At 40.6% G+C, this 72,089-nt stretch overlaps 1 protein-coding gene across 2 annotated transcripts; it reads right to left on the reverse strand.

The window, feature by feature from the left end:
* Window positions 1–16,062: 16,062 nt before the first annotated feature.
* Window positions 16,063–57,485, reverse strand: LOC132975920 (coiled-coil domain-containing protein 85A-like). Of its 2 annotated transcripts, none has more exons than XR_009673339.1 (4): window positions 56,781–57,485; window positions 53,756–54,835; window positions 18,053–18,110; window positions 16,063–16,989 (listed from the first exon to the last, which is right to left on the reverse strand). XR_009673339.1 is itself a non-coding variant. In XM_061040817.1 (4 exons), the coding sequence occupies exons 1-4, from the start codon at window positions 57,009–57,011 to the stop codon at window positions 16,974–16,976; spliced, it is 1,374 nt and encodes a 457-aa protein (XP_060896800.1). In that variant the 5' UTR covers window positions 57,012–57,485; the 3' UTR covers window positions 16,063–16,973. The 2 variants fall into 2 exon arrangements, 1 of the variants encoding a protein (XP_060896800.1); XM_061040817.1 differs by having other exon boundaries at window positions 53,767–54,835.
* Window positions 57,486–72,089: the final 14,604 nt, after the last annotated feature.

The following is a 72,089-nucleotide window of genomic DNA, read 5'->3' on the forward strand; positions in this document are numbered from 1 at the left end:
GGAAGAATGTGTGACGTTTTGATCCAGTAGATGTCGGCGTTGAGCACCAGCATGAAACCTAAACAAACTGCTGTTTAGTGACACCTCCGCCACACTGAATCCTCCACTCTCCTACAGTGACACACCTCCACATTGGAACGCAACATAATTAAGTACTAAGCGCAAGCGGCGGACACATTTGTTTTTGTTCTTGAGCTGCATTGTTGTGTAAGCGGGCGAATGGAAAGTTAGCTCTTAGCTTCACTTTGCATGTACATTTAGACGGAATGACCATGATCTAAAAACACTTACGGGACATTCAAATAAGCAGTGAGTACAGTCCTTAGTCCCTCACTTAACCAGCTTTTATATGCAAGGGGCTGACAGTGGAACTCATTGAAGACAGTCATGACTGTGTGATACAATGATGTATTTATGTGTAAAATGTAGAATATTATTCCTTTAAGGCCCGAGTCAGCTCCAGCTCCTTACCTGTCTTTACGCTGACCAAAAATTTGATAGAGTCAGCATTTCAAATATGGCAACCGTCTTCCAAAACAGCCCAAATCAGGAACCAAATGGGTGAAATCACTCAGGCTTCCTCCATGTTTATTTAGTTTACGGTTGAAACCCCCATGTGTTTTTTTTGCTATTTTTTGTTTAAAAGTCTGTAAAACATTTTATCTATAGCACAATAGTGTACAAAATAATTAACTTTTTGAAATATGAGCCTAAATGTCTCTTCAGTGTAAGTGTAAAGTTCAGCAGATATCGATAACTGAAAATGAGTTTGCAGCGTGCAGCATGTGTTTAGAATCATTTTCATGACCTCTGCAGGTTTTCATTTGCACTGATTTTCATGAGAACAATAGGGGAACTTACTTCTCTCTGCATCTCTCTCTCTCTTTCCTCATCATGCTCCCAATGCTACAGAGCAGCATCACAGATTGTGATCTGATTCCTTAAACACCGTCCTGCTCATATATCCTCACACACACATTTACACACAGAGTTTAAAGTGTGCTGCTGAGGGATCTAGACTGGAGAATTGCAAGACAGCGGCGGCCCGGCTGACACTGAAGGATGAGAAAGCAATAAAGCTACTGAGACACTTTTTCATTCTCTCTCTTTCTTTGGCTCTCTCTCTATCTTTCTCTCTCTCCCTCACACACAAACTCATACAAGTAACTATATTGGATTTTTGTCTCAGCCCTTTGCCCACTCGTGCACAATACTAGCAAACTGCTAAATGGCTACTACGATTCTGTGAAGTGTTATAATGATGGAAAAGACGCTAACAGACATATATTATTTAAAATAAAAAATGTTAAACTAAAATGTTCTGGTGTATTGTCAGAATTATTTATAATGGATGGAACTCTTTTCTTTAGCACTTTTGCTTTTCAGAAAGCAGTCCAGCTGAAAGAGTTTGCATGTTCTCCCTTCTGCTGCATGTTCTCCCCCTGGTGGTCCGGTTTATTCTCACAGTCCAAAGACAAGTTAAGGTAGGTACACACCAAGCCGACCATCTGGGGTCTGGGCTTGTTAGGGCTGTCAGAGATAGTCAGTGCCCTGGTCAGTGTTGTGTGAACAGCAGGGTGGGAACTGCTCGAGGCTTCTTTGACCGATTCAACAAGTAGAATTGGCAGCGACCAGTCGGGGAGAGAATCACTCTGATTGGCTCTTAGTCAGGGACTCGTTGCACAAGAAGAAAAATGAAAAGTGGCGAGGAAAACACAAGTCAAGTAAAGAGGACATGCACTGAAGTCTCTACTCATACTCCAGTACCGTGTCCTTGTATTCTGACATTTTGTCATGTCGGGGGCAATTACAAACGCATTCATCAGAAAAATTATAAACAAGTGAACAACCGTGCCATTTGTAAATCCTCGCGGTATTGCCACTCGGGAAAGTGAAGAATGCACAAACTAATTGGCAGTGTGGTGTGAACAGTGCAACTTTTGTTGTTCTTTGTTGTCAGATTTTTGTGTACCAGCCTTTAGACTGGTGAATCTATATCGCCTGGAATAGCTGTCTGTCTCTGAGTGTCAGCCCTGTTACTAACTGGGGAACTGTAGAGAGTGTTGGCATATACCTTGCTTTTGAGCAAGAAGACTGGGTGAAGGGGGGTGGATGGCCCAAAAAACATGGAGCTTTCTACCAGGAACAAGCAAAGGACACAGAAATAACCATGTGAAACCAATAGTTAATGCAATCTTTTATGACTTTTTAATTCATGTAAAGTACATCATGTTTAAAAAGTTAAAATCACAGCTAAAAAAAAATTTCTAACCCTAACAATGAGCCCAACTAGACAGTTTATGAAGCCTGTATGCAAAATATAGTTTTGTAATAGGCAACTCTTGGCGTAGATAGATCAGAATGCCTCTTTGTACCTCATTGTATGGGCTGAATACTCTTCTACCTGTTTCTATGAACCTTTACTGAAAAAAAGTTAACTTTATAATGGACACAGAATTAGGTCATACGTTTTACCATCCAAAGTAATGAAAATCAAGTCAATATCTGCATCTGATATGGTGCTCACATTTGGCCTAGTTGAGTTGTTAATTTAGCCTTTCTGTGGTTGTTACTATTGGAAGTATGAACTTCAGTTTTGGGGTTATAACAAGGAAAAATGAAATACCAAAGCCAAGCTTCAGTCTTCATTGCAGGTTAACATCCACATTAAATATGTGGTTACACACTGCTCTGGTTGATATGCCAGTTTAACATGACTCAGCCAACATAGAACTTCATCTCCAACTTTTTAGATCCAATCTCTGCCAAACTGCGCCGTGCTACAGGGTGCCATTCCTCCACTGTCCTATTGTTTACTTCCAGGTCATAGAGCTGCATTAGGCATCAAACAGGTCTCCAACAGCTTAGGTCACTTATACAGCCACATTAGGCCCCACGCCAGGAAACTTGGCTTTATCTTCGACTCAGGCTTTACATTTGATCGGCAGGTAAATTCAGTTGTCAAATCCAGTTTCTTTCAGCTCCGTACAATTTCCAAGCTAAAACCTATCCTCTCATTCAGTGACTTACAGACAGTAACCCATGCACTCATTTCATCCCGGCTTGACTACTGCAATTCTTTATATACCGGGATAAGCCAGTCGTCCCTGTCCCGTCTGCAGCTGGTCCAAAATGCTGCAGCAAGGCTGCTGACTGGAACCAAGAAGAGGGAGCATATCAGTCCTGTCCTAGCGTCCCTTCATTGGCTCCCAATAAGATTCAGAATTGATTTTAAGATTGTGTTGTTTGTTTTTAAAGCCCTGAATGGCCTGGCCCCCCTTTACATTACCGACCTCCTCAGGCCGTACACCTCATATAGGCGCCTGAGATCATCAGACATGGGCCTCCTGGCTGTTCCCCGCTCACGGCTCAAGCTAAAGGGAGAGAGGGCCTTTTCAGTAAAAGCCCCTAAACTGTGGAACAGCCTCCCTCATTCAATTGACTCTTTTAAGTCCCGTCTCAAGACATACTTTTATATTTTAGCATTTGAGTCCCCTGGTCCTGAATAGACCGTTTCTTTCAGGTTCCTTTGTTGCTTTCTTTATTTTGTTGCTTTCTTTATATATTATTTCTTTTTATTTGTATATATGTATACATATATATATTTCTCTCTTGTGGACGTTGTGATCTGAAGTTGTTTTTTCTTTTTTAATGTATTGTACAGCACTTTGGTCAGCTCTATAAATGTGCTTTATAAATAAATTTGACTTGACTTGACTTGACTTAGACAGTAACAATTGACCGGATCTACAGACCCAACTTGTGGTGGGTGGCTACAGGCTTTGGTGCGCTTGGTTGTGTGAAAGCAAACCCAACCAAATGAGAAATGCAACAATGTTGCAACTCAACTGCTGAATCTCACCAGACGTCATTAGTGAAAGCGACCTTGGTTGATAAGATATTTTATTCAAAATAAAACGTGACAATATTGCAGTGATGTTTTTTGTACAGTCCATGCAAAACAAAAAATTGCAGGCTATCCATATTCTGCAAGTTCAAAAGCTCGCTGTCAGAGAAAGAGAGAGTCCCTCCTGTGCCAGAAGCAGATGAGCTTGCTGGAGATTGTTTGTTTTGTCTGATTCATTCTGCCTTGATCCAACACAGTGAGGGGAAAAAAAACATACACTGCACATGAGGATTCATAACAAGACTTCATCCATTGTTGTAGATTTGTATTTCACCAGGAAAAGATGAGTTGAAAACATTTTAATTACTTAAATACGTAGCCGATTTTACTGACAAATGACGTGCGGGATTACAATTCACACCCCAGGATGGCATTCATTATACTAATAAGATGTGTGCATGTTACAGGTCAGGAAGACCCAGCTCACATTTGAATATAGTCAGACTCTTGATTTCACAACCAAACTTGTCCCTATGTCCCAGTGTGTGATGTCAGTAATTGCTCTAATCATTTCTTGATGATACGTCTTCAGTGTTGCCTCTTCTATTGTCAGGGGGTGCCGCTTATAGCTCTGAGCTACTAGAATGAAGATTAGCCTTTGCCAGGAATAATCTCTCAATGGAGAGCTAATGAAGGAAGAGGCTGAAGTGCTTTGTTGAATGTATGTGTGTGTGTGGTGGGCTTTCTCACACGTCGATTTCAATGTTGTGTGAAAAACTTGTCCAAACTGTCTTTTGGGCATTCATCTGATCGATTCTTCTTTGAAAAAATAAACCATTAAAGATACAATATGTAGAATCCGCTGCCAGGGGGCTGATGTCTGAACACAACAGCATATACTCCGGAGATTTCAATTTGAGCCAATGGGACCCGAGTGACGTTTATATAGTGACTGTCTAAAGTGTCTGTACGCGACCTCTACGATCTCTGTGCAGGTAATTAAACGTCTGCATTCTGTTTTCTGTTCGTCAGTATGTTGTTCTCCTCTCTTTTGTGGATGTTGTCATTCCATTGGATTACACATAGCATTGATATAAAGACAAATATTCTCATTATAACGTCGTGTAGCGGACTCTGTTGCTACAACCGCTACTTCCGCGTTGTTCATTTACATCACGTCTTATGTCGGGAAATCCTCCGCGGCCCCTCCCCTTCTGACAGGGATAGTCCCCCCCACCCACCCTGACAGGGATAGTCTCCCCCGAGACCAGTGTCCCTCGCGTACTGTCTCCCACAATGCAAAGTGCCAGGTCAGATCAAAATGACGGACAGTAACAGCTATCATAACGGAACATAATCACAATCAGACCAAACCACACAAAGATACCACCAATTAATTATTTTCTTTTCTCAAACTCATATTGATCAAAATGAATCACTTGTCATCTTTATTTCAGGAATAAGTAGATGCTGCAATGTAACAACATTTGCCATCGTTTGGGCTGTTGTTTACTTCTGCATTCCAGAAACCAGTTTCTGCAGTCGTTTTAATTGAACTCAGTATGAATTATTCACTGCTGTTACTTTAACAGTAGTATGTAGTAAGACTGCTGGTCAGTGTTAATTTTGCAGTATGCCAGGCCGGGCTAAGCTTTGGCAACCTAACAGTTGTTGTCTAACAGCTGTATGCATGCTAATCTTCTTAGCACTGTTGGCCAATCTCATAGAGCTTTGCTGCGATCAATGGATATCCTTTGACAGGAAGATCTACCGGGTGATATCATTACTGTTTTCCTTCTCAAACGTTGTGCCAAGACTGTTTATCTGACGATGCGTTTGTCAGTGGAAACACTTAAAATGCTGTGCAGCGTTAGTGTTTCATAGAGAGAAAATAAATGGAATAGGAACCCTTCTCAATACAGTGTAAAGGCGGCAAGAAAGTAGAGATAAGAGATATCTTTAAAAAATACAGGAATCAAGTAGATGGGCAGAATGCCTGTGCTTGGGTGAAATATGACTTCTCATCTGCCAGTTCATAACGCCTTTCTTGTGAAAATGTCACCGTATTTCAGGATTTATGATCCAAGTATTTCATATATTAGATTATTTTTTGTCAAATCTTTTTTTCATTTGCATTATGGCAGTATTTGAGTGCATTAATTGTGATTTTAAGAACTATGCCTGAATATTTTTTGTGTGATTACTAAATGATTTAATATTGGTTTGTACATTTAAATTATTTTCCTGCTCTACACATTTGTGCTCGAGTTACATGCTGAACCATACATTCAGTTAACCATTACACGCCTGGTCGCTCATCAGGGTAGTCTTCTGATAAAAACTGACACAAAGTTGTTCTCACCCTCCATGCTCAACAATCCCGCTCAAACATGAAATACATTAAATGACACTCCCCTAAGCTCAGAAGCTGACTTGCATCACAGCTGGCAGCTCGCTCTGAAGACACGATGAGGGAAAGGAGCATGCCACATCTCATATTGCATAATGCAAAGTGATGTCACTATTATGCAGTCCAGTGTGAGGTATAGTCAGGATACAAAATGGCACTGTGGATCATGTTGGCTCTCATTTAGTTATATTTGTATCACAAAAACACAGTTTCCTTCTTGGACTACTGGGAAAATGAGTTTTCACAATCCAGGATTAGTTGACCTAGTAACTGAGACTAAACCAGTGGAAACACTCATAATCCCATCACGGCATGGAAGGAGGGTTTAGGTCTGTTACCATCATGACGTGGTCATGTTAGCCAGCAGTTGTTCACGACTCAGCAGATAATTATGTAAGAACAAGCAGGCTCAATGAGGCAGAAGGGAGTGTCCTTCTGTGTGTGTGTGTGTGTGTGTGTGTGTGTGTGTGTGTGTGTGTGTGTGATGTGAGGGACTCATGTGCACAGGATGCATGCCTAGCTCGACTATTTGCCTCACTGCCTCTTGCTCACTTATGACTGCCCATTCACAACAACAAGCGGTACAAAAACAGATGATTTTAGATGACTTCAAACTGCCCACTTCTCCAGTTCTCTGTGCCAAAAACAAAAATAGGCCCTCAGCCTGCAGGCTGGCAGTGGGAGGGCAAAGCAAACTCATGACTTACCTACTTAGACTGTAAACTAAAGTAGATTTGAATCAATGTCAGAGAATTAGCCTGGCTCAGATCATCATTATAACAAAATATGTTGTTTTATATCCAATCGTATGAAACAAAGAAACATCCCATTTTGGTCAGGTTTATGTATTTATATTATGTTGCACATGTAATATTTTAATGAGGTTCTTGGAAGGTTTTAAAACAAGTTATGATGCTCTGAGGCTTTCCTTCCTTACATAAAGCATTAGACACAAACTGTGAGCAACTGGGGCTGTATGGTGATGCAGTGGTTAGTGCTGAAGCCTCACAGCAAGGAGGTTTCTGGTTCAAATCCCTTTCAGACAGGAGCTTTTCTGTGTGGAGTTTGCATGTTCTCCCCATGCATACGTGGGTTCCCTCGGGGAACTCCTACTTCCAAGCGTGTACCCCCCCCCCCGGTAGCGGTAAAAGATAGTGGATGGATGGATGGATTGGAGCACCTGGAAAAACTCTCCTATAATGCCAGCTGAGCTAAGCTTTTGTTTTCTGGAATCGCTTCCTGTTTTATTTCAGGTCAAAATGGCAAATACTAAATCTTAAAAATGAGTACTCAACTCATATAAATAAACAAAAATGGCTCATTTTGCACTTTGCATGCACATCACAATGCTATCCACAAACACAAATGAGAATTTAGACGCTATCTGTAACATAATGAGTTTGGTGACACACAAACCAGTGAGCATTGGGGAAATCATCGATTGCAGGGTCGGGCACAATGCAGGGATCGGTTTAATTTGCATTAACTGTTCCCATTGCAACACTGCAACTTCCTGGAGGCACTATTGTTAATCTGCTTTACTTGTTATATATGGAACATTTTAAATTGCCTTGATAGTGACCCAACCCAGTCTCACAGCTATCTTAGAAATGGTCATGTATTTACATTTTTCAGTTTGAATTTATGAAAACTGGCTTTTTTACTTACTTCTGGTGCTTCTGCAGCCATATAGTGTTTTTTTTTTTTTTTTTTAATTGACTGGATGCTCTTCGTTTCCTTGTCTGACTTCCTGTCCAGGTCGATCTATTCTGTTCAGCTTGACACATGACCACAGACGGACCGTGGTGCCGTAGTGTATGGCACTGATATGACTTATTGACATAGAGACATATTCTGAAGTGAAAGAACAGGTTACCATATTTGACAAGTGAAGGGTGAGAATGGGCTGTGTTGTTGTTGATTTCTCAATCAACAAATTCTCCGATTTCTCCAAAAGCACCGTACCTAAGCTCAGCCGTCATCACGTTCCTGTACATTTATATTGAAGCACGACACAGCGGGAACGCCACATAAAAGCACAGTCAGACTCAAACATGCACAAACACACGGCACTTACCCGCTGGCTCAGCTGATATTGTCTCACCTCTGTAATCTCCTGTTACTAGACGGTAGACAGGGGTCACTATGCCCCCCCCATTACACCTCCACAACATTTAGATTGAAGGCAAAACGACACAGGGACCTAAATATCGCAGTCTGAATAGAGAGTTTTTGAAAGAGCTGATCAAGCTTAAACTTTGAAAGACCGAAACACTTGACCTTTTTTTCGGCTATAAAACCGTCCTGCAGGGTTCCTGTCCCAGTTCTTACACAGCAGCCATACTCTGTCTGCTGTCTGTCCTCTCAGTGACTAAGATGAATACCAGGAGGCCTTTAACTGAGTTATTAGAAATCCTGAAATCTCTATGAGGGCAGGAGGGTGTTATTAGACGAGGGGGCCAGAGTGAGACAGACGAGCAGACGGGGTGACTCACCAGAACCGACATTCACCGAGGAACTGGGACATGTTCGCTGGCATGCTGACAGAAACACCAGGAGCCCAACACTGCTGCATTGCAGAGTGAAGCTGGGTACTGTACACTGTATGTGTAGGTGAGAGGTAGAGTTTGAGATTTCTGTTATGCTTATAGTGAAACACATTAATAAAAAAAAGCAATCCCTCTATTGTGTCTGTGTGGGAGAGGGGAGGAGGAAGAGAGTAAGAGAGACTGATCGGACTAGGTAAAGTATATTATGCTGCTTGTATTTACAGTGTGTGTGCGCGTGTGTGTGTGTGTGTGCATGAGCGCTGCGTAGGTGGCTCCTATTCAAATTTGTTTGATCCTTTGCCATCACAGCTGATAAATAATGGGGGACCATTTCCTTTGGCAGCCAGCCAGCCATCTGTTCCCCTGTGCACAGAGCACACACACACACACATATATAAAGAGAAATACACATATACCACTGCTTTAATTGAATAAAAATAAATAAAGAACACCTGATAATATAATATGTTTACCATTCACGTAATGTTATTCATGGGGCAGCAGTGTGCAGCAACAGAGCAGAGAGCGATCGTCATAAACCAGCATGTAGCAAACGGCAGCAGTTGGATTCTGAACTGATCACAGGGCTGCGATGCTACACCGGGGCCACTACTAGAAGTGAACTTTTGAATTCTTTGCATAATTTGACAGGAACGGCTGATATTTTGTGCTGACTCATGCACATATTCGGAATTTGACGGTTTTAGTGCATAAAGATATTAAGCGACTTTATTTTTTATCAGAAACGAAAAGCAGTGGAAACCAGGAAACGTGCACCCAGTTCAGTCCCTTTAGGTGTCCACAGACAGCGCTAGCAGCACTCGTTTTCAATACAAAACCAATGTACATCTGCTCATTCAGCACTTGGTACAAAAATTCCCTCAACCGTTTATTTTAGGATTAAGTTAAGTTGTAAGGTTTAGCTAGTAGTAATCATCTGCTGAAGTCCTGTTAGGTGCATTTCATTGTTCATACATTACTGTATCTGCTTTTACACTGAAGTTTTGTGTTTTTGTAAATTATTTCAGAAAAAAAAGTGTTAATAAAGCACTTAAAACTTAAGTATGAGTATGACTCTTAATACTTCATTAAAACCAGGTTTTAAATCATGATTCACCACAACTGGTGCCCCACCCCACCGTTGGGCCAGTGGTGGTCAGGCCCCTACTGAGTTGCACCCCGCTGCGGGGTGTCCTTTATTTTTCTCCTTGGAAGGTGGCAACCCTAGTGTCAGCTGTCTTTTGCCGCTGCGCTCACAGCGCTCTCAGTTGAAAACAGTCTAACTTTTGGAACAACTCTCTTCTTTTCTCCCTCACTGACCAATCAGATTCAAGACGGCGCAGGACAGACAACATCATGCTCTGTCAACAAGAATGGTGGAAGAAGACGCTAGTTTGACTGGTCTTTTCGAGGGAACAGTTTCCAGGTAGAGCTGCTGCTGATGACAGGACACCACTCATATATTGTTTTCATGTTTTCTTGGTGATATTTCCTTAAATTAAAGCAAACATTACCACAAAAAGCTATCGAAAAAACAACTGACGGACATTACGGAGGGAAGCAGAAGTTCACTTTTGTAACCTAGCGACAATGAGCGCTAGTGAGAAGCGCTCTGAAACGGAGATCGAGGACGCTGTCAAACAGTATTTGTGGACACACGCCTCTACATTCTCAACTTATCAAACATGGCAGCTTTCACTGTGGCTTAAAGACTTCACTATATTAAGTTAAAGCTGTGTCTCAATTCAGGGGTGGCATCCTTTTTAGGACTCAGACTAGTTATCCTTCAAAGACCAATCAGGACCATCTGAAATGAGGCTGTAAGGAGGGCACGCCGTTTGTTTCACCACCCACCCTTATCCTTTTGGTTTCTAATCTGCTGCCCTTGTTGCCCCAGCAACCTCAACAGATGCACCTGAACTACATAACTAATGTCATGTAACTTAACCTTTTATTTAAAGACAATTTAAAATTCCAAGGCCTCTTTTGTATTTCTATAACATAGGTTTTGGTTATTTGATTGAGTTGAAACAAATTACTGTATTTTAAATTTCATCACACTCCCTTTTGATGGTCCAACATCATGTTTGCCGGGGATGCACTGGATGCCACCTTTGTTTTCTGGGGAAACGAGGACTCATCCGTCGGCTGCATTTAAAGGACTGTATTCGATGCACTGCTGTGATGTTATTAGGCTTCAAATGGGTAGTAGTGTAGTAGTAGTGGGACATAGCCTGTAGGTATATGCATCTAACAATATTTCTGGATGCTCTCGGTTAGGTCAGTGGATCCCAACCAATTTCCTTGGAGTAAGTTTCTTATTATTGAGTTAATTGATCTCAGAGCAGACAGACCCTTACATCCTTGATTAAAATATTTGTCCTTTAGACTTGGAATAACAATATATTCTATGAAAGGACTGGATCGCTCCTTTTTCTCATTAAGTCTGCATTATGGTGAACTTATAATGAAATTACACTCGCAATTCAATGACCGCTGCACTTTACGGAAAAGTGTTTTTTTTTTTCCTGTGGGTTGACCAATTTGCCATGTGCAGAGGCGATCAATATCACAAATTACTTAATCCTGCAGACCCCCCACCACACAGGTCGCCAAATGAGGGCACACAATAGTCTTGAGCAATACATCTATTTTGTGTGTAGCTGGGTCAACGACCTTATTGAATAACTACTGTCTTGTTTTTACTCGGATGAGTATGTTTGCTCTGTTTTTATAATGCAATTTCAACTCTTTAGTAACTTTACATGGATGGATGCAGCACTGACAAAGCTTCTTAACATCTTGCCTGTATCTCTTTAGCTTCTTAACATATTGTCTGTATCTCTTTAGCTTCTTAACATATTGTCTGTATCTCTTTAGCTTCTTAACATCTTGCCTGTATCTCTTTAGCTTCTTAACATCTTGCCTGTATTTCTTTAGCTTCTTAACATCTTGCCTGTATTTCTTTAGCTTCTTAACATCTTGCCTGTATCTCTTTAGCTTCTTAACATCTTGCCTGTATCTCTTTAGATTTTAACAAATATTTTAAGTTAAAAAGCTAAATGACTTTAGCATCACTTGCATGTAGCATCTATGAGCTTTTTTAACTTTTCACCTTTACATTTACATTTTTCCCAGTTTTAACTTGTTGACATAAACAATAGCACAAAACTCTGGCATTCTGTAGCTAGTGTAGCTAGCTTTCGAAATGAATCATTGTAGATTGAGGGTCACCCTTACAAAGTTTAAATACTAATCCAGCTCTACTATAACTTGTCTATGCTTTTGTTGCTGTCAGTGATTTTATGTGCCTTGTATTTAAGTTTAAATTTTCTTCTGGGCGTAATACAAAACAAATGAGCGCAATTGTGAGAGCTTGCGTTACAATTGAGCTGGTGTCAGGATGTGATTAGCCTGGCTTAATCTGAAATCAAATGAGGAGAAGAAACAAAAACCACGTTCACAAACTTTCATTGTCTTTACCGTGCAACACTTTAGATATTGAAAAACTTCACATCTTAATCTAAGACAGCTATGAAACCAAAATATTTTACTTTTCCTCAAATACTTTTTTTTTCAGTCTACAGAACACAACACGTACACACACAATATGGAGATTCAATGAACAATCTGCAAAGGAGTCATTTTTACATAAAGACACTTTATTAGCTTATACATACATCTCTGGTTATAATCATTAGTTATATAATACCAAGAAGTCAAAAATAATAACTGTAGTTATATATTTATAAAACTAAGCAGATATACTACTCTTGACTTTTAAAAACATAATATGTCTTTGATAATATATCATAGTTCTTGTATTGATGAATCAGTCACAAAATCTAGAAAAGAAACTCACAGGATGAAGAGGTTATACATCATGGATTCAGGATAAATGTTTATGTCTGTATGTGTTTATCATTGTGAGCCACTGTGTGTGTGTTGTGTCTCATTTTCCTCACATCCACGTATCTAGACAAGAATAACACGTCTCGATTATTCCATCGAAGAGAGGAGATTCTGTGAACACTGCTCTGAAAAAGAAAGTAAAACATACAGGGATAAATTACCGCTCATATTTTGGAAAGGACAGACATCTCTGGAGAAGTCATTAGCACTGATGCTGATCCCGCTGAATCGAAGCTTAGCTGTCACTAATCATATCCGCTGTGGTGGATCTCTAATGGATGCTTAAAAACACATTTTCAACATCAACTTTCAAAGTTTGTTTTCCCTCAGTCAGTGAGTCTTTTTAATTTATTCTTCTGACCTTGGACTGTGTGTGTGTGTTTGTGTGTAAATGCTTTTAGTGAATTCTAGTTTCTGTTTAAAAGCAAAGTACAAAACAGAGTTTAGAAGGTACAGTATGTGTGGGAGCATTAAACCATCAAATAAAATAATCTCGATAAACCCTCCCACAGTTAAAAGAGGGGTTTTTTTTCAAACTAGCTGAGGAAATAAAGAGACGAAAGATTATCCTTTTTTATTAATTATTGATTTTAAAGATGAAAATTCAAGTTTCAAGAGCAACAAATGAAATGTGCTTAGCTGTTTTCTGAGCTATCTGACATTGACTGTATGTTAGGGGCTAGCTTAACTCATAGACTGTATAAAACATGGAAATAAGCTCAGTGATGTCACCCATTGGTCACATTGGAAATGATGCCTCAAACTAACCTTCGGTCGTCCAAGACAGAGAGCTGGAGCTGATGCGGCCCTTAAAGGTAGATTATTTTTATTACCAAAATCTCAAATATAGCCTAACTAAATGTGTTCTTGAGTAATGACTTTAAAAAAGGGTCAAGTCAAACCCCCCTGGGTTTGTTGCTCTCAGCTCTGAGTTCACACTGATGGGAGGATGCTTCCTTCAGCTTCTTTATGTATCACTGATGTGTATTTTCCAACAAGCTCCTCCCTGTCCAACCATTAGCGCTGCTACCAAGTGGGGGAAGAGACACAGCCCCGCCCACTCATCTATACTCTATGTAGATACATAATGGCAGAGTTTCATGGAGGGGCAATAGACTTTCTAAACAGCTGAAAATACTTTTTTGGTCTGAAATACTTCAGAGAAATAAGATCCAAATCAACAGTGGGCTGCATATCTGAATGAAGATCTGTCATAGAAACATTTGCACTTGGTAGGAACATGAGGGAGGGGAGGGTGTGTGTGCAGAGGGACAGCCTTCTTTTGGTTTAATAAAGCACTTGCCCATCAGTCAGATCATCAACATGATCAGCTGATAGGCAGCTGATCATGTCCCGTTTTTATCAATAACTCTTATCCTTCATAAAAGCAAAACAGAAAAGTAAAAAAAAAACACCCCTAATATTGAACTCAGATTTCAATTATTAAAAACTTTCAGGATGCTTTATTCTGCCAGCTTGTACGGGTAAAGGAACAAGCTGTTGCTGCTAATGTTGGCTTTTAAGCTAGCAGTAGGCTAACTTTGGCTTTTTCAACTATGCAACAGTCTCGGTTTAGCGTTAGCATTGCTAGATATTAAACGTACAACCCACAAATCTCTGTGTCCTCTGGTTTTTGCAGCTTCACATCTCCTTAACATGCTGTGATGAATAGATGGTGAGACATGTTATCTCTGTCTGGATACCCAGAAGTTTGGACAAAAGACAAACACACACACACAACACCATATATATGACTGAACGCTGACACAAGGTTAAGATTACTATAACACTGTTGGTACAGTATAGGAACGGACCTTTCCACAAAATCTGAAAAAGAGCAGAAAATTAGCGAACATTTTCTCCCTAACTTGACAAGAAAATATGAATATTTCCCCAACACACATCCTTATATGTTCTCTCTGTAACCCTTTCATTTACAGCACCCTAGTTGAATGCCTGATAACAACACAGAAGCTACACAGACTTCTGAATATGGCAACTGTGACACGTTTACTTTTCCGTTAGCTTATTTCTATCTAGAGGTAAATGCTAGCTGTGCTGGTTACTCCTGTTTCAAATTGGATTAATTGTAATGCTTACATGGTTTTATTACCACACAAACAGTAGTTTAAGAAAAGCCTGGAAGTTTATTTTGCTTGCAAATTGGCTCAAACAATTATTCAATAATCAAAGTAAGGTTAGTAATTAGTCCTTGATTTGTTTCAACTCTTGTTAATTGCAGCAAAAAGTCCAACTGGGTAATAAACACAAGAGCTCAATAGCCAAATTGTCCACCATTATGGTGTGTATTGCTGGTTTCAAAATTTGCAAAAATTCCTTCCTGGTCTGCTGTAAAACATTATCTTTGATATCCACTAATTGCCGACTAAGTAGGGCAAAGTATATCCACTTTTAAATAGCACCACACATTTTGATTATTGGTGCTGTGATAATGGTTTTTTTTAATTGAGAAAGTTGTTTTTGGTGTGTGAAAAAATGTTTATAATAATCTGTCAACCCAAAAGACCTTAAAGGCTGTATAGGCGACTCGGGTGTTACACCCATTGTAGACAGTCATGACTCAGAGAGTTATTTTCAGAGGATATACTTGATTATATTTAAGTGTGAAAAATCACATATAAAGCCTTTAACACTGATGACATTCTGTCCTGAAATATGTCCTTTGTCAGACCAATGTAATGGAAAAAGTGTTTGAAACTACTTGATCTCAACATGCCTATCTGCTAAAATTTCACCTGGTAAGTTTTCTTAGTATTTAAGTTTGAACTCAGAATGTTAAACTGGGAATCAAAATTGTGAATTATTTTTCAATCAATTGACTTTTTGACAGCTGGTTCAGCTCGGGATTTACCGTAATATTTAGTGTTTAAGACACTTATTATATTTTTTTCCATCTATAAAGTGGTCTGCGATCCAGCTGACTAGAGTTGGCGAAAGTAAATTCAAGAAACAAAAACATAGTTAACCAAATTTAGTTGAAGTTAAGAAGTTAATAACGGACATGTGCACAGCTTCCCCCCCATTGTGTATTCAAAGCTCTTACTATGCAGTGTTCTGGGATACAAAGTGACGACAGATCAGGCTAACAGCTTTCACCAGCTTTTCTCCATCATCAGGTCATAAACATGCATTTAAACTGCTCATTATGCACATTTTAGACTTGGAGGAATCTGATGGAAATTGTCCTGCAGGAAGACAGTTAAACTTTTCCCCCCTAACACATTGTTTCTGATATGCAACTAATATTCAAGATTCTACATTAAGAAAAAGTAATAATGTTGAAGTGAAACTAAAGTCAAAGTTTACTACCTCATAGGCTCATAGCTTCAAATACACTAAGAGCTGACAATGGAGAAATAATAGAAGACGGTTCATTTGTAGTCACCAGCCTCAATGTTAACAACCGGAAACCTTCATGGATTGGCTCCAAAATCAATTGGTTGATAAAATAGAGCTAAACTTGTTTGTAGCCTGCCTGATTGGATAACCTTTTGTGTATCTTACCCAGTTGGACGTTGTATCTATGTTGCTGTTTTCCCAAATTGTTGAGTTCAATGTTACCACAAATGCCAGAAAAATGACGGCTACCGCTGCTCAATAAAACAAGAATATTTTTGCTTTCTTTAGTTAGTTATTTTGTGCTTTTAGTCCAGGGCCACAAATCTTTTTGTCAAAGTAGTTACCATTGTCTTGTGGTTGGGCATTAGGTTTTAATATTCACTGGTGTTGTGATTGTGTAGAGAAGTGGCTGTAAGCTCCAACGTTGGCATGAGAAGATACTCTTCCACGTTCAGTTTCATTCATCCAAAAGGTGTCTGTCTTTCCAAAGAGGTAGGACTATTTTGTTGGCAACACAACACTTCTCGGCTGTCTTTTTTTTAATTTTCTCCCCATAGTTTCTTCATTTTGGCAATGCAGGGATGATCCTTTGCCTGTCCGAACACTGACATTCAGTCTTTTCTGGTGGTCCACAGTAAATGCATAGCAGCAGCAACAGCAGCAGAAGACAGGGCAGAGAGAGTGTTTCAGAGGTTTTGCCTCCTTTGTTTTCCTTCTTGCACATATCTGCGTCCTTATTCTTCACTGCTTGACGTATAATTCCATGATCATTTATCCATCCAGTTATGCATCGATTTAATCGTCTATCCATCCATTCATCCTGCTAATAACCCTCTCCTTCTCTCTCCAGGGTTTGTGTTGTCAAAGCAGCATCTGATCAAGAGGCATGTCATGGTCAGGAGGCATCAAAGCTGAAAGACAAGAAAGGATTGGTGAAACTGCTGCATGCGGATGCATGTATTTGCATTTGTCTGTGTGTGTGTGTGTGTGTGTGGGTGTGCCTGTATGTGTGTGTGTGTGTGTGTGTGTGTGTGTGTGTGTGTGTGTGTGTGTGTGTGTGTGTGCAGAGCCTGTGCTCAGCAGAATGCCAGGATCTGTCGTGTCCAGGTAAAGATGGAGACTGATTTATTCCACCATTAGGAACTGCTTCATCATTAAATATTAACCCAGCGCCATCACTCACCCTGCGGCCAGTGCATTAAAGCAGGGGTCACACCAGGCTGACCTCTCATACTCTCACGCACACACACACACACACACACACACACACACACACACACACACACACACACACATACACATACACACACACGTTTGCCTTTTTCTTTTACTGCACGCCACCTTCAACAAAAAATTGCTTCTGGTGTCAGGTCAGTAGCTACTACTGAGGACATTAGGCTCATATCCTCAGGAGATTCTGGGAATCTGGGTTTTTTCCAACCCAGCATTGAAGCTAGTTGTAGTTTTGGCTGCACAAAATGGCCCAACACCTCCCTGAGACACTATCTCTGTTTTTTCCTTTAAAATTAGATTTTCAGGGGTGTTGTGGTTGATTTTGCTACTTTTAAAAACACTGTGAGATATTATCTACACTGCTTTAAAAAATCCAGTATCTTGCTGCAGCAGGAAGTGAATGAACAATACATATCTGTTTAACAGAGAATTTTACCTGCCAAGTAAACAAAGATAGAAAATAGTTTGTTAATAAAGCAGATACCTTCCTCAAGGGTTGATGGAGAATAAAACAGAGCTACAGTATGAACAGTATGACTTACACTCGGCAGGAGGACACAGAACAGGACAATTCATTCAAGTTAGGTCTAATTAGATCTGAGAAAAAAAACTGTGATAATAATGTTCAATGTTTATAACAATATGAAATATGATGAAAAAAAGCTTTTTTTGGCCAATATTATATTCTAGTTATCTTACAGAATGTGTGCTGTCTTGAATGTGTGTGTGCTTGTGACTCACCTGTCCCAGAGCTTTACACTTCTACAGGAGTTGGTGCAGCAACCAGCAGAAATCAGAGCTGCAAAGAAACACAGAGAAAACAATTAATAATCAAAACTGTGGCGGCACTCACTGTCAAATCTGTGTGTGAGTATATTGTGAGTGGCTGTGTGCTTAATCATCTTAGTCAATTTTCTTCCGATATTCCCAACACACACTCACAGTGAAAGGTGGATCTCCTCTACTCTGATCTGCTTCACTGACTCTACAGCACAACACTTTCTCTTTCTGTCAATCCACTTTAATGCCTGTCTTGGATGGGCAGCCACTGGCAGCACTTCCTGTTACCCATCATCCTCTCCTGTCGGTTCATTTTGTGACAGTTACTATAAATATGTCAGCATGTCTGAATCTGTTTCTGCTGCGAAATGTCTTTTTGAAATCCTTTGCATTCAGCTAAGAGAGGAGCATGATTTGGAAATAAATGATTTTAAAAAATGAACTGTCAATTAAAAATGTATGTCTGCCATGATGACAAGGAGGGAGTGGAAGCTGGTTTTTAATCCGTCTCCAGTTGTGACCTCTACAGTATCACAGCAGCTCACTTTCAGCTGAATAATGTGGCAGTTCTTAGAAATGGAGCTTCACTTCATACCACACACATAATCACACTGTCATCTAAATATCTGGTGATTTCTGCTGTTTCACTGCCAGCAGCTGTTTTTTGTGTCCTCAGAGGGAGATATGAGTGTCAGCCAAACACCTCAGTGTTTTACACATCACACAAACATTTCTTTTCATGTCCACATGCTGTTTCCCAGCAGGGGTCTTCACTTTTTGTCAGACGTATGTATGCATATATGGATAAACCATAGAGGGTGTGCCATATATCATGTGTACGGCAGAGATTGGCTCTAGTTTGGGGATGTTCCTTGAGACTAAATTTCCCTGCCAAAAAAATATAATTGAAAAAAAGATTAGTCAAGACGTTTAGAAAAACTTCAGAAAAAGTCAAAATTGAAGACCATTTATTTGACACATCTAAACACGAGTTCACAGCATCTGCAGGTAAACAATGTCACATTTTTTTGGCGAGTGCGGCTAACATTAGCAACTTTAGCACCGCTAACGTTCAGGCCTCCTTGCAGGTTATTGTCCACATGCCTGAATATGGTTTACGTATTACTCCAGTCCAATGATTACATGACAGTTTTGACGGACAAAGCCTTCATACTGTACAACTTAATCTCCATTTTCTAGATCAAAATACTGCCAAACCACTAGAGGCTCCAAGATACCATCTGTTGACTATGCTAGTCTACATCTGGGTAGTAGCTATAGCCATGACTAGTGGCAGACAGCTGCCTTACACACAACATTTAACTGATATCAATTCAAATTGATAAAACAATTATATATTAGTTTAACCTATAGTCATTTTGGTGGTGACAATAGCACCTGCATATAGTTGGAGATTAAAAGAAACAAGATCGTATCATTTGATACGATCTTGTTTTTTGAGGGGATAGCATGTTGACTAATGTGAGTAAGACGCCAACATAACATTGTTTGTTGAGCCTAATATGTTGAATATTCAATACTAGAATTCTAGTTATTAATTTGCTCGGATATTACATACATGACCCTGCACACATCAAAATTGCACCTCAAATATGTCAAGATCATTTATGAAAATCATTTTTAGGATTTTATGTTTTTGTCATGGCTTGGTACCCAGAATTAGGATATCTCAGGGTCCAGTCTTGTTCATTAAGTGGCATATTTAATTATAGAATGTAATCTTTTGGATATTGTCTGTATCTTTTATGAATTAAAGCGTATCGCTAAATTGCAGTGTTGTTCTTTTTGTGAACTTTATTTGAATAAAAACTTTAAGGCTGCAGTGAACAGACTGCTGCAGAGAAACCAGCTGCTTCCACCAGTTTACCACGCTTTGACTCGAGGCCTGCGGTACATGTTGTACAACTCCAAAGTGAGCATGTGGCGCAGCAGCTGGAGAGGAAGGGAGGCTGACCACTGACTGTGGTCATTTATCAACCCTCAAACACAGCTTAACCACTCGCGTGTGTGTGTGAGAGTGAAGGAGCAGGATATCCTCATTCGAACAAACTCCGTCAAATCTTTGGATCAACCTGTTTAGCTCCACCTCTCGTAAAAACCATTCAGTCACACTGCCCTCGTTCTAATGTTGACCTGCTTTATGCCTCTTGTGTCGTCTCAGTGGGCCAGGCTGTCAAAGACACACTCACACATACACGCGAATGCACACAAACAGGCAAAGAAGCACGGGGCCTCTGGGTTAGTTCACAGCTGTGTTCTCTGCCTCGCTTCAGTGCACCTCGCTGTGTGTCGGAGTGATGGACGGAGGAAGGAAGAGACAGGGAGAGAGACGAGTGTCAGGAAGCAAGAGAATGGAGGCTAGTAAGGTTGTGTCTTTGTGTGTGTGTGTGTGTGTGTGTGTGTGTGTGTGTGTGTGTGTGTGTGTGTGTGTGTGTGTGTGTGTACCAGCCTCTTTTCCTGATAGTTCTTTTTGTCTTCCTTTCCTTTTGTTGAGATAACACAGACCAAAGAGAAGAGAGACGGAGGATCTCTTTGAACAAGAGAACAGACCTCCTGTCCACCATCAAAGTGAAGCCACACACACACACACAAAAAGGTGGTGGAGGGACACAGCGGCAGCTTTTCTGAATTCAGAGTCTAATTTCGGCACAATCATAACCACCTACGCTAAAATACACACGCACACACACATGCGCGCGGGCTGAATATGCTGCATCTATTTGAATACATAACTCATAGAGAGAAGGCTCGGAGCAGACACCTGGGCACTTGTGTTTCAAATTTCGTCTACAAAGGGGATGGTAATATGTGTGAGTTCATGCGTGCACTTGTAAATGTGGCGTGCGTACATGTGTGTGATGGGCAGCGTTCTTAAAATGTGAGTTCCATTTAAATGCAAAAATGTTTCCGTGTTGTGTGGTAATAAGAGGAGAAAAGGGCTTCAAAGCTGACTGGAGATGAATTGTCGGGGAAGCAGCTGTTGGCCTAGTTAGAAGGCCTGTCCTTAACACATGCAGGACCTCTGATCGCACACACACACACACACACACACACACACACACACACACACACACACACACACACACACACACACAAAGCGGAAGAGGCACACACACACACACACACACACACACACACACACACACACACACACACACACACACACACACACACACACAAAGCGGAAGAGACACACACACACACACACACACACACACACACACACACACACACACACACACACACACACACACAAAGCGGAAGAGACACACACACACACACACACACACACACACACACACACACACACACACACACACACAGCCTCAAATAACACAAGTTCACACACAATGACACACAAGCTCCACTTGACCACGGCCACACAAGCTGCCATAGCCGTCAAACTTTGCCACAGACTTTTGCTGACCTCCCCGGGTGTGTCACCACTGAGTGTGTGTTTGTGTGTGTGTGTGTGTGTGTGTGTGTGTGTGTGTGTGTGTGTGTGTGTGTGTGTGTGTGTGTGTGCACTTGCAACAGTGGATCTGGACTCTTGTGAAAGTGTGTGTCCCTGATTATGCTGCACTGTAAGCATCCCATAATCCACCAGGGCCCTCAGGTCAAAGTTAATGACTTTCCTGCCAAATATCCCGAGGCTTCGCCACCTTCCTGACCCACTTGGTCATAAAAAGAGGCGCCACATTACATGTAATATACAATAAACCTGCAGCAGGCAATATCTTTATCGAAGTCGAACTCACCCCACATCATGAAACAAGAAGCTATAAAAGAGAGGAGTCTCATTTCAACAGTGATCCTGAAGATTTCCTCTGTGTGCTTCAAATTCTGGTTACTAGGGATGCAACGACACCTTGCAACACAATATACAATTTTTAATCAATTTGACAAGAAATATATATTGCAATATTTGGAATTTACCATCAGAGAGCGCTTTCTGCTTTTAGCTTCAATTTACGACATCAGTTGCTGAAGAAGAAAAGCCTACAGACATGACGGAAGCGAGTGAAGATTTTGAGGTTTAGAATACATGTGTTGTTTGAAAGCAGGCGTAGATGCGAGGTGAGCAGAACAGAGTGCAGATACTGCAAGAGTGTGATAAATGACACGTATAGCAAGACCAACGTGATGCAGAATGTAAAAAAGTGAATCAGATTCTGTCATGGATTGACCTCACTCTCATGTCTACATCAAAATAAGAAAATCATTACAAATTGTCATACATATTGTATAATGAAGCCTGTACTGTAATACGTATCATAAGAAGAGTGTTTCGTCACATCCTTAACTTTCTAACCAACCTGGCTGCTACTGGGAAATGATTCCACCTACAGATTGTGATTGTACCCCCCTCTGAGAGAAATCCCTATTTCTTTTAAACAGAACTATTGGATGTTCCATCAGCCTGTTTGATTTCTGGGTAATGAAGTCTGTACTTTAACATTTGATGTACAAAAACATTAACCTTGTAAAAAACTGGATTTTCTGGTCTACCAACGCCTTGATCAGACAAGACAATACCTACTAAGTGAAATAGAGCGCCACAGGAATGAGTCCTAAAACCCGGAAGTAAGTTAGCATTTGAGCGCCATGGGGTCTAACGTCTAAAAGTCAATGGGAATTTTGAATGGGTTTGTGGTTAAACGCCTGAAATAAGGTCTGTGGTTAACACAAGCTGAAGAGATGTTGGTGTTTTGTTAGACCACATAAACTACGTTAGGTAATACCCCCACTTTTTGAAAATTTTACTCGTCTTTAAAAAGGCGGTTGCTAACAAGTGGCTAAATGAGACTACAGTGGTTGTCGGGGACATTAAATGTCATCACGCCGGACACAGAGGACGGGAACTCTCTCACTAGTCGGAGATGTCTCCTGTAGGTTTAATCTTTAGGTTAAGGTGAATATTATGTTAGTAAACTATTTATTAAGCTACGTGGATTAGTTTATCGGAGATCGTCTGAAGCATAATGCTAGTGACTTCACAATCATCCGACCGTGGTGTAGTTAGCTTGTAGCATAACGTTAGCTTTTTACTTCTGTCGGCTGCATTAACGCTTCAAACATCATAAAAATGGTGTTCATCTGTGAAGATTATCCTGCTGAACAAAACACCTATGCTTCAGAAACGTGTGTTTGACTAGGCGAATTCTCGTTAGACCCCATGGCGATGCTACTTCCGGGTTGGCCAACAAAAATCTGTCATATGGTTTGTTCTCTATAGGCAGCAGTAGATCAGCAACTCCCATGATCTGCAAGATCAAAATACCATCTCTGTTTATAGGGACTGGTGGATTTAAAGAGATTTTGACTGCAGTTTATGGGTTTAAAATAACAGATCACAACATAGATACATTTGTGGTGGAATTCTTTCCTTAAAGTTTCTTAAAGTTGGATCAACAATCAGAGCCTCAACAGAGCAAACATTTTACAGGAGATCCTCGACATTCAGCAATATACAGCCATGTTTTGGCTGATTGTTCAAATGATCTACTTGACTAATACCAAAATAGTTTGAACATTGTAGATCCGTAAACTATAAATCTGCTATATCGTGTTAACATCACGATGGAGATGTGCACATATGCAGTAGTCATATCGCAGGACGTGCGATGCCAACTATGTGACCTGAGGCACATCATGCTGCCACATTCAATGGTGCAAACAAAAACCGCAAGTTTTTCTCTGTCTGATAGCAACTTCAGTGGTGACAGAACTGACCGTCGTGCAGGCATGGTTTGTGTTTCCCTGCGTGTTTAAATGTAGGCTGGAGATCGTGCTGCTGTCATAAAACCTGTAATGACGCTCGAGGCAGATGCTCATTTAAGTGAGGCTGATTTAAAATGAGGGTATTTCCCCTATCAGCGTCAACAGCTTGCTAATGCTCTGGACACAATTAAGGATAATACATTTTGATTGGTTTCAATATGAAGACAAATTGATCTGTTAGAATAGTCTCTTTTTTGTTTTAAAAATCACAAAATTGTATCCATCTATCCACTATCTATACTGCTTTTCCATTTCAGGTTTGTGGGGGCGCTTTGGGCGAATGGCACGGTACACCCTGGACTGTTCACCAGTCAATCACACGGCCGCCACACAGAGACAGATAACCAGCCACACTCACATTCACACCTACGGGAGATTTTAGAGTCAGCAGTTAAACTAACAAGCATGTCTTTGGACTGTGTGAGGAAGCCGGAGTGCCAGAGAGAGCATACACATGTACATGGAGAACATGCAGACTCCACACAGAGAGGCTCCTGTCCGACTGGGATTTGAACCAGGAACCTCCGCGCTGTGAGGCAACAGCGCCTACCACTGCACCACCGTGCATCCAAATCATGATATATAATGCAAAAAAACAAAAACTGCAATATCATTTTTTTCCAAGTTTTGTTCAGCCCTAATGAGTAGATTTGGATTTGCAGGGACTGACTGATGATGAATACACTACCTGGATGCTTTTGGTGTCATTCAAATGAAAAGCCAGACCCAACCAATGGTTTTGTTTAAACTCTAAAAGTTCTACTAAGAATCCAAATTTAAAGTTGAGGATTGATGCATTAGGCACATATTTACCACCACAAGTTAACACAAGCGATGGTTATTTACCTCAAACTGGCATCAAAAGAGACAAGATTTCATACTTCAAGGCTGAATAGCTCAAAACCAAACCTCACTGCTATATGAACCTTCAGACAAAGTTGCTGACATGTGCAGAATGGTACATTTGATGCTGGAGGTGGAGATGAAATGTATCACAGTGAGAGAATGCATACATTCACAGTAATTCACAGTACAGCAGGATGAAGAGTTATAATGTGTTGTTAAATAAATATGTGTTAACAGATTTTCATAAAGTGTTCATCCTTTTAATCAATTTGTATTTCACAAATTTATGAACAACTACAGATGAGCACTTCCGCTGTATGTTGCTTATAGTCAGAAAGTTTACTTGAAAGTAAAGCCTTTTTTACATAAGAGCAAAACTCCTGAAAACTACTTGAAATGTTTTAGGGTTGGCAAATGTGAGAGCGCAGCAGGAAATATTCGGGAAAAATCACACAGAGAGGATGGGTTGGGGTGATGAAGTGTATATTTTGTGTACTGAAAGTATTTGAGGACAGCACAACAAAATCCTAAAGGTTCACTTTTTTTTCAGGCTAAGATTTCAGTGTCTTCAAACAAACAAACTCAGACTGAGTACACTGATTAGAGACCTGGGGCCGTATTAAGAGTTACTTCTAGTGACAACATTCTAAGAACATTCTTTGAATCATGAAATTTTCTAAGAACTCTCCCTCAAAGTAAAGACTAGATCCTTGTCAAGATGAAAGTTATTCACAAAGTGTCTGAGCCTTTAAGAGAGCTCCTCAGGTGTAAAACTGTTAGGAGTAGTGAGGAGGACTTTTAACAGGATGAAGAGTTTCTCAAGCTGAGGAGAAAACAGAGAAATGTTCTCCAAACACTGATTAAGAATATTATTGACTCATAGTTGGGCAGAATAGACTCAATTGATTTGTGCAGACATTTCAAACCATCTTTGACTTTTTTCAGTACAAAGTGAGACATGTTGAGTTACTCTCCATGTGGTTACCTCCACAGGTGCATCCAATCACTAATGAAGACTCTTCATGGTGATATAACGGTCAGCATGTGAAGAAGCTGCTGCACAAGTGGTCATGTGATTTCAAACATCTGAAAAAAAAACACTGAGAGGCTTTTGAACACACAAAGTATGGACCTGTAAGAAGAAGTGTTTGACAGCTGATTTTGCAGTTGCCTATAGCAACAAAAGAAGGACACTTTCTGGCTTGGGCACTTCATGTCAAACTTACCTGCCACACTTTGTTTGATGGGGCCTTTAATGTTGTAAACTAGCCTCATGTTAAAGGCCTTGTAAGTCCATATAACAATATGAGTATCAGGGTGGTTTCATCTGTTTTTAAGAGAGGAACACTGTAGAAATGTATGTTTGCTATTCTTTCTCCATGCAGCTCATCCATCTGTGCTTAGCGCTGACACACCTACAACACAGAAGCATATACTGACAGCAAGAGCAGGAAGTAAAAGGTGTGCAGACCCCTCCCCCCACACATCCCTGTTTCACAGCTTTGCCACTTCAGCCAGGCTAAGAAGACGAGCCTCAAAAATACCCTGACGCGCTATGCAGAGTCTGAACCCTGGAGAATAAACTGTGCACACACAGGAACAGACGCAGATGCATCCGCTCGCTCTCTGCCTGTCACTCACTCACACTCTGCTCGTGCCTCCATCTCTGAGGGGGCTGCAGGCTGCAGGTGTGTTTAACCCTTTCATGTCACTGTTACGTCATGTTCTAGGACATTTATATCTACATTAAGCACACACGCACACACCACAGGCCATATCATGTGAAAAACACAATTGCTACTGTATGTAGAATACCAGTACTACTTTTTTATATGTGCTCTTTGTCATCAGTTAGTTTTGAAGGCCTAAAAGACACTGGACACAACACGAAGAGAAAACAGTGAAGATTATTTTTTAGCATTTCAAGAATGTAAGTAGACTGATGGAAGAATCTTCAACTTTAGTTTCAGTATTAGTAGGTTTAATAAATAAATAGAGGAAGATTTTTTTTTTTAAACAAAGAGGAAGTCATTTCTGACATTCGCGTTTTCTAGTAACGTTCTCGAAATCCATATAAAAATAATCTTTCTCCTCATTCATAGCACATACATAAGGTCAACGTTTCAATTGTATATTTGAAAAGGCCAAATGAAAATAAAAGTCTGAGTCAGAACGTTAATATGATGTTAAAATCTATCGGATATATTGCGTTTGTCCGACTAAAACTGGACTTTAAAAAAAACATATATACGCGTTAATCTGACTGAATTCATAGATAATGTAGTTGGGAGTCGATTTACTCTTTGATTGAGCTGTACCGACAGAACATTCCTGAGCCGGGATTTGATCTAAAAGTCCAACTGAATAAATACGTAGAAGAAAGTGATGAAGAAAACAAGACAACTGTATCAATATGGTGAGTGCCGGAGTGAGAACTGTGGCCCTTTCCGAATAGCCACAGTTCAGTATGCAGTACGTACTTCAGTAGGGAGTTTCAGTATACTGAACTCTCGTGGTCATTCAGTATGCATTTTTTGGGTCCACCTCAGTATACTGAACATTTCAGTATGGATACTAACTTCCGGGTTTCATGCAGTATGGGAAATGAATTGTATTTTACCACCCACAATGCAGTGCGATATTAAACGTAAATCGTCACGTCACGTCCGCCTCCAAATCAAAACAAACGAGCGTGGATTAATTGAATCAATTTTTAATCTAGAGTTAAAGTCCTGTCTGAAATCACTACTTTTAATTAACAACAGAAAATAAAACAAATGTCTGCATTATTATAAAACCTTTCCCCCTCTATTTAAATAATGATGTCACTATTTAAATGCATCTTTATTGGTTTATTTTACTTTATATATAGTCTTTCATTTGTACTTTCCTTTATGTACTGTATGTTATTTAGTTATTTAATCTGTCTTTTACTTGATTTACATTGTAATATTGTTTTTTGTTTACCTGACTGTATATGAGCATTACTCTTCTTGAATAAAGCTAAACAAAAAAACAAAACAAAAAAAAACGAGTGAATGCGGCCGGTTCGGGTAACGTAAATTACATCACTTCCATACTGAATGAATCAGAAGAAGTAGGAACAAATATCTGCCTACTGTGCGCGCCTACTGAATAGTAGGTACTAACAGTATACAGCACGGATAGTAGGTACTGACTACTACCTACTGAAAGATTGAGTAGGTACTTGGCAATTTGGATACAGCCTGTTTGTTTGGCCAGAGGAGGAGACAGAGGAGGAGACAGAGGAAGAGACAGAGGAGGAGACAGAGGAGGAGACAGAGGAAGAGACAGAGGAGGAGACAGAGGAGGAGACAGAGGAGGAGACAGAGGAAGAGACAGAGGAGGAGACAGAGGAGGAGACAGAGGAAGAGACAGAGGAGGAGACAGAGGAGGAGACAGAGGAGGAGACAGAGGGAGAGACAGAGGAGGAGACAGAGGAGGAGACGTGTCAGCTGAAGGAGTTAAAGATTTTGAAATAGATGTACAACATGAAACCACTTGCTGACTTCTGTCGATAAAGTAATTATCCTCCACTGCTTGTATACTTGGATAAGGACAGTGGTCCAATTAAATGGCATCTTTGCAAGCCGGAGCTGGACTTAATTGTGCATGTAACAGACTCAGTATAGGGATTAGTACTTTCAGATATACAGTAGGTCTGCAAGTTCACACCATAGATACATACAGAGCTTAATGTTGTACATCCTTAGTGTGTCTTCCTCTGTTGTTGAAACGGTGCTTAGCTCATGGGCTCTTCTGCAGGGCCTGGGAAGTAAACTTCAAATGTAAGCCCCCCCTCCCCTCCTAGTCATACCATGTTGCCCGATGTGCTGACCCACCTTAACACATTTTGTCCTCTACATCTCCTCTCTGAAAATCTTCAGATGATTCCTTGCTTCATTATTATGCTCACAGAACTGAACTTGTGACTTCCAGGTCTGTTTGAGTGATCTATTATTAAAGGCTGTGTCCCCTCTGTGTGTGCCGGGGTTGTTAATCAAGTCGGGTGGGAGCTGGTTATAAAGTTTTTTTTTCTTTATGATGGAGAACAGAGACAAAGTTTTTAAAGTAGAAATTAGTTCACTGACCTTAAATGCACAAAAGAAAATACGTATTTTTTTTACAAACTTTGAAAATGTAAAAGTTCTGACTTCATCTGGATCTTACAGCAATCACAGTTACATAAATGTGCTATAATGGCTTCATGTAGTCACTTATGGTGTGATAACCAAGCGGCAAACTGCTGTGTTGAAAAAAATGAAGCCAATGAGGAAGTGCAAAATCCTGCAGTTTGTGGAGTGTCCGCTTGAGGCTGCCTGCAGAAGCACAGGAAGTCACATACACAACCCCCTATTCAAAATGTCACATCCCAAATTAACATGTTTTACAGCCTGGTTCAGAAAATGAAATGGATCTCATAAGCTCATGTCTCGATCGGCACAGGAGTTAATTTCTTTTAAAACACATCCGTTTTGATTTTATAAGCGTTAATAACAATAAGACGCGTTCCAGCATGGCGACCGACATCGATGGGACTCCAGAGCGCCCCCTGCAGTAACAGATGGCTGACGTCACTCAGGCTTCGTCCATTAATATTTACAGTCTATGGTGACATATTGAAAGCACTTTAGTATACTGCCCTATAGGTAGTATTATGGGCGGCAGTAGCTCAGTCTGTATGTTGGGAACCGGAGGGTCGCCGGTTCAAGTCCCGGCGCGGATCAAAATGGAAGTTGGTCTGGCAGCTGGAGAGGTGTCACTTTCTGAGCACTGCCAAGGTGCCCTTGAGCAAGGCACCAAACCCACTCCCCACCATCAGCTCAGGAGCGCCCGCTGTGGGCAGCTCCGTCACTCTGGCTTCTCTCCATTAGTGCATGTCCATAGGATCCTGTTTGTGCATGTGTGTATATTTCAGCATATGTGTGTGTTCATGACTTACAGAGTGTAAAAACAGAATTTCCCCTTGTGGGGATCAATAAAACAAAAAAGTAAATCTATAGCACTGAGTATATTGTGCCTAAACACAACCACGGTTTAGAAAGCTGTCAGCCGTTTCTTTGAATTCTAATTTTGCTTTTTTTTTTAAACAGCAGGAGGAACAGGTTAGTGTTTCTTGTTTGATTTTTCATATGAATCAGTTGATGTGTGTGTGACTGAAATCTGTCTTTAGGGTCAGAGAAGTGGCAATAAGGACAATAAGATTTGGATTGAGTGGGGGGGGGATAAAGAATTAAAATGATGTGAGAAGAAAGAAAGGTATGCGTGCTTGAAGAGTTACTCGCAGTGCTTCCTGAAAGACACAGTGACCTTCAGCTGTTATGACAGATCACCAAGGTAAATACTCACTATTTTCACACACACACACACACACACACACACACACACACACACACACGCACACACACACACACACACACACACACACACACACTCACAATCTGCGTCAGCCTGTCAACATGCGTCACACACATTGTTAGTGGTCCCACAGTCTTAAGTCTTTTTTTTTCAGTAAGATTCAATCCAAAAGTCTCCTAGATGAACTACGCTGGCGTTTTCTGTCTCTCTCAGTGTAAAACAAGGACGCTCTTACTTCCGCCTGAAAACACACACAGCATCATATTGACACACACGCAATTTGATTTCCGGTTTTCTATCACACACACACACAGAAACACCAGTTGTCTCTAGCTAGGGGAACAGATTGTAGCGGGGTTAGCTGGCCTTGAGGGTCATGAACGTCTGTCCCAATCTAGCCTGCGGGGGATTCAAACCGGGATACGAGCCAGTGAACTGTCCCTTCATTCTGCCCTACTGGACCTTCATCCTGACAGACCAGTGCTGGATGAGTGAACACACACGCACATGGTGTAGAAGAGATGATTTTAGATGTGAGTTTAATGATACCCACGGGGGAAATATCATTATTATTGCTGCAGAAGATTTTTAAATACAACTTTGAAATCAACAAATTGAGGGGACTTAATAAACCGAGGAAGAGAAATAGATCTGGAGGAAATATTAGATCAGCATCGACTCTTTTCCCAGCTTATTTGTACATCATTTTGCACGACTCATTGTCCATGCCAATTTATCCAGTTATCACATTTCAAGCATTGCTTTACCACCATCGGAATTTAATTGGTGTGATTCAAGTGCTAGTCTTCACACACGTTAACAGCACAGCTTAAGAGCCTGAGGCTAAGTGAGCCTTAATGCTTCGTTCATTTTGCAAAGGTGAACGTGTTGTGTTGATCACCTAAAAGTTTCAGCGCGACATCACTTCTAGATGCAGTAGCCTGCTGTTGCACCTTTATCACCAGCTTTCATCAGACTGTAAAAATATAACTATTACTGAACATTTCATTCTTATACAAACACGATATCACGCACAGTCTGTCCAATCATACAGAGGTCCGCTGGTTTAACCGAGGAGCAGCGCTAAAATGCTTCCTTGAATTACGCACGGAGATGGCACAGATTCATGGCGCATAAAGTCAGTGACAGAGTTAGATCACGATAGTGCGAACACGGAGAAGAACGGACTGCCAGACTCATGAAATGTCGTTTAACTGAGTTTACTTAGTTGAAGAACGTGCACTCCACACGGAGCTGATCAGACTGCAGTGATCAACGCTGAAGGATCAATTCAAGTCTGTTGGTTTGGAAACATGTTATCATTTTATAATGCCTCACACTAAAATACCTGAAGATGACTTCGGTCTTTGTATCAAAGACTGTGTGTTTGTGACAACTTATTCATGTGAGCAGGTTTAATCTGTAATGAACCTTAACGAGTGCAAACTGTGCTGTGGTCTCTCTCTCTCTCTCTCTCTAATGCACTGATCCCAGGGCAGGTAGAATAACCAAAGTTTCTATAACCTTGAACAGCAGTATTAAAACATAATATAATAATCTCAAACAAAACATAATGATTGATGTTGTCTTCTGCAATGTGGTATATTTAAATATTTCCATGTGCCAACATGCAGTTTGTAATGACAGTTAACCCCTCTGCTTAATGTACTTTTACATTTTATGCGTTAACATGCAGTTTTCTATACAAGTATCTTTTTTTGTCTTTTTTTTTAATCATACATTAGCCTATATATCCATGAGTTGAGTTATAGTGATGTCTGCAAAATTAGTCCGGCCCACTTGAGGTCTCATTTGAACAAATCCGGCCCCGACTCAATAGGACTTTGACACCCCTGCTCTACACCTTTTTTTTTCTAAAGATTTATTTTTTGGGCTTTTTGTGCCTTTAATGGAGAGATAGGACAGTGGATAGAGTCAGAAATCAGAAATCAGGGAGAGAGAGAGTGGGGAATGGCATGTGGGAAGGGAGCCACAGGCTGGATTTGAACCTGGGCCGCCCGCTTGGAAGACTACAGCCTCCATACATGGGGCACGCGCACAAACCACTGCTCCACCAGCGCCCCACTACACCTTATTCTTGTTTAAAAATCATTCACATTATATGAAAGTTATGGAGAGCGATTAAAAAGGTTACTTTATGGCGTTAAAGGCAATGCAATGAAAAATTTGGGTGCACCTAAAAAAAAAAGTTAGGTGCACCAGTGCAACCAGTATAAAAAGTTAGTCTGGAGCCCTGCTAAGCACCAGATGTTACAGACAGGTACTCTAGTCCAAACAGCAGTAAGACATACAGGAACCGTCACACATTAACTATAATGCACATTTCAATATATATATTTCACGTTTGTGCATTTCATCATCACAATAATGACCAGTGTCATTTCATGCTCATTACTTTTGTGCAGGCCTATGTGAAGTTGCACAGATATCTCACCGGTGAATACTATATGGTCACATATTAATTCCAACCTCAGGAATTTAAAAAGAACAACCCATGGCTCCATCAAATAATTACAAATACAAATTGCTCTTAAGTATTACAGCACAAGACACATATCCTCAATCAAATGACTTGTGCCATTCAATGAAGATAGACCTTGACAACACATTATGATGTAGTCCGACTTTCTGTCTGCAGTATTCAAACAGCCTCCTCACTTTCTGTCTGCCATCTAATCCTAAAGGACAAAGTCATTGTCTCTGATTATAACATGATTGAAAGATATCATTTTTAATATGGTGGGGGAACGAGATGTCTCAGAGGAACTTAAATAAATCTCCTATTGCCGGCAAATTAGGATAATTTGATTATTGAGGGATTTAGCTTGTGAGTTTTTGTAGTGATGCGATTTAACCAGCTAATGTCTTTTAGAGGGGGATTCAACATAGAGTTAAAAACCAACCCCATGGAGACAGGAATCGATTATGGACTAAAGGTCAGCACTGAATCGTTAGACTTGGAAATGATTTCCATTTATTGTATGTATTCTCCTCTGGACCAGAAAATATGAAAAAGTATCTTAAAGGGGACATATTGTGAAAAATGTGAAGATATATTTGGGTAACCTGAGTGTCTACTGACCCACAAAATGTGAAATAAACCCATCCAGCATAAGTCTTACAACACAGAGAAAAATGCTCCGTTTCAAATTTGCTCTCCTTGTGATGTCACAGTGGGATTCTGGTAAAAAAAAAATCCCCTCCCCTGATATCTCCACCCATGGACTCCACCCCCAGAGGAGTGATGTCTACGGGGAAAACTCATGGGGGCTCATTGAATTTAAAGAGACACACACACCAAAACGGAGCGTTCTGAGAGAGCTGGTTTATACAGGGTCACAAACCTCCTCTGGTGCTTGATTCATGTTATATATATTTTGACCAAAGCACAGCACAGATGTTTCATTTAGACCACAGAGGACTGTTTGAAAAGGTGGAAAGGCTTGTCAGGTGATTGAAGGTGTGGTTTGGGCGTGGTCCTGCTCCCGAACCTAAGTTGACATATTAACTTCATCGCTTTAAAACAAGTATTTACATTGAAATGTATTCTCATATATTCAAACTTAGCAGCCTTAATACAAAGAAGACTTTTAATCAATTGTAGCATTGGCTGAAAATGAGTCATAACAATTGATCAACCTCATTAAAACTGATGATTTCTGTCAGATACTGAAGTACTGGCTGGTACGACTGTTCTTCACTCAAACTGTCACTGGGAATGTTTCTATAGTAGAAAGTGTTTCTCTGCAAAATGATTTACAAAGTACATTTGATTTAAAGTATTTGAGTATTTAAACTCAATTCCAACTGTGCATGGCAAGGTCTGTAGATTATGTAGAGCAGTGGGTCCCAAAGGGAGTGATGCAGCACTCTAGGGTGTGTGAAGGGTGTGATTTTGCTCAGAGTGCCACAAGGTATGCTCATTACCAATTTTGTTTTTACACTACTTCAATAACGTTTTGTTTTTTTGTGTTCAATTAAAATTATTTTTCAAAAGATATCCATGGTGTCATTTTAGTTAATAAGGTTGCTATTGTATGATTGATGTGAGCATGTGGGAATAAAATTCAGAGATTTCATCCATTTATAGCACTGACACTAGTTAGCATTCAAATAGATCTTTAATCAAGGCTGGATGGCCTAGCGGTTTTGTCACACACTCTCTGCTCCCAACATTTCCTGTCTCTCTTTATCTGTCCTATCAGCAAAGGCAAAAATGCCCTGAATTAGTATGTAGTGTAAAAGCATTTTGAGTGGTCAGAATACTAGAAAAACTTGATACAATTGAACTCCATTTACCATTCATTATCACATTGTAGTCTCTGTTTTTGTTAACCAAGCAGTATAGCAAGACTTGCAGTCTCGGGCATCCATATTTCTGTTGTCAGTCTCAATAAACTACTGATGTGCAGTTGCCATGTTCACATAACTGGATACAGAAAGTCAGGGGGGGGAGCTGACAGATATCTTAGATGTGACCACTTTAAGCACAACTAGAAGCCAATTTTACAGAGATTTCAATCAATCAATCAATCAATCAATTTTTATTTGTATAGCGTCAACTCATAACAAGTGTTATCTCGAGACACTTTACAAGAAGCAGGTAAAATACCTTACTTATTGTTATGTTACAAAAAGCAGGTAAAAGACCTTACTCATTGTTATGTTACAAAAAGCAGGTAAAAGACCTTACTTATTGCTATGTTACAAAGATCCGGCCTATCCATCATGAGCACTTTAGCAAAGCAGCAAAAGTTACAGTGGTAAGAAAAAACTGTCTTATTAAAAGGCAGAAATCTCTCCACTGACTGGATCCCCGGCTCATGACGAAACAGTCTTCACAGGACTAGACTTGGAAAGGGATAGGGGGAGAGATGGGATAAGATGCAGGAAGAGGGATAGAGAGCAAGGGGGTGGGGGGAGGTAGACCGTCCATCAGCAATCCGGTGGGGAGGGGAGGGGGTGCGTGTGGGGGGGGGGGGGGGGGTTGTTCTGGCAGGCCGCCAACCCACGATCCGGTGGGGAGGGGGTAGTGGTGGGGTGGGGGTTGTTCTGGCAAGCCGTCAACCGACGATCTTGAGGAGCCTAGGAGAGCTCAAGAGCTCCCAGGAAAGTAGGTGGTTAGTGACTGAGATTTATAGATAGATACATGCAGTAATATGATGTACTGTATATGCAGAGAGAGAGAGAGCGAGAGAGAGAGAGAGAGAGAGGAGCTCAGGGTGCCAGTTCCCCCGGTAGTCTAAGCCTATAGCAGCATAACTAAGAGCTGGTCTACACCAGCACCAGCCCTAACTATAAGATTTATCAAAAAGGAAAGTTTTAAGTCTATTCTTAAAAATACAGACTGTGTCTGCCTCCCGGCTGGAAGGCGGTTCCAGAGGCGAGGAGCCCGATAACTGAAGGCTTTACCCCCCATAGTACACTTTGAGACTGTAGGTACCACCAGCAGGCCTGCACTCCGGGACCGCAACGCTCTCGAGGGACAGTACGGCACTAGTAGCTCCTTCAGGTAAGATGGTGCCTGGCCATTTAGAGCTTTGTAGGTGAGAAGAAGGATCTTGAATTCTATTCTAGACTGTATAGGGAGCCAGTGCAGAGAAGCCAGGACAGGAGTGATGTGGTCCCATTTCCTAGTTCTGGTCAGTACACGAGCTGCAGCATTCTGGACTAGTTGAAGAGTCTTTAGAGATTTGCCAGAGCACCCTGACAAAAGAGAGTTACAATAATCCAATCTGGAGGTAACAAATGCATGAACTAGTTTCTCTGCATCACTTTGCGACAGGATATTCCTGATCTTGGATATATTACGAAGGTGAAAGTAGGCTGTTCTTGAAACTTGACTGATGTGAGAGCTAAAAGACATATCTTGATCAAAAAGAACTCCTAGATTCCTAACAGTGGTGCTAGATGCCAGGCTGATGTCACTAAGGACAGTCATTTCAGTCTTATGTGATAAAGCAAAGTGACCTTTAAACCTGTAATAGCTGCCAATATTTCAGTGATGGCTGTCCGACTGTAAGAGGTAATAACACAGGTACCTCCAAATGAATATGGACATTTCTTAGAAACGTTAGGATTATTATGATATCTTAAATACAGGGCAAAGTGAAGTCGGATCTTCTTAAGTGGTTCAATCAGTCTGAGAAATCCAAATGTGTTTGTACTCAGGTTTATTTAAGTGACAGCAAAAAGCTCCAGGTATTCAGAAGTATGTGGATTATGTTTATTAATAGCAGCACCAGTGATATTTTGTGTGTGCCCCCTTGAGTGGAACTCTGTGATTGACTGTGAGTATCTTCAGTTCACCAGGAGGACACTTTCTGCTTATGCATAGTAATATGAGCTCAGGCCAGCCTGACAAAACCTGCTGTGTTTTCAGTTGCACCTAGGACACTGACACTCACAGATGCACGCACACGTGCACGCTCACACACTATCACATGCACACACATGAAAACATTCATGCAGGCCATCTGTTGCAGTGAATACTGATCCTGACCCTTTTAAACAAAAAAATGGTGCTCCTAAATGCATGCACTCTTTGCACTTCTACTGCACACACCTTGTTCCTCCTCTACACAAACACAAACACACATACACGCGTACGCACGCGCACGCACACACACACACACACACACAGATAGCCAAGAATTAATTAAGGCAGGTAATTTTGCAACTGTGCACAATGTGAGGGCTCAGCAAAGGTCTGGTGCCACTCAAACCCATGTGGTGCTACATCAGTGAAACTGTGTAAAATGTGTTTAAACAGAAACAGTTCATTTCTCTGGGACTTTACGCTCAGCAGTAAAGGTAATCAGAGGCCATTGTGGAGGATTACGCCTGTTTCAGTCTGGGTCCATTAGCAGATGAATGATGACAAAAGAGGCCTTTCTCATCTCCTTAATCGGCTGTCAAAGTGACACTGCCTGGGTGTGATGTAAGAGCCACAAATCCTCCGAGCCATTTGCTGAAATGTTAGATAGGAAGGGATGTAATGAAATAAGAGATATTTCTTTATAAATCAGAAGCTTTTCGGTGACCTCACTTTGCCTGCTGACTGGAGCTCAGAGATGTGTGGCTTTTGTGGCTGTGGGCAACAGACAAAAATCTAATCAGTGACAAAGGCAGAAAGAAAAAGGAAATTAATTACACTAAAACTTCTTTGAACTGGGCTTTGGCATGTGGAACTTTTTTTTTTTACAAATGTTGAGAGAAAAATGAACTTTTGCTTACTTTGACTTATTGCACTCCCTCAGAGACAGTAATGATGGCAATAAAGCAGCGGATCAGAAGGAGGTTTGTAAGCTAAGGATGGACATGAAAGGAGTGATGAGCTGGACGGGGAATTTAGATAATGAAGAAGGTGAGCTCAGAAAAACAATAACAAGAAGAACAGCCACAAGCTGCAAAGACTGCAATGGTCCAAGCAGATTGCGAGTGTTTTGATGTTCCTTTCTTATTCAACTGACAGAGATTGATGTCTCTAAATTTCTTTAATGAAGTTAGACCTTGTTGATGCTCGTGAAGTTTTGGGCCAATCAAATCAGAGGAATGTGCCACGAAGCAAACTCAACATACAGAGGCTTTCTTTGAATAAAATGGCTAAACAAAGCCTAAACCTCTAATAGGAGATATCGAGAACCATAAAGCTTGTTCTGAACTCTCTCTTTTAACTCAGGCTTTCTGCTTCAAGCTGTGTGCAACGCTCACTTGAGGGTGTGAAGCACAACATTTGATGCTTCTTCCGCACCAAAACAGATCAGTCACTGCATGGAAGGAGAGGAAAGTTAGCTCAATAACTACAACTAAGACCGTGCATGATACTTTTACTGGAACACTTGTTCGCCTCCAGCACAGTGGTTACAACCACTTCCACCACAATAGTGCAACACCTTTTTCCTCATCCCCAGTATAGGATATAGCACTTAACAAGGGACACTGCAAAAAAGAAATGTATTAATTCATTATTAATTTGTTAATAAGTTTGTTTTACCTCTTGATAAACCATCAACGCTTTGTGTTTATTTCTAATGTGACCACTTCACACAGAACATCTCTTACACTTAAACAGTGATAAACAAGATTTAAGCTGAATGATCAGATGCTTTAATTATACCTTAAAGGTTTAATATGCGATTTTTCACACTTACATATAATAGAAATCAAGTATATCCTCTGAAAATAACTCTGTGAGTCATGACTGTCTACAATGGGTGTAACACCCGAGTCCCACTGTCTGTGATGCTTTCAGAGTTTTCAGAGTCCTATCTTCACTTTGTTTACATCGCCAGGACGGCCGACTGACTCCTCCCCTCACGTATAAAAGTTGTTTAATTGAGGGACTAGAGAAAAGAAGAATAACATACTGTACTCACTGCTTAACTGTGTTTCTAGATCACGCTCATTTCAGGTAAATTTACATGCAGTGTGAAGATACGAGCATAATAAAGATCGCTAGCATTAGCATGCTAACACAACAATGCAGCGCGAGTTGTTTTGGTTTCATGCTGGTGCTCAAGGGCGACATCTGCTGGATCAAAAAAATGGCATATTAAGCCTTTAAAGCCTATTTATTTGTAAATAACTTCAGTTTACGGTTACCATGGTGATCTAGTCAGGTTAAAAGAGAAGCTTTTTCGTGACACAAGAAATCTCTGACTTTAGGCTCAACAGACTAATGTTAACCTCTAATCTCGCTTCGTGATACATATCCCAGGTCATCATGGCAGGATGTAAAAAAAAAAAAAGGATTTAACAAAAAAAAAAAAGAGGGGAAACAATGCACAATAGTAGATGTTTTTGTGTAGAATATCTTTGGGCCAAAATTCAGGGGAATTGGAGATTGGAATTTTATAGTTAAAAAAACAACTTGATTGTGCAGACTTGATTTGTGTGCAAATTCTGTGACTCATCAACACAACAAACAGCAGCTCATAAAGTAAATCCTTGGAATCAAAACAGCACAAGAGATGAAAGAGAGAGAAGCTGTAGAGAGAGAGAGATACAGGGAAAGGAAAGGGGAGCTGACGGATTTGAAAGAAGAGGAAATGACAGGAGGAGGAGACCTGAGTGAGAGGAGGAGGTTTAGAGGAGGATGGAAAATGTCAGTCTGAGCAGCCCTCCCTCAAACAGTCAGGATCTCTGGAGGGCACAAATTACATTCCAGTTTGACACCAAAGCAGCCGAGGTTCACGCTGTGATTCAACACACCCCCGAAATACACACACACACACACACACACACACACACACACACACACACACACACACAGAGAGAGACACACACTCCTCGCAAATCACACTCATTTCAGTCTGGAGCAGACAAATTCAATTAGACCAGCGTGGACTAAATGGGCTTATCTGAACAGTGCAAGCTTGTTACATGGAGCCCTTTAGCTCTGTGTGTGAGTGTGTGTGTGTGTGTGTGTGTGTGTGTGTGTGTGTGTGTGTGAGTGTGTGTGTGTGTGTGTGTGTGTGTGTGTGTGTGTGTGTGTGTGTGTGTGTGTGTGTGTTTGTGAGAGAGAGAGAGTGAGAGAGACACACAGTTTTAAAACATGAACCACAAACCCAGAACTGGCACAAATCTCAAGCCCTAATTGAAATCCATGACTGCAGAATGATTCTGTCCATTAACACATCACAGCTAACTGACAGACAGACTGAGGAGTTATACAGCAGGACTCAGAATACAGATTAACCCCTCGTCTTGTTAGACAACATCATGGCTGTGTGCTGCTGTGGTGGTTGCAGGTGTTACAGATGCATGATATATTCATACCAAAGGTTCTAATCTACAGTCATAAAGTTGCTGAAGCTCACATACTGAAGATATCCATACACCTGATTGGAATAAAAGTATGATCAATGTCACGCAGGCTGTTTTTACTCACTGTTTCTTCTTCAACAGTAATGAGCTAGAATTCTTTAAGACACACAAACTCTTGTAAGGTCTTTTTGACGGCAGGTTTGAGTCCGGCTTCTTGCTTTGTTACTTCCCTGTTTTTCATCTTCTACACCTCATCCTTCACCGTTCTCTTCGGTCTCTTAGAATCAGCCATTGAATCACTTAATACATAGACCTGCTAACTGGATTCTTATAAGCTGAAGGTTGTACACACTTCTTGTGACAGAACCACGGCCAGTTGCCAAAGTTACGCAGTGCTGAAAGTAGACAATTTGGGCCAGATTTACTAAACTCCCAAGTAAAGAGTACTAAATTGCATGTTCACTCCAAAAGTTTGCACGTTTGGTTGGTGGGCGTTTTGCGTGTGATCTACTAAGAAAATTATTGTGAATGACACCAGGTGCAAACCTTGTGGAGGAGGTAGTATTTAAGTTAGGCTTTTGCGTGTTCTACTGGTTTACGTCACGGAGAGTTTGGACAGAAAGCAGGATGACTGCAAGCGCAAAATAGGTATTAGTGGGAGAGGCAAATAAACGCACAATACTTTTGAGTTATAGGAGATAAATCTGAATATTACAAAGAAAATTTGGTTATAAGAAAACATCGGCATTAAACAGGGCCTCTCTTTTCTTCCCTTAGTCTTAAGAATGAAGTGTCATACATTGAGCAGGAGGTGAGAGCTGTGTCCTCTGTGGACCGGGCGCTCTACACTCGGGCCGTTGTTGTGCACCAGACAGCTGGCCAGCGCTGTGTCTGATCGGACATAAATGCTCTGGAAAAAGGTATTGAAGACGGGGGTACAAACAGTGGTGAGGTCCCCCAATCAAAGCGTCCTACAGAGTAGTAGCAGCGGGCTTTAGAGGGAGGTGACGTGCGCATTATGGAGAGGAACGCACCAGAGGGGGCGAGCTGGGGGAGAGACGCGCAACCCGAGAAAAAGGAAATCCCTGTTTAAAATATAATGTTTATAATGGGAAATAGGAAGAAATAAATGTCAATGTTGAAATTCTATAGAATTCAGAGGCTGTGAATGTTCAGTTTCCTTTGGCTGTAGGCTATGGCAACAATAGCCTGTAGTTTAATCATGGTGTTTCTCTTCCTTAACGATTAGAATATTGAATCAAAGATAAAAAATTAAAAATTAAAAAATTAAAAAAATGAATGCATGCCATTTATTTTTCTGTCATTTGAAACATGTAAACACTTGTGGGGAAAAACGCGATCTTTATGCCTTCTTTTGTTGTGCCTATGTCTCCTCCTAACTACAATAACAGCAGCCTGTTGTGTGTAACACTGGTCTCCTGGGTTAGCACGTTCTTTTCAAAGGTGTTAAATACAGACAACGTAACAATCACCTCAGTTTTTGTCAGGTTTGGTAAATCTCAATGTGTGTACTAACTTAACTTGTTTGCATTTTCTCCTCCCAGTATTGTGCACGTTAGGGCAGAAACGCCCCATATTGCATATTCATTAAGGCAAATGTACTAAATGGACAATGCGTGTTGTTTTGCTCATTTGAAAGACGCAATCCGTTAGTAGATCAGATAGCACGATTTTTGCTGGTGGTATCAAGTTTGCACACGTTTTAAGACACGCAAACCTTTAGTAAATCTGGCCCTTGGAGTACTCTGTGGAAATGGGATGGATGCCATTCTCCCTGTTGAAAGTGTCCCCAGCCCGGATCATTCAGCCCACAGGGCACTAACTTTTTGACGTATGAAACAATTTTGGTGTGACAGACTTAACATCTCTAAGTATTTTACCAAACATTATTAACATTGTGAAATTATCTTGTAAAGAACAGAAATTGTTAAGAAAAATAAATTGTTTCTTCCGGTAAAATTACTTCGTTCACGATGCTAATTTTGTTAGCCCATTAATGGCAATTTCCATTTTGTACTAGCATCAAGCTAAATTACAAAGAAGAACACCCTGGTCTCTCTGGGAAACTGTGGCCCCCTTGGAGAATAATGCACCAGCTGCTTCTGAGATATTGTGTAATTCTACCATGTGCAATTACTATAGAAATAATTGGGATGGGTTTAAGGTAAGAAACCTTTCATTACATCCCACATAGCATATCATGTTTTTCTCATATTTAACTTTCAATATAGTATTAAGTGGTACATGTTTGCTGCTATACATGCAGGGTGATCTGGATAAGGATTAAGCCTGTTTCAGTCAGGGTCAAAACAGACAACACATTATCTTTGTAGCATGTATGTTGTTCACACAATATGATTCAAGCTTGAAAAAGAAAGCTTGAAAAAATCACCTCAGGTCCACATGAATGCAGGATAAATAAGCTGCCTGAGATGCCACTGCAGAGAAAATTCATCCTTCTCCAAAAAGAGACACCAACTTTTACTCACAATTTGATATGTATGGGGGCGTTGAATTCCCATCACATCAATAAATATATCCTCAGACTTTATTTAAAATGTGCTGAAAATGCATATTCACAAAGAGCCGCAGACACACTCAAGTGACTCCTCTTCCTCGAGGAACAGTCAGAGGGAGTCACAACCTATCACATCCTCACCCATCTAATGAGCACCCTCACTGTGGTATGGTGCCCATCTTCTCTTGTTAGACTGTATGAGTGTGTCAGGGTACTGTGTGTATACCCTAATGGCCTGTTCGCGTGACCATGTGTTTTTGTTGCCCTCAGTGGATTCAGATGTGCATTTAAGTGTCTGTGCATTAAAGTGTTGATTTCTAAATAAGCCTTAAGTGTGCACAATTTCATAAACGTCTGTGTTTATGTGTGTGTGCTACATGTGGGTATGTGTCATTAGCTCTGCTAATGCAATGCTTCAATCAAGAGAGATGTTGGGCTCCAAATGAAGCGAGGAGACTCTTCTGTTCTCCTCCTCTTCAGACGAACAAAGACAAATCAACAGTCTTTATACTGGAGCCTGCTTTGGGTTCTGGCTGCCTAATGAGTTTTGCACGCTAATTCTTCCAATCTGATTCAGCACATATCCTCGGTGGGCTGGCAACAGCACCAGCTGAGCTCAGGAGAACAGTGTCATAGAGAGGCAAACTAGACATTAGGCAGGGGCGCTGCAAAATACAATGCTGAATTTGTAAGCATGTTGCCTGCAATGCACGACTGTTCAAGTGAGTTCATTGTCCCAGACAATTTTTCCAATTGTAATATATTTGTGATAGTTTTTGGGGGGAGTTTTACTGCGCATTGGTCATCTTTGATTGTCATGTGAAAGTGGTCATAAAAACTCAGTGTGAGCTATCTAAAGTCAGCCTTTCTCATTATGATAATACAATAAAACAAAACCTGTTTAATCATGCAAGCTTTTAGTCTCTGCTCCTAGTTTTAAGCCCCTCACAGAGTCCGTACGCCTTTGTACTTACACAATGCATCTGTAACAACATAATATTGATGTCCAATTGCGTCATCTCAGATTGCATTATGCATAAATGGTGAGGCATGTTGTGTGAGCACACAGTGGGAGCTTCACATACACACACTCTCAGGCATTGCACGCACACACAGAGCTCTGTTATGCCTCACTTGTTCCAATGTTACACACCTCCAGCATGTTCCCCCCGTTACAACTCTGTCACTATACCTTCGATGCAGGATCAGGAGGAGGAATGACTTCACCCCACCATCCTGCATCTGGTGTGCATTTCACATTGCACACAAGGCATGACAAGGACGCAAGAATTCTGCCTTCAAATTCTTGAGTGCCTCTAATCTGTTATTCAAAAGCACATTCATTGAAAATATCGTATTTTGTTATCACAAGATTCTCACCAACATGTTTGAATTAATCAGATCCATCATATAAAGCACTGTGCCCTGACATTAACCGCTGCCACCTACCCAAACTCACCACAGCACAGTGCTGCTCTGGAGGTCTGCCCTTCACCTGCTGATGACAGTACTTTCCATTCTGCTCTGATCTTATGGTTCCCACTTGGCATGAAAACACAGCAGTCACAGCAGAATTTGAAAATGTTGACTAGATACATCAGACTGCTGTGTAAAGGAACTCCTGGCACAGTGCAAGAGCCATTGTAGATAACTTGGTACCTGCACTACTCAAAGCCTCGTATCTTCTGATGTTGCCATAGTAATCAATGTGTTAATGTGTTTAAAAATGCATCCTTTTTGTGGTGGAGACGAACTGCTGAACGATATATGCAGCTTGCAACTACAGTATAGTGACAAGCTTGTTTTCATCCCTGCCAGCCAACCCTTTCAGAGTAGTGAGGCTGGATTCCTTTGGCAGAAATGAACTGGAATATTTGTGAAGCAGAATTCATCTTTCAACTTTAGACTATAGAGCGTGTTTCAGCTTGTGGCCTTTATCAGGGTCGCCAATAAACACTGTGATGAAAGGCAACAAGCTGAAACACATCGGTCAAACAAAGTTGTTCTTTAACCTACAAGTGTTGCCGCAGCTCTTTCACCTCTTCAAACCTTTTCATTCTCCATGCACCTTGGAATTTTGTGAAGTTTGGCGAGAAAACCCTACTCTGCTTCTACAGCGCTGTCTTGTGACTTCACAGCGCCACACATTTCCTCTACTCAACTGCTTGCTTCTTCTGAAGATATAATATATAAGCAGGTCTGCTGCTTTTCGCTACCACAAGCTAAAGATAAACTCAACCTGCGCTTTGCTCAAGGTCAGATGATGCAAAGCCTAACACTTTCACGACAACTGAAATACATCTGAAGTCATGTGTTGCAATGGCACCACCTGTTGGCCTGCAAAAAACTCATACAGGAAGTGCACTTGTTTCAAAGGAAACAGGAAGTGTGCACTCTATAAAAGGAACAGGAAGTTGGAGGTTCTTCCTTTTGTCATCGTCAGAGCACACATGTGCCAACTCCTGGAGAAGCAACAGCGAACTGACTTGTCTCGCTTAAGACAGCAACAGCTGTAAGTCATTTATTATGTATGATTGCAAGGTGGTGAGCCCTTAGTTGTTTTGACAGAATGTGGTTGCAGAATCTGTATTTTGCACTTGCTTATCATGTAGTTTAGCTTAGCATTTAGCTTAGCATGTAGCTTAGTTTAGCCCTTAGCTTAGCAATTAGCTTAGCATTTATCTTAGTTTAGCCCTTAACATAGTTAGCTTAGCATTAATGTTATAATTGTATTACAAGTGAAATTGATTATTTAATTATGTGAGGTTATTTATAGCACCTTGCTAATCTGTGCATTTTCTTTCTCAGTTTTCACTCTGAATTCAACCTTGATGAATAAACAAGATTAACTGAGAACCTGACTCACTCATCATTTGAATAGAGTTTGGCTGACTGTCGAACTGCGTACCCACACACGTAGGGAGGACAGTTATAACATCAATTCGTAAAGAACCCTTCTACTAGTATTAAGAGATGCTACTGTTGAAATTATCTCATGAACATATCTTGTTTCTTTGCCGTATTGGAGTTCAGGGAAGCAGTGGTAGCTCCTAGCTCCTAACTAGTGTTGAGTTGAAAATAGATACCCAGTTTTAAGCATATCCTTTTCACAAGAATTAAATAAACTGTCACCAAGCTGTACGGTGCTGGGTTTTGTGTGTCACAGGCAAAACAAGAGAGTGAGGTGTAGTTTGGGGAATGTGAGATTTTGGGCCTAGCTCATGCTGTGGAACAACTTTTACATAGTGTGGGTAAATTAACATCTATGGGCCAGATGGTGTAGAGAAAAAACTTATTAACAATTACAGGCTGTCCCAAAAGAAAACTGCCTGTCAGCAGGTGTTTTTTTTCTGTACCAGCTAGAAAGCAAAGGCTTCCCTTACAGTCGGAAAACACACTTCCACTAACACACCCTACTCCTCAGGAACTGCTCTGAGGTGGTCCAATATGTTTTCTGTGGTGTGCCACTCATACTGTGCATGTTTGTCTTCATATCCCAGTTCTGAATGAATTGACAAGTGATGGTAACATTATGCTTCCGTAGTGAGAGCTGGCCACAAGTGTGTAGTAATTTAGCCACTTTGTCGAGAAGACCTCTATTCTGCTAAGCTTCCCTCAGACATGTTTTCCACTCTCAGAGCTGCTGTTTGTTTTGATGGTTGATTGTACTCCAGCTAAAAAAAAAAACATCTCCATCCACAAAACTTAATGGGAGCAAATCTCCGGGCACCATTTTCATTTATTAGCAGGCTAAAGTTCTCTGCTCTGGTATCATCACAACACTGTGTGCTAACGGGGCTAGCAAATGTCTTTGCATTTCTATGCAAGTTTAACCCCACATATCTTTCACTTTTAATGACATACAGCACTTCCAGACATCACTTTTCCTGGACACGGCTGACATGATGCATGTAACGCTAACTGAGTTGAACTATTGTAGCCTAAACCGTAGGTATGCTAGTAACATTACTAGAATGATGGTATCAACAAAGAGCACTCGAATAATCGTACCAATCCCTAACTCACAGACCCTCAAGGTACCCTTTAGCAACACACCAGCCTTTCAACGAACACCAATTTAAAAAAACTGTGGCTACAACAAGTGAGTGCTCACGGTCTCTAGGAAAGACCGAGAAGGTAGTCACAAAACAATGCATGGACTTGGGGTTGAAGTCAAATGTAAAACAGAAAGGTCCATTGGAAAATGGACTTGAATTGCAGGAGATGAGGATCAAACCCCGACCTTCTGGTTGAGAGACGATCAACTCTGCCGCTGAACCACAGCTGCCCCTCATGAAAGGACAAACTTAATCCCAATCAAACCTCAACAGACTGCCTGAGGGTCACATTAGCTTTTGAAGCACAATTTATTGATATTACCAGTACTACTATAAAAAGGGAAAATCACACAGAGCCTTTTCAATTATTTAGCACACAAAGGCCGCAGTGCAGAATGACCACTGAAGGTAATGACCTCGATTTGTAAAAGTGCCGGCCTTTGATGGAGGCAGCTTAATGAAGATTTACACCGGCTGTGTGCAGGGCAGCAACAAGAGGTGCAGAGCCGCGAAGAGAAGGTATTACATGCTGCTGCTACGGTCCGGAGGCAGGGGACGTTAACAGGACGGAAATGGAAGCAGAAAGAATGAAAGTTAGAGACGGATGAGGCTGAGAGGGAAGATGAGACTGGGACCTGGGAGGAGACGTGGAAAGCTACAGGCTGCAGAGAGTGTTCAGGGTTACAGAACACATTCAGGGTGTATAAAAAAAATATATTATCCTCCTTTTCAACCAGTGTAAATAAGTCTCAGAGCTCTCCAAAACATGTCTGTGAAGTTTTTTGTTCTAAATCCACTCTGATCCTGTATTTGATCATGCCTATAAACCCCTCTATTTCTGTAGCTTTAAATATGTAAATGAGCTGTGTCTGACCTCGCCCCCTCTCTGGAAGGGCTTGGGTGGCTTTGGCTTTCCTGCACTAATTGTTTATGGTGAGAAGGCAGACTTAGAGGGCAGAACAAACACCTAGCTGTGGGAGTGCCACCCACTTGGGGGAGGGGTTACTGCCCTTTGTGATGTCTGTTTGAGCACACATTTTCTGTAAAGTGGAGCAGGCTAAAGAGGGAGAGGATGGATTTTTCTCATAATTAGTGGGTTTGATGATGAGCCATGGACACACATTAGAGTTAGAAAAACATGGTTAAGTGTGTTTTGCATAATATGTGACCTTTAATAAGTGACTTGCATGCTCACGAATCATTTTCTGGGTATATATAATTATTTTGATAAATAATGATTGCAAGTCAGAATAAGCTGTCAGGCTGTGAACATTTTTCATAACTGAAGAGACTGCATTATAACAGATACATATAGCAACGTTGGACATCATCGTGTTTAGCAGGAGAATAGAAATATCTTTGCTCTCTAATACCCCACTATTATCTGCTCAGTGAAGAGGTTAATACACAGTCAGATGCACTGGTTCATTAATCCTGCAGCCTGTGCAAACTGTTTGTTTTCTACTTAACTATTCCCACCATTTGTTAAGCAACCAGGCATTGTTACCACCATAAAGATTTTTCACTGTGTAAGACTGCCTAAGAACTTTCTGGAAATGTTCTCTTCATCATCATTCTAAAAATCTCGCTTCACCTGGAAGGCTAATTTATGGACAGTGACACATCTAATTATAGTAAATTAAGTTTGATATTTTCTGCCACCCACAGTTCCCTTGAAAATGCTAATTTTGTCCTCTGCAGCCAAATTTCCAGCTCCATGACGTCCAACATTGAAATGTGACCATTCAAATCCAAACTGTTCCCTGTGTCAGCAGAAATCTGAGTCATCTGCTCCTCTATGAATCCACATTTCACTGATCTGCGTACAGTTTTTTCTTGCAAGCGTCTCACTGTGTGATGTAAAGCCAAAATACTCAAGAGAGCCGGGGATTTACTGAACTTTAAAGCATCGAGTATGTTATATTTTCTATTTAGATGTATATGTATGCATCATCTGAGCGTGTGGAACAGTACACCCAGCCACCATTGTTTCCTGGTAGCAGCTGAGTCAGCGATACTGCAAGCTACAAAACTATTTCCTATGGCATCAGCTGTACTAAGAGCACTTCTACTCAGCACTATAGAAATCATTACTGCAGCTGGATGACCATAGTACAGCAACAACACAGTCATATTAAAGCAAAGAGCTATGGATAAAGACAGCCTGTGATGCAGCAGGAAATATAAAGGCATTTGGCCGTAACTTTGGACTTAAGGCGAGTGTTAATCACAACAATGACTTTCAGTTTGCTGAGTAGTCAACAAGCAGTTAAACGACTATAATTTACATCCTTAACTTCAATATGATACTGTTTTCGGTACCACAGAAACAAAAATCTAGAAGCCCTGAGGGCGCTGGTGGTCGAGTTGTTATGTTGCGCACCCCACGTACAGAGGCTGTGGTCCTGGAAGTGGGCTGCCCAGGTTCGGGTTCCACCTGTGGCTCCTTTCCCACAGGTCTTTCCCCACTCTTTTCTCTTTCTCCCTGGTTTCCTTACCCTAGCCACTGTCCTTTCTCTACAATAAAGGCACTAAAAGCCCCCCAAGAAAATACACATCAAATATATATATAGAAGCCCTAAGCACCCAATATTGGGAATTAGTTTTGTGAATTAAGTGAATTAGAGGGATTAATTTATTTCTTAATCACCTGTCTGATAAAATAGATGTTGTGTTTTTGAGCTTTGTTATTTTTTCTAATCAAGTGTTCATTAAAATTGTCGTAATTTTCTCTGGTTTGTTTCTTTTTCCTTCTTGTTGTTTTTTTTTTTTGCCAATTTGTGTTTCATGTTAATTGTCTTAAGTTTTGTCTTTCCCCTCGTGTTTCTCACTCCTACTGTGAATTGTTACCGTTTTAGTCATGAGCTTCTTGTTTCATTTTGTAGTTCTTGGTCCCAGTGTTGCTTGGCTTGTTTTCTTTCTTCTTTTGTATGTTTTCTCTCGACTGATTGATTGATTCGCCCGATCAGTTTCACCTGTGTCTTGTCTGTCGCACCTGTTTTTAATTACCCTTCGTAATCAGTGCAACAAACACAGGGCTATTTTTTGCAACTTCTTTTCTTGCTTTCTGGATTTTTTCTGCCACCAACTCTTAACTCTCAAACCCGTGGGGAGAATGCACATCACTATGTCCACGGTACATCCTTGTGATGTCAATTTACCAAGAGAAACTGACTTCCCATAACCAATCAATCAAGCTACACCACAAAATCTACGAGATCTCGGTGTAAGAAAGATTGGCCTGAAACACTACAGAGAGGTCTAGCAGACTCCTGGACAGATGTTGAGGGTCTCCATGAACACTGATCAATAACCACTCTTCTAGTTGACCAATGGTTTAGATATACGTTTTGACTACAGTGCTGATTATAATACCACATTTACTTAATGTCAGACTCTATCTTCCTGCTATGTGTTCTATGCTACAGTGCAGCCAGCAGTTGGTTGATTTATGTTAGACTTGTGCTGTTGTGTGAGTGCACACTGGGTTTTTCCCAACGGAGGGCTCTGGGGCTCTGCAGTATAACAGCCCCTTTAAGCACTGCATACAGCATGAAGCATCACACATGAAAAGCCAATGCTCTTACACAAAAACCTGCTTGAACACAGAAATACATAGAGGCTCGCTCTTACGGGCAGATAAACAACCCTAACATCATATTTAGTCCATATGACTTAATTTCTGAGTTGGAGAACTGTAGATTGCAGAAGAGATTTTGATGTTGTTGTTTTCTCTTTCTAAGCTAATTTAGGCTAACAAGTACAAGCCCTGTAAACTCACGTTACTCTAGTGAGAAGCAGAAGGTCAAACTCAAAGTCTTGCCAAATTCAAGATGCTAAACACAGTATGCAAAATAAAGGAACCAGTTCATAACTTTGACACTGAACCATTGACCTGTCCTTAGTATGTTTTTTTTTCTTTTACCATCCATGACTCCTCGTACTGATTCACTTGAATCTTTAACATTGATGTCGTTTACCGATTCACACAGGTTTATCATTACACCTCTATGGAAGGGAAACTTCCCAAAAGTCTGCCCGTCTGTACGCTTAGCAGAGAACATTAAATACAACAACAGAATGAAGAATCTCACCTGTTTAGTTGGCAACTTGAAACATGTGCTAAGCTACCAATTAGCAAGTCGTAGCCTAAGCAGACCCAAATATTCAACCCTTTCTCCGGACACAACTTGCAGAAGTCACCACGTTTATTGCCCGTTGTACGGTGAAAGTTGACGGACTTAGGGTGTAGTTGGGAGTGAAAACTTTCACGACATGTTTAATCCATTTAAGTCTCGTAAGAGGACCAGAAATGTTTAGCAATTAAAAACCGAGCTGTCTGATGCAAGACGACTGTCAATCACATGTCTGAACGTCACGTTGAATTATATGAGACAATCACAGAAAAATTATAAGAGAATGATGCCTTGAAGGGAATTGGGTACATTTGTTTAAAATGTAAGCAGAGCTTTAAAAGCCAACCTTTTTAGGAGTGCATATGTGAAAACAGCTTTAGTGACAAAATCTATTTATTTTCCCATCTACCTGTCAAAGGGAGACACCTGGGCATGGATATGTGGTTAAGACTTCACATGATATCAATAATGTGATGTGAATGAATATGTGTTTGTACAGTTGGCCAGTTCTCTTGTTTTCTTAGTTCCATGAGTTAATTTATTTTGTTTTTTTTGTTTGGATTCAATTATCAATTTGTATCTGATCGGGTGGAATTGTGTCCAATCGACTCCAATTGCACCGAATCGTTATATATATCAATAAATCATCCGGACTTGGATTTTGGCTCTAAAGAATGAAATTGGATTGAATCTTCTTGAAAAGGAGAAATGTACACCCCTAATTTAAACCCTTTTACAAACAAACCTTCTTTTCACTTCAGTTCCTCCGTTCAAAGGATGGGTAAAAAGTTGAGACAGTCGCTGATCACGTTCATGAGCTCAACATGTTCACACGTCAGACGTCATACTTCGTCAAGTTAACACTCAGAAACACATAAACAGACAGAAATAACCAGAAACACCACAAGGGAAACTCTCTAGAATATATAATTAAGCCAGGCTGAAAAGCATAGTCAATGTATTTCATGTCTCCTCTGTCATTTCAGAGCATGAAGTGTGTCCCTCTGCTGTCAGAAAGAAGCCTTTTATAGCCCACATGTGGGGGAAATCAATGAGAACATTTCAGACGAGTTGAGCAACTATCAAATGTGAGCTAATTAAAATGAGTGGACAGCTTTGAGACAGCTACACACTCTACATGGGGAGTGTTGACCTGTCATCCATTAAGCACGTTCACACGTGACAAAAAAAACTCTCTTGAATTCTGTTTTTTAAAACAGTCCATCTTCACTTCCTTTCCTCAAATGTGACTGTGTGTGTATGTGTGTGGCACTGGACACACATCTAAGCTACCTGTGTGACCTATACACCGTGGAGAGGTACATCGACCACAATCCCCTGCTTACAAACACATGCAGATGAGTACACATCTCCCCCACTCTCACCTCTGAAGCAACATATAGTGAATCCTCATGAGCTCTCTGTGGGTGTGTGTGTGTGTGCTTATCTATGTATGCATGTTTGTGTGAGTCTAAGTCCTGCTTCTATGCTGGGTCTAAGCTTACTTGAGAGTTCCTTTTGTGTGCGGTGAATTTGACCTTGAGTTACCTCCTGTAACATTTCATGTGTGAAATTTAGCAAAAAGCTGCTTACATCCATCTGTGTAACTCTGGTAAGGATTTGGGATACGTATTCAAAATATCTAAAGGAGTAAATTACCATCCAAAAGAGCCCCAGTAGGAGATACATTAAACAGGAGGGGTTGAAACATAATAATTTAAAAGTCTCTGCAGAGCATGCGATTGTCAGTAGACACTCAACAGCTAACTTAACATGTATGCAAGTTGTACACTGAGGGGAGACTCTCCAATGATTGATTGGACTGCAGCACTCACTAGACGGGTGGAAAAATAAAACAAAAAATTGTTCTGAAGGTGTTGCTAGGAAATGCATTACTGAGAATGGGACAGATGTGAGGTCACAGCAACCCTTTAACTTAAAAAAAAAAAATCAATATAATCAGTTAATCCCACAAAATGAGACAGGGATAATAGCCTGAAATGTAATTTCTACGACAGTATGATGCCAGTTGACCTTTGACCTTTAGGGTAAAAAGGTCAGAGGGGGATAGCATGGCTAAGTCCATAGATTTTAGAATCACATGGTCATTCTAGTCCCAGTACAGCCAAAATACTGTTGGGACTGGCTGCTGGAGAGGTGCCAGTTCTCTTTTCGGAGCACAGCAGAGGTGCCCTTAAGCAAAGCACCTAGCCCCCAAAACTGCTCAGGGTGCTCTTTCCTGTGCAGCCCCCTCATTCTGTAACCTCTGACACCTCTCCATCAAGTGGATGTTTTCTAAGAATTTAAAGATTTTTTTTCCTACAGGCATTTTTGTGATGTCATATTCATGAGAAAAGGATGGAATAGATGGAAAACTATAAAATATGAACCCTCGGGCCAAGGGCGCTGGTGTAGCTCAAGTGTTGTAGCAGGCGCTCCATGTACAGAGACCACAGTCCTGGTCGCACTGGTCTTGGGTTTGATTCTTGATTCCAGATTCTTGGTGCATGTAATCCCCCAATCACTGTCCCCACATGTCCTGTTTCTCTAGAAATGTCCTTTCAAATAAAGGCTAAAATCCCCCAAATAATCTGAAGAAAAACAAACAGCCATGGTTGCTGTGGGACAAAGGCACAAAAAACATCCGCTTGTGATTTTACAGAGAGGTTACATTATGTGCTGGACCTTTTTTTTTTTTGTCTTAGCCTGGGCAAGCTGACTTCCTAATGTCTCTGATGGGTACATGTGAAGTGTCACTGAATAAACTCTTCTGATAGCTGACCATGACAATTGTTGCTGGACAGCAGCAACAAAGACTGAGCATATTAAGGTTGGCGAAAGGATTAAGACACTGTAACCATCTTTTGTTGATATGATAAGAAAAGAAACAAGCGTCTGCACAGTAGCTGCCATCCACTGAATTTCATCTAATTATCTGGAAAAGCCTCTTAAAATACCAACCTAATTATATGCAATCCTTAAAGACAACAGTGTAAACTGGGTCCTGTAATAAATGTTTCTGAGAAGAACAGTGTAATCATTCAAACTACTGTTCTAGCTGTATTGTGTCATGGGGTATGAACGGTTATGAATTGAAATACAAGAAAAGAGTTACCCTGTGCCTACCGTTGTACAGACTCTGGTGGTGGGAGGCCATCTCATCTCCTGCTGCCACCCTCCTCTGACCTCCATCCCTGCTGGGGGAGCCACTGGTATACCTCCCATGCTCCCCACCAGGGCTGTGCTGGTAGTGATGGTGGTGCCTTATGGACTCAGGACTACCAACAATCACCCTTCCTTTCCTAAGATGCTCAGGTGTCACCATGGCCGCATGTTTGGCCTCAGGACTCCCACAGCCGCCCCCTGCCATGTGAACCTGCCTGTGTCTCTGACTCAGCTCTGGGCTGGACTTGGCTGATCCCTTCCCACAGCCTGGTGATGCCTGCCCTGACATCGAGAGCTGTTTCTGGGCTAGAAGGTCAGAGCTACAGGGTTGGTGGTGGGACTCGCAGGGAAGTCTGGTGGGGGACTTGCTGTGTTTCTCTGGGCTGTGTCCTCTTAGTCCACGAGGATCCAAGTTGGTGAGGGATCCCCCACGGGGGCGGCAAGACTGAGGGAAGGTGTGGTACTCCGGGGTGGAGCTATGCCTCCTTCCTGTGGAATCACACACCTCTCCAGGTTTGTGGTGGTGTTCTGTGGAGCCACACCTTGACCCAGATCCAGGCATGGTGTTGGAGCCCATTGGAGGGGGTTTAAGGTGGGGGTTATCTGGGCTATCTGTACTCCCCGCACTAGAGGTGCTGCTCCCATCACCGACGTCCCTTAGCAGGCCAGGTGCCGGGACACCTCCACCCAACTGGGACAAACTGCTCTGACTGTCAATGGAGCTCCTGCGCCCAGGACCTCCCAGCCCACCTCCGCCCCCTCCTGTCACAGCCGCAGCCCTCTCCTCCTCCAGCATTAAACACACCTCCTTTAGCTCCAGGTTCTCCCGGATCACCTCCACCTGCCGCTGCTCCAGCTCCTTCAGCTTCTGCAGGTAGATGGCCACCTCCTTCCTCATCAGGCCGGCGCTGTAGCGGCCCAGACGCTGCCACTCACGAGACACCTTCTTCCCCTTCTGACGGTCGTCGTCTAGGAAGCAGCACAGGTCCCGCAGCTCCTGGTTATCCTCCTGCAGTTTCTGGTTCACGTCCTGGTTTACACACACAGACACAGTGACAAAAGCACACACACACACACACACAGAAAGTGGCACAGTTAGGGATTACATGCATATCACTTTTGGGAATGATAATTCTATGAGTGAGAAAAATGTAACCATCATGCGTTTAGCATGTGAGCTAACATTGTTAATTGATTAAAAGAACATTAACAACCATTTTGATGACTGTATTATTGCTGGTTCAGTAAAATCCTCTCAGCTTGTCATTGCCTGGTATGGTAGTGAACTAAATATCTTTCTGTTTTGACTTGTGATGAGCACACAGGGCTCTCAGGGAGTGGAATCATATACTATTAGACAGTTATGCTTAAAAATTATTCATCTTGTTTATTATTTTCAAATTGTCTTTTAATCAACGAAGACGATGCCTGGTAGTCCTCCCTTATTCTTCCAACTACATGCAGACGATTGTTTTGCGGATTGGTGGAACCTGAAGTAGCAACCAAACCAATAGTTAATACATGATATACTCCATTCGATCTGCAGAGTCCCTCTGCACCTTTAAGAAAAAACTAAAGACCCAGCTCTTTCATGAATACTAACTTAATGATGATGGTCTCCATATTATTGATGATGATGATGATGATGACGATGGTTTTTGTTTGATAACGACGACTTATAAGATGGTTTCTATATTGATTAGAGCTCTCAAGAACTGCCCTCAATGTTGTGCTTTGCCTCTGGTCACTTCCTGTCACCACCTGTGTGTCCAATCAGACAGAAAGCTGATCGTTTGCTCTTACTGACATTGTTCCCTTTTTTTCTAGATCCTTCCTTGTGTTGTACTTACTCTCTGATGTACGTCGCTTTGGATAAAAGCGTCTGCTAAGTGAATTGTAGAATTGTAGATATGACTAAATGGACTTCATTCGTACAGCCCAAGCACAGTAGCATCCTCTTCCACTCTCTTCCATATAGTCTAAATAAGTCACAGGTGTCATGGCACACCCCTGATTTGCAGATTATTTGAGCTAAATTCATTCAGCCCATGTTTGACCAATGACACAGCTGTAGAGTTATAGAAAATAGAGATTCTCAGAAACGAGCTTACTGTAGCATCCCCCCCCCCCCCCCCCCCGAGAATAATGCACCAGCTACCACTGATCAATGCATCTATCCATTAATGAGTTCAGCTCCAGATTCAATAACAGTTACTTCCAGTTCTGTTTTCTAAACAACGTTGAGGAATTTGAACGTGAAAAGTAATTTCATCTTTTCATGTCTACCTGATAAAATACACAATACTATGATGTAATCATAAACAATGCATGTGTTGGTGGTGACATGCATATTCAGACAAAGAGATTAATTGAGACTTTGAAATGGAACATATTTTTTTTCATCATGTCTCAGCGGTTCCTCAGAGTTGTGGTCCATTGTAATATCTGACTTTTCCAGTTTAAATAAACATTCAATATCAAATATGTAAATGTGTCAAATGTAATCATCAAAAAATGACATGAGAACTAAGAGACAGATTTAAGCTCCATATGTTCTTGGTTGATCTTTTCCAAACTGGCTGTGAGTTACTGAAAAATGTGATGAAAGTGTTGAGGAACTTGTGATTGTCCACTATTTATTCATGGGAATTAAATGATTTTTATGTTTTGTTTTGTTTTTTGGGGGGGGGGTAATAATCCAAATTAGGCAACATCATTATGAAATCTAGTGTAGTGTTAAATCATTACTGCATTCTGTCCATCTCGTATGCAACAGGTTTATGATTAGATGCTTGAGTATTTAGTCCTTAACTGGTGATCATGCTCTAAATTTGAAAAAGCGTCAGATCCTGCACAGGTCCAAATCAGTTCAGTCATTCCAGCCTAAACACACCGGTGTCAAAACCCCGGGGGAACCCGCAACCTAGTATCCTACAACGATTTCAGGTGGATTCAGGTGTTCACACCTATCTCACCTTCAAACTCCGGATCTCGTTCAGGTGCTGCTGGAGTCTCCGGTTCACCTCCCGCATCAGATTTCCGTGCTCCACAATTACGCCCCTCTTCTCCGCCTCTGCCCTCCGCAGGCGCCGCACCAGCTCCTCTTTGCCCCACTTCAGCAGCTCCTCGTCGTTTATTTTGGAGATGTCGTCCGCCGGACCCTCTGCGCTTTTGGGCAGCTGCTGCTGCTGTGCGCCTTTCTCCATTCTTTCAACTCCAGTGGAGGTTGCAGAGGGGGGGAAAAAGTACTGTGTTTGCTAAATTTGAGCGAACAAGACACCAAACCAAGCCCTCCCAATACACCCGGGACACTCTGATCCAACACGACTCGGGTTCCCCCCACCCACCCTCCTTATGCCAGTGGAATCACATCGCTCTCATTTAGTTTGCGCCTCTCTCCCACGCCCATGCTGCAGCTCCTTATCCACCCGGTGATCTGCTGCTTTATCCCCGCTGTTAGAGCATCGCCCTGCATGCTGCTGTGTCTCCGGCTGAGCCTTTGCTCGGCTTGGCGGGGTGGTTTCTCTCCAGGTGCATGCCGGCCGCCTTGCGCACTCCCGCTGCTCAGTGCGCACTACTGCCGTCCAACAGCAGAGGAGGAGGACAGAGGCAGGAAGAGGAGGAGGAGGAGGAGGACTGCAAGGAGAGGCTGCAGGTGCATAGCCAGGAGAGCCAGGATGCTTAGGTGCGATAGTAAGGAGAACAGACTCTCTCTCTCTCTCTCTCTCTCTCTCTCCACCCGTTCTCCCTCCTGACGCCTCTTTGTCTCGTTGCGCCATCTGCTGTTGTAGTTGTCACAAACTACTACTCTCCTAATGTTTTGAAAACTACTACGCCCATCCTAACTCAGATAAGATGCAACCATGAACTGTTCTTTCTGTATTTCATATCCATATAGAGTTAAACGCCTATCTCAGTGTTAGTTCCTCCATCTGTTGCAAGTCATTTCATTTGCAATTTTTTTATCAGTCAAATGTTACTGTTAAAAGTGATATCTGGGCAAAAAGCTGACGTGCAATACGTGAATTAATAAAAAGTATGTTTACATTAACCAATCATATTTTGATTTGATTTGATGACGATTCTGACGTCAAATCGGGAAGCTGGGCACCTCATTCTTTTCCAAGTTTCTGAAACTCAAAACTAGTTTCTCCGATGTGTCCGACACCACATGAATGCACCAAAACTCAACATGCATGTCTCACTTTGTACTGAAAAAAGGGGGTCAACCCTATGTTCCCACATTTCTAGGACATTTTCAAAATTAGGTCTTGTGTTCCTACATTTCCCTTCAATTTAAGCCCAATCCTCCCACAAGATCTTTTGGAAGCACTTTATAGCTTCTATTTTTATTTTTAATAATTATATTCCCATCCCCGGTTTTCTGGAGCTGCTGTAATGCACAAATTTCCCCCACGGGGATCAATAAAGTTTATCTTTATCTTTATCTTTATCTTTATCCTTATAGTAAATGAATGAATGAGTAATTTTATTTCGATCAGCAGCAGCAGCAGAAATCGTCACGATCATTACAAGAAAAAATAAAATAGGCTGATCGGCTGAAGCAGAGCTTATAGATGCTGAACCCTTGTTTTCATTTCCTTAAGTCAGACAAACAAAACCAGATAAGTACAAATAAGTTTTGGAAAAAAATCTTAGAAATGTGGGAACATAGACACGCTCCCAAAAAAAAGTCATGGATGGATTAAAAGGTCTGCAAAAATCATTTTTGTCTGTTCTGCCCAACTATGAGTCAATAATATTCTTAATCAGTGTTTGGAGAACATTTCTCTCTTTTCTCCTCAGCTTGAGAAACTCTTCATCCTGTTAAAAGTCTTCCTCACTACTCCTAACAGTTTTACACCTGAGGAGCTCTCTTAAAGGCTCAGACACTTTGGGAATAACTTTCATCTATACAAGGATCTAGTCTTTACTTTGAGGGGAAATTCTTAGAAAATGTCTTCATTCTAAGAATGTTCTTAGAATGTTGTCACTAGGAGTAACTCTTAGTACTGAGGAGGCTTTTTGAATATCGCCCTGCAGGCTTTTATTGTCAGGTTGATGAGCTGAGTGCAGCCAGATGTGCCTCATCTGCTGCTTCTGGGGGAAGAAGCCATAAAAGAAGATATCTGAAATCACTCAGACATTCTTTTTCAATGCTGTTATCACTAAACACAAAACACTTTTTCTCCATTGACATCACCAATTGGTTTCTGAAGAGTTGTTTTGAACAACAAAGGCAGTGCATGATAAGTAGGCCTATCTCAACGTAACTTTCAATCGACCTTGCAAAAAAAAAATGGAGTTAAGGCAGGCCTCAAGCCTTCTAGATAATAGCTTCTAACACATCCATATTTCAGTCCACTCAGCCACACTCCTAATTATGCAAAATATATGCATAACCCTTAATAAATCAAAATGCAAGAGTGAAAAAAGTCATCCCTCAACAGTTTCTACCAATAAACATGTTTATTTCTGTTATAAATTGGTATATTCATTTGAGACAGGGGATTCATTGTAGAGCTTAGATTGGACCCAAAAAATCATCCCCAACACAACACAAGTTTTAAAAGTGGACTAAAGACAATGCTTGTATATTTTCATGGTGTTTTGATACTGAATTCAATATTACCAGGTAATGACTCAAGCGTTACCAAAAATAATGGATGCAATGCACTTAAATTTGAATAAAGGCAGCAAAAAAAAATTAAATGTTAACCAAAGTCAAGTAAGGCTTTCAAAGTAGAGCTTGTAGAGAAACAGTTAAATATGTATCTTTGATTCACTGTCTTTTCTCTCCTGATTGAAATGTATATATTTATATTAAATCTAAGACATAACCAAATCCTTCTGAGTATGAACCTGCAAAATCATTAAATATTTATTTTACATATGTGGTATTGAATGACTCTTTGGTGCTTCAACTCTACAGGGAGATAGGGTGATCGAAGATGTCCACCCTGGGCAGCAACAAGATGTATACCGACAGTCCAGAACCTGGTGGTGGAAGCTGATGATGGCGTCTGGGCGTATGGGATGAAGAAGCTGATTGAACTGTGAAGACTGGGGTTGATGAGAAGATGGTTGATGATGTCATCTGAGGCTGATGGGATGAAAGCTGATCTAACTGAAGAATGGGGGTGACCGGAACAGCTGATGATATCGTCTGAGGATAAAGGGATGAAGAGGGTAACCAAACTGTGAAGTCTGGGGTTGACCGGACGATGGCTGATGCTGTGATCTGAGGCTGATGGATGAAGAAGGTGATACTGCGAAGGCTTGGCGGTGATGGGGAGGTGGATGGACGCACTAACGATGGCATGAATGAACTGGTGGAAGAGAGAAGGCCATATTTTAAAAGAGACAGCAGCAATATGATTGGCTAACGATGAGGGAGTGGAGCAGTGCTATTGGATATGTGACAAGGTAATGATTACAAGAAAAATTGAGAAATAAAGGAGCGATGTAACACAGTATGAGAAAATAAATTAAACAATAAAACGAGCATGCAGAATATAGTCTTCCTGACGCTACATATAGGCTATATCTAAGTAGTGGAAGTTTGAAAGTTTGTATACATAAGTAGCCTGATTAAATCAAGTTATGTTATTTAAAAACTTTTCAAAGAAACAGGAACTGAACCAAGGACTCCTGGGTAAAAAAAACAAGGTCCCATGTTATTTGAACTCATCTATCACCTTTTATACTACAGTTCATGAACAGACTTCAATAGCAATCACAATGACGAGCAGGAGTGATTTAAGAGGTACATTCAGCATCAGCTGTTAAAGAATTGATACTGTGTAATGTGAATGTTCTGAGACATGTTGTGAACAGATAAAAAGAAAACACAAGCTAGAGAGCTACACAGATCACTACAGTAAAGCTGCTCTGGGAACATGATTTTAGCCTTGGTCTTATTTGCAGTTATCATGGCTCAGATAGCTTGTGCACCGTTCAGTGTAAATCAGTCTAAACATAATCAATGCATGTGCAATAAAAGAAGATATCAGTCAGAACGAACTGAGTGTGAAGATGTTTCAATGGCTGTCATCAACTATCTTTTGTCAAGGAAAAAACAATAAGGGAGTGTCCGTTTGACCTGATAAACTGGTACATCTGCGTCATCACTCGTTTAAAATCAGGCGCAGAGTGTCTGCAGAGTTACTTTGAAGAGCTGCAGGAAAGATGGAGCAACCACTGGTCCTGCTGGGATCTCTTCTGCTGGTGTCGTTCTGCAGCGGGCATGACTTTTGTCATGAGAATAATTGTCCTAACTTCACAACTGTTGAAAAAACCTACGTAGGTTTGAAAGCATTTTTTTTTGCACACACACACACACACACACACACACACACACACACACACACACACACACACACATTATGCTCTGTGTGCTCTTTTTTCCTGAGTGTTTGTAGAAAAAAAAATCTGTTTCTGTTTTTCTGCAGGATTACGAGGAGCGTTTGTATGAGGCCACTGATTGGATCACCACCGAGGTAGAACATAACGATTTATTTGCCGCACATTTAAAGCTGAAGGATTACTGCCAGAGACAGAAGGAAGCAGGTATGTAGGCATCTACAAAACACTTATACAGAGGCAAAGTTATGTAATACTCACAGGTGATTTCAACTGAATAACAGGCTATGTATATGCTTTGATTCTAAATGTTACACTGAGATAATACATTTTAGGTTTATTTTTCATGCTCAGGAAAAATGTAAAAGTACTTCAAAATCAATCACTCAATTTTTATTTATATAGAAACAAGTGTTATCACAAGACACTCAAGAAAATAGCAGGTCTAGACTTTACTCCTTGTTATATCATTTACAATATCCCAACATTAATCCACCATGAAAACAGCACTTGGTAACATTTGGCTATGTAGCAGTGGCAAAGAAAAACTCCCTTGTGACAGACAGAAACTTCAAACAGAAGCAAACTCAGACTGTTGAACAGCCTTCTGTTCTCTTGGAAAGTAATAGTTGACACAAGCAGCCACAGTGGGGGCGGCTGGGGCTCAGTTGGTAGAGTCGGACGTCTCTCCAGCAACTATGAATCTCACAGTGAGTGGCAATGACTCTTTTTTGCTCTCAAAAGACCAACAAACACAAACATTTTCTCCAGATATGACTTGACTTGACGAAAGCATTTCTCTTTTTTCAGCTGTCTTAAAGAGACAGCCTCTAATTGGACACTTTAATGCTCATCTTTATAAATTATACAGTATAAGCTAAATCACACCTTAAAGTATTCACTTTTAGACACTGCAACATAAATGCTACTCTATTATGTACAGGTCTAATTTTACCACTGTTTTTAAACTGTACATACATATATATTATGTTATATTGTATGTATGTCTCTTTTCTTATTCCTGCGAGGGTTATGCACATTTTCTTGGTATAGGTGTCATTTTGTACTGGCTTTATTTTGGTCTATGTATGTTTTTGGTTTTTTTTTATCTTTGTTTGGATTGAAGTATCTATCTATCAATCTATCTATATGGCCAACTTTTATCATTCGTATAATACAGAATGCTCAAATCTTAAAAAAAAAACAAAAAAAAAACGCAGCTTTATAATGTTGTGTTCAAAGCACCAAGTGAGACATTTCTCTGCAAAGGATTCACTGCCTCCTGAATCTGACACACTCTATGCAAACAACAGCAAGAACCAAATCAATCATTTCCTGTTCAGTCGTCCCGACAACCAAATTATAACAAAGAACTCTTTCATTTGGAGCACTTTATGACTATACAGAAGAACCAATGATACAGATTCAGATTGCTGAGCACTGAAATGAAGTCTTTCTGTTCTGTGTCTTTGTCAAACACCCCATAATAGGTGTGATGGAATTAATACACATGGTAATATTTGAAGCTTTTTTTCCTCTAAGAAATGTTCAAATAAAAGTTTTTACTTAAAGCTCCTGTGAGGAGTTTTTTGATGGTTATGTAACAGGCTTTAGTTAATGCTGATGCCTCTCTATGAGACATCCTCAGCATGTTTTAATGTACAGAACCGTTGCTGGGGCGATAGGTGCCAGATAATGTGATAAACTGCACGCTACAGAGACAGATTTATTTTTTTACATTTTCCACAGTGGCAACTCAAAGTGAGTGATACAGTTGACTGTGGAAAAAAGCAGAGGGAGAGGTTTTGTTAAAAAGAAATCACAACACAGAACAAAATTAGCAAAGAGCTAAGATGTACTGTGTTGAAGTTTGCCGCTCCCTTTGCTTGGAATGAATTACAGAAAAACCTGGAACTTCATGAGCTGCTCTCATTGGATGATTTTAAGCAGATGTTAAATGACCTGGAGGCAGACACATCTGGCTGTACATGTTCTTCCTGAAATATTTACAATTGTAGTGGTACTTGACAAATATTTGCTGTTTTACTTATAATGTCTTTCAGTGTATTCATGTGTCTTTCATATCAGGTTTGTATTTACAGCTGCTATGTTGCTTGTCAGAAACTGTGCTTCCTGTGTCTCGACCAGGACACTCTTGAAAAAAGAGGTTTCGAATCTCAATAAGTTTCTCCTGGTTAAATAAAGTTTGAATAAAAAAATACTCAATTACATTTTTGAGAAAGTATATGAAACAAGTTTTTTCACTGTATTTTATTTACTATTTGAACCGTGGTTGTCTCTTCCAGGTTACATGCTCCCTGTTGACACCTGGCCGGTGCTGATCACAGAAAATACAAATGGCAACTACCTTTCCTGGTTTGTTCCTCCTGTCACGAGGAAACCTGAAACTCCTGACGCATTAGTCACACTGCAAACCAGACCAGCTGGGACTGTCTATGTCAGGTAACTATTCTCATTCAAGTGATTGCTAAAGGTCAATTTACATTTGAATTGACAGTATGCTCTGGTACAGTTAGAGGAAGTTACACATAGCCACATCATGACTTATACATTTTACCTTCACTGGGGTCAGATGGAATCTGTGTCACTAATGGAGATTCAAGCTATTAGAAAATGATAAATACACAAAATATTTTTTGTAAAGGTAAAAAATCAAAGAGAGCCACAAAAAAAAAGAAAAGAAGAATCTTAAATCTCTCACTTAATGATGACTATGACTACATTTTTGATGAAACCTGTAACTGTTCTCTTCTGTCGTTGTTTCTTTTTACATAAAAGGCTCTTCGGTGGTACTCCAAGCTTGAAGAAGGGTGAAGAAAACAAAGCGTCGCTTCGTAAGGCCTTGGACGAGGCTGGCAAGGACTACAATCACAACAGTTGCTCTGGGGCGGGCTATGAACCGTTTTTAAATCTAATTCACCACAATGAGATCTGGATCAACGCTGCCAACATCAATTAAACCAAACCATTTGTAGGTTTTAAAGAAGAAATGCTTTATTTATCCTCTCTTAGCTCTATAGTAAGCATTTCAGTGAGAAGGTCTGGTTGAAATAACTCATTAACATGCACTTCTTAAGACTTAAAACAGACCGCAGAGAAATGCACGGATGATTGTGTTGCATGCTGAAAACTGGTTTTGAGAATGTTGTTGGATTCACCAGCCGCAAGTTTCTCTTTTTACAAATCAGGTATAAAGTTTAGGCTGTGTTAGATTTTTTCCTTCCAAACATATCTGCTTTAAATAAAAATAAATCTTATCTCTCAACTATGAACTGTTGTTCAACCTTGATTTGTATGTCTCAATGTTTACTCACTCTGCTAAACTCATTGTTTTCTCACTCGGCCTACATGTCCTCTTTGCAAAAAGTAAAGGCTGCCAAATGAAATGACGGTACCTACCTCATCACAAAAAAATTTAATGTGCGTCTTCCTCCAAGCCTGCTGGTTAGACTTGTTTAATCAAAAGCCTCAAGCAGTTTCTCATTCCTGTTTCACTGTCCTTCACCAGTCCACATGAGGTCACTGTTTGTACCAATTTTCATGAATTCATTCAGCTTGGTAATTTTGTGGATTTATCATTTTAAATCTGTCTACCATCTAAGGGTAATTCTTCCTTTAGGTCTGTGTAGCTGTAAAACATATGTCATATTATAGCATCAGAGCTATATTTAGATAGCTGCTAAAGGAGAAGAAATGTGTCTGACCATTTCAAGGGAAGGTAATGTCCTTTTTATTCTAGCAATTTAAAGTGTACCATAACAGAAAATAACTGGTAGACTGTACCTTCTAACAGAATATAAGCAACACTGTTAACATGAAGTTTGTCAGCCATGTGCCTTCTGTTGCTGTTGTCTGACCTCGGCTGCAAGATAATCCACAGTCTGTCTCACGATTTCCTCATTGAACATATACAGCAGAATCACCCTCACCAACAGTCACCAAGCTCAAAAATCTTACTAGTAATGTCAATATGCTTTTAGAGCCTAGTATTTTATTTGACTTGAACCCATGCTTGTTTTTGTAAGAGTTGTGCTTCATCAAACCCTGTGTTGAAACAGTTTGAGAATTAGTCATAAAATGTACATGTGTAGAAATGTGCACACAAACACAACTTTCAACATTTTTATTTGTTTTAGTCAGAATGTTTTGAGGTCACTAGACTGAAGCTAAAAAGAAGTGCAATGATTCGAAGTTTGTTCTGACTGAACTAAAAAGGAAATTCTTGTCCATTTACATGACTCTCATATTTCCATGGAGAGGTTTCTTTATTTGTTACAGTATGGTCATGTTAGATCGGGAAAAAAATCTGGAGATAAGCGCAAGACATCTGTTAATGCAAATGTTGTAAATACATATTATATTGAAAATTATATTTATATGTTTTAAATGGGGGAATTGTTTTTCCTAATTCTGTTTTGCCACTGTAAGAAAAATACATGACACTGACGGGTTGTAGTGTGACCAAGCTCACTGTGTTGTGATGTCTGACATTTAACACAAGCTGGCGCTGTAGGTTTAGCTAACAAAAGGGAATAGGAGCAGAAAGTAGAAGTAGATTGTTACTGACATTTTGCCCCTAGCTGCTGAATGTGCCTGTTGAAAAGATGAGTTACACTCTTCCAGTGAGTTTTATTGTTTTCATGTTGTGCTGTTCTGGCTGCCTCCAGGCAAACTAACTGTGCAGGTAGTTTGAGCTCATCAAGCATGTTTTTGCCTGTAATAAACAGGAAAACTCCAAAACTCAAACGTGGTCATCCTTCAAAACTTACATTTAAATGGTGCTCTCCACCACAGTGGACATGTGAAAACTGAAAAAAAAAAATTTGAAAGAAAAATAAATCAGTTATATTGTTTATGCATTGCAAAATAAATACAAGTTTTTTTTTTTTTTTTGCATCGAAGTGTTGCATGAAATCCACTCTGGTAGACATTTTAGTAACTTCTTCAGAACTATGAATATATCAAATAATAATAATAATGTAACTTTGCATGTCCTAAGAAGTAAAAAAAAAAAATCACATTAAAATATCTGGCTACCTGATTTTATAATTAATGCATGAAAGGGTTAAAAAAAAAACTTGGCAAAGCAAATTGAGATTTAAAGGCCTGTCAGCTCCAACAAGTAAACCCCTGAACTGAAGCTATAGCTGCTCCAAGCCAAGCCTAGATCATCCTTATGTAGCCTACAAGTTTTGTCAAACAGCAACCTTTAACACTTTCTTTTAAGAGTAGAGAGAGTATATCTGCAAACTGAAATAAGGTTCAACTGGGAAGGGGCCAGATGATTGAAGGCTCTGCCTCCCGTATTACTTTTGGAGACTGAAGGTACCACCACCCTGCATTCTGAAAGCCCAATGGTTAACAAGGCCTATTGGGATGCTACAGTATGAGCCCTATGGTGCCTGAGCATTAAGAGCTCTGTAATTGACCAGAAGGATTTTAAATGCCACTATATTTTACACCAACCCAATTCACAAAATCTAATATGGGAGAAATAATACTCCATTTATTCCATCGTTTACATATATTTTTCTTTTCCTCCAAATTAAGATAAATCCAAATAATCAAATCGTCCCATCTTTTGGAAGGCTGACACTGTTTGCATCTATATATAAGTGAACGTTCGCTAATGGCATAAACTCAGCAAAGTGCTTCATGAGATTTGAGTATAGATTAGACTTTTCTAGAAGCTGTATCCCAGTGACTGTAGCCACCTATCATCACTCTTAGGGAGTGTGTGAGTGCATGCAGGTTATTGAGTTGTCATGTAGAGTATGAGTCATTGCACTAGTCCTTCAGAATCTGCAGAGAGCTCTGGATAAACGGTTTTCTGTGCAGCTACTGCTCTAAAGCAGGTTTCTATAAGGGAACCGGAAGTAGCCTTGAACCAGGGCAACATAACGCTGAACCTCACTGCAAGACCCTCATCCACTTAAAGGACTCACTCTGTCACCACAGCAACCAAATGTACAGCAGGAAGCCATGTGCGTCAGGTATGTAATCACACTTGGAAGTTAGAGTAAAGGAAGAAGAGTGAGACTGTATGACTCATACTTAATAACCACTTACTAACCCATCTATCCTTTGACATGCCTAACTCCACAGAAGAAACTTTGAGAGCATGATTTAATAGTTTATAACACTGAGAGAAGGAACTAAGTGATATTTCAACCTTGATGAATATTATAACCTTGTTAGCTCGAGTACATGTCAAACAACGCCATATGTGAACACAATGCCTGACAGCTTTTTGCAACAATAATAAATCAATGTGACATCATGACAGAATGCAGAAAACATCAAATAATGATATATAGTGAGTAAAATGCATTGAAGGAACATGAATTCATATTGATGGAAGAAGAAGACGAGTGAAAGGAGCTCAGTATTTCAAGTCCTCTAGATCCTTTTTTGGTCATAGTATTTTCAAGGCGACACAACTTTTTGCACATTCACGTGTCTGATCAACGGTGCCATAATAAATCCATAGGTTACTATAAACACTGTCAAGGTATCGTGTTCAACCCTTAAATTCCATCACATCTGTAAAGATAAACCTGTAACTGAAATAGTCTTGTCATGTCTTGCCTCAGGAGACAACCCCCTCCCATCTGACAGGGATAGGCTCCTGCTGTGAGGTGCATGTGTGAACAACCAGTCCAGGGGGATTTCAGGGGCAGTTCTCCTGCAGGAGTACATATGTGAAACAATTTGATTCAGACATTTACTGAAATAAGGGATTTAACTTGTATTATTAGTTGACATTTATATCTACATCCACATGCTCTTCTATTTATTTAGTGTTGAGCAGGATATATGGTTGCCTACCTTAATGAAACATGGCTGATGATGATACTTGGTTGTTTTAAGTCCTACTAAGGACCTTTCTGTTTGACTCACTAATGTTATGCCTGGCGAAAGGGATTGTGTGTAACTTTCTCATGTATTTATATATTTGTTTTTGCATAAGTTTTGTGTGAAATTATCAGCAATAAACAACAGTATTGCCAAGATGACAAACAGCCATGTTGATGCATTAAACATCATGTGCTATCCATGTGGATATGGCAGGAAATCTGAGTAACTGTTATTTAAAAAATTGATGAGGGACATGGTTTAGGAGGAGAACGATCTAAATAAAAATAGTCCTTAGCAATACTATGTTTAAACAATTAAAGAATTGGTAGGCATTAAGCCTCATTAATATCAAATTCAAGATAAGGGAGGCTTTGTCTCGATGAGGAGCAGAAGAATTATCATAGTGACACCACACACTTGAGGATTATTTGGACAAAACATTGGATACGACAAGCCTCGAATCAGATCGTTGTGGGGGGCAAATCGGGCCTAAAATCTTCTAGTGTGTAGCCAGTTTTATTTACAGTTAAGAACTATTAAGTTTACTTTAAATCTTGTATTACTTGAAACATGTATACCAATAAATGTCAAATGTAGTCGTTTGTATCCAACATGACTCAAAAGAAGAAAGAAACTAACAGGAATAGAGAATCTAAATATTGAAGGTTTGTGTGTAGAAATAGTTATAAATAGACTTGTTTCATTTAGTCTTTGTATCTCTGCCATGTGACGCACACACACACACCTTCTGTTGGTTTTATATCTGGTGTCTCCAAAATTGGAAGTAACAGGCTGATTCTCTTGAGTCACTCTGAGATGGGTGTAGGGGAATACTTAGAAAAACGTGTATGTCAAATACTGTCTGATCACATGAATGTTTTTCACATTCATGTAAGGGTATTTGTGTGTGTGTGTGTGTGTGTGTGTGTGTGTGTGTGTGTGTGTGTGTGTGTGTGTGTGTGTGTGTGTGTGTGTGTGTGTTTGTGTTTCCCCTAGTAGAAAGGATAACCTGATGAGAGAAGTCAGTTTCAGCCCTTAAGGGAAGGACCCTCCTAATAGAGTTTGCTCTGTTGAGGAGGGTTTTTTAAGTATACAATGATTTTTTTAAATGTTCTCTTTTTTATTTTGCCCAAACTCCTCACAAGAGTATGGAAGCCCTTAGCGGACATGCAGCCACAACTTCCTTTACTCCAATTTTGTCTGTGATAAAGAATAGTTCCCGTCTGTTTTCTTCGAGATCACAACTTATTTGTCTAGTTATCTCAGTATAACAATGCTGGTTTTCCCATGTTAACATGTATTCTGTGGACGCACAAAGATTACTTTTTTTGTTTGCTTTCAAGAATTTGCAAAATAAGATCTAAAGTCTGCCACCTGTGGAGCTTCCATTGATTCACCTGATCATTACTACCACAATGATAAAGCAATGAACAAATAGGGACATGATAATTCCATAGATGGTAAAGTAAGTTAGTAGAAACACAACACAAAAAGTTAGTACATTTATATGATGGTAAAAAAGCCAATCAATTGTGTAAGTCAGACTGAAACTGGACTTTTAAAATACATGTCAAATATTTAGTCTGACTGAAATCGTATGAAGTCAAAGTTCTTGAATTTGGACTAGACAAGTGTCAATTTACTCTTGCAGCCTCATTCCCAAACTGTCCTAAGTGTTTTGCATATGCTCAGTTCACAATTCCCATGTCAGGCTTTGATCTGGAATTCATCATAAATCTGTAGAAGAAAGCTGTGAACATAACGAAACAAATAAATCAACACGGTGAGTGCTATAGCAAGAACCACACACTTTTGGACATATGAAGAGACAAAGTTTATGTTGTGTCAGCTGAAGGAACTAAAGCACATGGATGGATGGATGGCGATTGGAGAAAATGTGCATGTGATGTATTAGGTCAACCGGAAGAAGGTCCAATAGTATCTAGCTGAAAGGGGCCATACCTACCGTAGTGGAGTTGGGCTTACTTCCAAAAATAAATCGATTCTCCCCAGGTGCTTGTATACTTTGACAATTAAATGTCCCCAATCAGCAATAACCGTTGCTCAGTTTAACAGAGGATGTAAATGAGTATAAAATACAAATCTGTTTGAAAATATGACTTTAGCAAAAATATCAGTTGAAAAAAGAAGCTTTCATGCACAAAAAAGAGAGTACTTGTAATTGTATTACCCAAGGAGACTTACCATAATAGCACTCTGCCTCATGGAAACCATTGGAGTACATCAACTTCAACCAATATGCGGAAGTGCTATAAGTGCTTTATGCATGAAGTACAAATGTGTGGTGACTTCTGCCTTCCCAAGGGTCAAAGAGATTGGGTCATAGTTGGAGGCTGTGGATCAGGAGTAGAGTTGGTCGTCTCTCAATTGAAAGGTTTGGTGTTCAATCCCCTGCTCCTTGTGCAAGACACTGAACCCAAATCGCTCCCACTGCATATCCAGAAGCTAATGGAGTGGAATACTGTTCAACAGCTGGGCACTTAACTTAGCAGCCTCTGCCATCAGTGTATGAATGTAGTGTGAATGGGTGAATGTGACATGTAATGTAAAGGCTTGATATCAATCTTTGATGTGTCTTGGAGCGAATGTGTGGCGCAATTGATGCTTTGCAGTCTGCCCTTGTCCTTGGCAGTGGAAGCAGAGCATCAGATGGTGCTGGAGGAGGTGAAGATGGAGTCAGTGATGGAGCTGTAGGAATGCACAATCAATGACTTTGAGAGGTTGAATTTCTTCAGCTGCTGCAAGAATACATCATCTACTCTGCTTTCTTGGTGAGCATTCCGAAGTTTCTTTTCTTGAGATCCTGGGTGATTGTCAACAGGCGTTTCAGGGGGTGAAAGGGGCTGGTGGGGTTTGGTAATTTATGAAATTCATAGTAGAGCAATGGGTTCAAAATTAGTCTCTCTCTAACAGGTCACCGGAGGGTCAATCAGCCACTGGAGATGAGCCAAAGGAGGTTGTTGTCTTCTCCAAACTTCACAGCATGATTGGGTATTTGCCACCATAATGCGGGCATGAATAGGTTCATATTGTCACTTAGTGGTGAATGTATCAAAAATGGCTTTCTATAGGGACTGTATGTAATACCTATAATGTAGCTCTAGCGAAATTTCAGTCAGGAAGACTACTTAAATTCTGCATGCTGATTTTATTGCTCATTCTCATACTGTGTTACATCGCTCCTCCAAGCATGCTAACTAATTTTCTTGTAATCATCAGCTGTTCACATCACCTGGTCACATATATGCTCCACTCCCTCATTTTTAGCAGTTTCATCACCTTCTTCATCCCATCAGCCTCAGATCACAGCATCAGCCATCGTCAGGTCAACCCCAGTCTTCCCATGAAGGTTACCCTCTTCATCCCTTTATCCTCAGACGATATCATCAGCTGTTCCGGTCACCCCCATTCTTCAGTTAGATCAGCTTTCATCCCATCAGCCTCAGATGACATCATCAGCTTCCACCACCAGGTTCTGGACTGTCGGTATACATCTTGTTGCTGCCCAGGGTGGACATCTTCGATCACCCTATCTCCCTGTAGAGTTGAAGCACCAAAGATTCTCTGACAATCATTCAACACATCTGTAAAATAAATAAATCCAATGAGTGTCACTCTGGCAAGTCATATGTTTGATACTCCAGCAGTTTAAACCCCAAACAACAGAATTTGCTGTGATTACACTGCAATAAATATTTCTAAAAAAAAACATTGGGATGCACATTTGAAGTTACAAATAATAACCTGATGAACCCATGTCATCACATTGCACAGCAGGAATTGATGTGCATATTGCTCTAGGGCTTCTTAAGTAATGGTGCTGTAGCACACTTTGAGACACATCCTATTGGGCCGATCAGCTAAAACATTTTCATAGTTTTTTTGTAAGAAATTGGCTCATGGATATGACATCGCTGACTGTTAAGCTCAGAATTTGTTCTGGACCTTCTTTAGTTATATAATATTGTCACATACGCAATATGTTCATGGTTAAGGCACATTTTATTTTATTGTCTTTTTTG

The sequence above is a fragment of the Labrus mixtus genome, chromosome 6 (genome assembly GCF_963584025.1).
Source record: "Labrus mixtus chromosome 6, fLabMix1.1, whole genome shotgun sequence".
NCBI classification, from domain to species: domain Eukaryota; kingdom Metazoa; phylum Chordata; class Actinopteri; order Labriformes; family Labridae; genus Labrus; species Labrus mixtus.

Bases quoted from the DNA above. Each gene is read 5' to 3' on its own strand.
- LOC132975920 (XM_061040817.1), bottom strand. From the start codon at position 57,011: ATGGAGAAAGGCGCACAGCAGCAGCAGCTGCCCAAAAGCGCAGAGGGT. The intron at 54,836-56,780 runs GTGAGATAGGTG...TGTGTAAACCAG, and splicing joins ACGAGATCCGGAGTTTGAAG to GACGTGAACCAGAAACTGCA. The intron at 18,111-53,766 runs GTAGGCACAGGG...GTTTCTTTGCAG, and splicing joins CCACCAGAGTCTGTACAACG to CTCTGATTTCTGCTGGTTGC.